Source organism: Equus przewalskii, chromosome X (assembly GCF_037783145.1).
Source record: "Equus przewalskii isolate Varuska chromosome X, EquPr2, whole genome shotgun sequence".
NCBI lineage: Eukaryota > Metazoa > Chordata > Mammalia > Perissodactyla > Equidae > Equus > Equus przewalskii.
Genome location: NC_091863.1, coordinates 53,352,815 through 53,413,762, shown reverse-complemented (window position 1 = coordinate 53,413,762; position 60,948 = coordinate 53,352,815). Strand labels below are relative to the sequence as shown.

At 47.5% G+C, this 60,948-nt stretch overlaps 1 protein-coding gene across 1 annotated transcript; it reads right to left on the bottom strand.

The window, feature by feature from the left end:
• Nucleotides 1-4,055: 4,055 nt before the first annotated feature.
• Nucleotides 4,056-31,961, bottom strand: NALF2 (NALCN channel auxiliary factor 2). The gene is made up of 3 exons (XM_070604030.1): nucleotides 30,858-31,961; nucleotides 7,378-7,549; nucleotides 4,056-6,963 (listed from the first exon to the last, which is right to left on the bottom strand). The coding sequence occupies exons 1-3, from the start codon at nucleotides 31,707-31,709 to the stop codon at nucleotides 6,578-6,580; spliced, it is 1,410 nt and encodes a 469-aa protein (XP_070460131.1). The 5' UTR covers nucleotides 31,710-31,961; the 3' UTR covers nucleotides 4,056-6,577.
• Nucleotides 31,962-60,948: the final 28,987 nt, after the last annotated feature.

Genomic DNA, 60,948 nt, shown 5'->3' with positions numbered 1-60,948 from the left:
GGAGGCTCCAACCTTTCCTCACAAAGAGCTACCTGTAGTCTTAGCATCTGTGAATATTGGGCTCCTCAAGAAAAAAACTGCTGAAAGTGAGACTCAACATTATGCAGAAACCTGGTCACGCATGCCATCAACCACTTTGTAAAAGGATGGTGTGTCCTTGTTGAGAAAAACCTGATGTACCAGCAGGAGGGTCAGAGGAGTGAGCAAGGAGTATGAGAAGGCACAAGGGGAGATGGCAGGAGAGCAGAACAGATCCAGGGAACAGGGGAGACGAAGGGGGGGAGCGAAGGAGGAAACAGGGCTGTGTTCCTGGGCTCTAGGGGAAGCAGGTGCTGTGTTCTCTGCATCTCTCCAGTCTTGTGACAGTGCGATCATGAGTTAAGGCGGTTCAAATAGATGGCTCTGGAGCCCTGTACAGAGTCCCACAGAGCCTCCCTCGTGTTCAGTTCCTGTTCTAGCTCCTCTCCTACTCAGGGCAGCTAGGCCTTTTACTCCGGATGTGAGTTGAGGCCAGGCCAAAACAGTGAGGTCAGAGTGTGGAGGGTCTTGGACGCCAGCGTTTGATTTTTCCAAGCAAAGGGAGCCACTACAGGGGCAGGATGCCAGGCCAGTGCTCCAGGAGGCTCCTGGCCCTGTGGGAGGAAGCAGGGCTGCAAAGGCAGGAGGCTGGAGGCTGGAGGCAGGGAGGCCAGTTGGGAGGTAATGAGGATCCGGGCAAACAAATAGCAGTGAGGATGGAGGGATCAGTTTAAGACACAGAATATACACAGAGAGAGACAGGATCTCTGGGTCATATAGTAGGGGGGTGGAAGGGACCAAAGGAGGAGTCCCAGGTGACTGGCTTCTTGCTCCAGGGCCTAGAGGAAGGGCAAGGCTATTAACATAAATGGTGAATTGGCCCCTTTTCCTCAAAAGGCTGCCCCTGCGGCCCTGACATCCCTTGAGTTCGAGCCTGGCTGTACCGGGCGGCAGGGTGTCCCAGGGTGGCAGCTGTGGGAACTGTCTCGTCCATGGGGTCCAGGGAGGCCCGAGGCCTGAATGGGCTGAAAAGGGAGGGTGCCGCCCGGCCCCAGGCCCTCCTGCGGTCTGCTCCGGCCCCCGCCTCGGGCCCCACTTTGGCTTGGCGGGTCGGAAAGCCAAGGACCGCCAGAGGCGGCGGAAAGCAGGCCCCGGCGGGCCACAGTGGGCGCGGGCGGGCGGGCCTGACCGCGGGCACCGCGGAAGCGGGAGAAGCAGGCGGACGAGGAAAAGCCCGCTCGGCCGGCGCCAGCTGACCCCCGCGCCAGGCCGGGTCCGCCGGCTGCGCCTCCGCCTCCCTGGCGCCTCCTGCCCGGGTAGGAGGAGCCACAGCGCCACCCAGCGGCCGGTGGCAGGGAACGGCAGTCAGGGCTCTGCAGTGGCCCCAGAGGAGTGGGCGAGCCGGGTGGAACAGCGCCGCCGAGGAGGGCCTGGAGGCAAGCGAATTCGAAGGTAGGGCACGAGGTGGTTGGCGGACTCTTAAACCAGACTCTCCATTCACTTCACACACCAATTCATCCGGCACGTGGCACTAGATGGATCTTACTCCAGGTCAGCTGTTAATATTCCTCTTATGCTCAACAATCTTCCATGGCTCCCAATGGGTCTCGGTATAAAGCCCAAATTCCCTAGCTTGACCTTCAAGGCCTTCCATGCTTTGACCTCAGGCTATCTTTCAAGCTTCATCTCTCACCACCCACTCCACACATCCTACCACCGCTCACTGTTGCCCAAATGAACCGCTCACCTGCATCCACATCCATTCACTCAGTGAACCTTTACTAAGGCACTGGGGAGACAGGGAACAGACAGACAAGATCCTTGTCTGCTGAGATTACATCAAATGGGGAGAGACAATGAACAAGACAGCCAACGTACAAACAAGATCATTTCAAATAGTTACCAGCACTAGATCATATGAAAAGCAAGGTGTATGATAGAGTGTCTGGGGCAAGAATGGCACTACCGTACCTGGAGCAGTCAGGAAAGGCCTTTTTGAGAAAGTGCCACATGAGCCGAGATTTGATAATGAGAAGGAGTCAGCCTTGCAAAAATCTGGGGGAAAAACATTTCAGGCCGAGGAAGGGCATGTACAAAGGTCTTGAGACAGGAACAAGCTTAGTATATCAGAGGAAAAGAAATAAGGTAGGGTGGTCAGAGGATAGTGAAGGGAGTGTATCAGATGAGGTTGGAGGGGCAGGCAGGTGACAGACAGGTCATGTAGGGACCTGTGGGCCATGGTAAGGAGTCTGGATTTTATCCCAATTGAGATGGGAAGCTATCGGAGGGTTTTAGCAGGGGAGAGACATGGTCTGATTTGCATTTTTCAAAGATCACTGAGTGGATTGTCTGTGAGGGGCAAGACTGGAAACAGGGGGACCAGCTAGGAGGCCACTGCAGTGGTCCAGGAGAGAGCTGATGGCCTGGGCTAGGTGGTGACAATGGAGTCGGGAGAAATTGTCATATTTTAGAGGTATTTTGAGCGATTCTGTTCATGTGTTTACTTCTCAACCAACCCAGCAGCTTCTTGAGGGCAGCTTCCCCACCCGGTGATTTTTGGATTCCCACCGACGCCCCTAAGCAGTTAGTCTAATAGGCGCTCAGTGTTAGTGACTAGATCTCTGTGACCCTCCACAGAGAGTGTGACAGGAGGTAATGGTAGTAAGACAGAAACTGGTCTTTCTAGTTACTCTGATGCACTTCTCTCTCTTTCCTTGTTTGTCCCTCAGTGTCTCCTAAAAGAACCTAAAAATGTTTCTGGAGGGAAGGAAAAGGAGGAATTATGAGTTGCTCCTCTGTGCTAGGAACTGTGCTCAACCCTTTCACATATATTACGTCATTTATTTAATCTTTATCACAATATCTAATCCTATCCCTTCATTGTAGAGGTAAGCAGATTAAAAACCCAAAAAGAAAAAGGGACTTTATGAAGTTAGGTAGAAAGGCAAAGTCATCATAGCACAAAATACTTTTTTTTTTTTTGAGGAAGATTAGCCCTGAGCTAACTGCTGCCAGTCCTCCTCTTTTTTGCTGAGGGAGCCTGGCCCTGAGCTAACATCGTGCCCATCTTCCTCTACTTTATATGTGGGATGCCTGCCACAGCATGGCGTGCCAAGTGGTGCCATGTCCACACTCGGGATCCGAACCAGTGAACCCCAGGCAGCCAAGAAGCGGAACGTGCGAACTTAACCACTGCGCCACCAGGCCGGTCCCCACAAAATACTATTTTGAGTCCTACAAAAGTCTCTCCCCCCATTTCACACCCTAATACTGTTTATCTATACCCATTATGCTAAGGTCTTTTTCAGCCTCTTGTTAATGGTTACTAGTAAACAATGGAAATAAATTTCAGAGTGAGACAGCAGGTCTTGAAAAAGATTCAGAGTTTCATGAAGTCAATGAAAGTGACATTGAAAACCATCTCTAATGGCATGTAAAGTCCTAGATAAACGGGGATTTGGCAAAGATAGACCAGTTACCACTGGCAGAAGAGAAAACTGACCTGGGTAATGACAGATCAAGGCTTCAAAGAGAATGATTCAACTCTCAAAGGATTCCAAGAGGTCCTTGGGATAGCTGAAGGAGCTCTCTAAATTCAGGGAAACAAAACTCCGTCTATGGTGTGTGGCAAAGGTCAATATTGTGTTCTCATGCACCTTGGTCAGAAAATTATGTTATCCCCCAATGCTTGGTTCATTCTTTGTTCATTCTAAGAATTAGTGTATATTTGCAATTATTTACAGATCTTAAATTTAAACGAAAATCTTTTCCTCATTTTCAATTGTATTTCTCAAGATAAAGTCCCAGTCAAGCTCGGGCTGGCCCACTTCACTCACTCCCTTGTCTGCCTGAGCCCTGCAGGAGGGTGAGTTTGTGATTACCTGTCTGGAAGAGCCTACTACAGTTTCCCCTCTTGTTCTGAAACTTGAGCCGACAAGGGCACAGGGTCAGCATCCTCTGGTCTCACCTCCTTCTCAAGCGTTGACTTTTTCCTCGGGCAGCACTTGACTCCACAAAACGAAACCAGGAAGGGAGGGTTATCATCAAGTCTTACCATTTATTTCTTTATGGGGTTGAACAAGAGCAGAGAGGCCTCTGCCCCACAATGCAACAAAACAGAAAGCAGTACACATACAGAGACTCTCACCGAAACACAGAGGCAGGGGAAGGGGGACAACTGAATCAGAGCCGGGTGAGGGAGGAAGGGACGGGGACTACTAGGAATCCAGCTTGGAGACTCAGTCATAGGAACTAGTGCAAGAAAGTCCTACTCATGAAGCACAGTGTAGAAAATGGCATAAGAAAGCCGCCCAGCTCTGCTGCCTGTGACGGAGGGCAGGGGCAGCTGGAGGGGTAGGGGATCGGGATGGCGGGGTGGATAGGGACAGTCAAATGACTTCGACGTGGAGTGAGGTGCCCCTTTCCTCTGCCACTGGGCAAGGCCCTGGGCTGGTCTGAGCCAGGGGTCTCCTGGGCACTTGGTGAAGAGGAAGAGAAGATGGGAGTCTCCAAGGGTCCATTCCCTGGGGCCCTAAGGTCCCCCCTTACTTCCCAGTCCCTTTTCCCCTCCTGAGGATGCAGGAGTTAGAAGGCAGTACCTAGGGTCTCTCACGTCTACATAAGCATCTCTGGAAAGGAGCCAGCACCTCTTCCCCTCCCCAGCTGAAAAGAGCACTCTAGGGATGGGGCATGTGGCTAGGCCCGAAGTGCTGAGGGCCAAACAGGAGTGTGTGGGCAGGGCACAGGGGTGAGGGGAGGGGGACACGCTGTGAGAAATGAGCAAACTGGCAGGGAAGGACTCCCCAGTCTCACAAAGCCTATTTGGGACCCAGCTGAGGCCCCTGAATGATTCCCTCTCTACTTGGGGGGTCTCCCATTTATCCCCTAGCCAACTAATTCCAGCTGTCTCCTCCCCATCCCCTTCTTAGTTTCACCTAATGCAGCTCCAGGTCCACCCCTCCCCTTAACTCGCTGGCATCACGTCCTAGGACACAGGCCCTTCCGGCACTGAAAGCCCTTTGGCCTGTCCCCAGAACACAATTCTGGCTCCCTTTCTTGTCTGCTGCTGTTGCCTTTTTGTGATGTCCCAGGCAATATGGCCTTCTACTCCCAGGAGATCAGCACAAGGCTAATGGCCCCCAAGGGGCTCTCGATGCCTCTTCTCTCGTTCAGCCCTCTCGCCTGACTAAACAGTTCAAGTCTCTCAGCCAAGGGACGACAGCACATCATCTTTATTCAGAGGGTCCTCTTGCCAGTCTTTTGACTTTCTCCAGCAAGGGGCAGGGGTGGTTGGATCAGGGGACTTGCTACAGGGTGAGGGGGGTCTGGTTGTTCCACAACTGAGATAGTAACCCACGGGGTCAGGGATGGGAAGGGATGAATACTCTTTGGTAGGCTGGGGACAGGGACAGGGTGGGGATGGGGGAGGCTCATCTCTGGAAAGCCCTGGGGCAATGCCACCAGGTTCTCCTTCATGGAGGCCTGGGCTAGGACAAGATGGGGGAGTATGGGGACCCAGGCCAGGCCTGACCCACTTGGGCTTAAGTCCCTCCTCCCCATGGAGATCAGAAATGGAAACGTCTTTGGCCCCAAGGCCAAGATCTCCAGGGCAAGAGCGGCCCTTGGGAGTGTGTGCACCTTCTGTAAGTTATGGCCCTTCAGAGAGCAGCAGTCTGACCACGCACCCTCAGCCTTCTGTTCTGAGGCCCACCAACCCAGTTCCTGTGCTCTTTCCCCAGAGGACTCTATCTGCAACCCTTTCTGATTCGGGGAGCTGTTCTCGAGCCTGCCTCAACGGTGATCATCCACCTTCCCAAAGCCAGGTGGCAAGAGCCCGTTCCGCCATCTCTCTAAGCCCTTCGCCCACAACTCTCCCCTCCTCTCCCTTTTTCCTATCTCCACTCTCTCTCACCACTCATTCTGCACCCCGTTCTTACCCCTCATCGTGTAGCATGACGGGGCACAGCTTCAATGCGGCCCTGACCTAGCTGCCACTGTGCGCACCTCATCTCCCAGCCTGGCACTTCCCTGTGGCGGCCCCACGTGGGGCAAGGTGCGCTGGAGTGGGAGGAGGGCCACTGCACCGTCTGCCATTGCCTGTAGGGGTATGGGCAGGAGGGAATTAAGGATCGTGGCAACAAAAGGAATGTGGGGGGTGAAAGAGCTTCTCCCCTCCGTGCCCCCCAACATTCCCTGCAGGGCCAAGGCTGAGTGAGCAGCCCCCTTCCCTAGGGTCAGGGCTCTCGGCAGGGGTGGGCATTTCCAGCCCCCACTCCCCCCCCTTTTTTTGCTAAGCCCCATAGATGGGGGCCCGGGAGGGGGCGCCTGCTGCTCCTGCCTTTTTCTCCCGGATGAGTTTGCAGCTCCCTGGGGCCCTCTGGCCCTTCTGGTGGAGCTGCTTTTGGGGTGGGGTTAGGTTGGGGGTGATGTGTGGTCCCCCATTTCCCCCCGCCCCCCACCTGGTCCTACACCTCCCATGGGAGGAGCCCCCTCCCCCTCCACCTGGGGGGGCTGGAGCTGCTGTCAGTATGTGGTGGAGGTCTGTCCTCCCTCCCTGCTGTCACTCTTCCCGAGTCAGGCCCTCATCTAGGGCAGGCAGTGCCTCCAGCCCCAGTCCCCCACCCCCCTGGTTGCTGGAGAAGGACACCATGGTATGGAGGAGCATGAGAACAAGGACATAGAGCCGGATCCTGCTGGGGCTGAGGCGGGAGCCCCCAGAGACCGGCAGCAGGGAGGGCTTGTGGCTGATTCGGCCTGGGGGGTCATGGCGGGGGTGGTAGTGGTGGTACTGTTGGTGATAGTGGTGGAAATAGGAGTGGTGGAATTGCTGGTGGTGGGTTTTGGGGGCCTCAGACTCCTTGAACTTCTTCTTCTCCGACTCACAGGAGACCCACTGCACGTCACAGCACTTGGTTTCCGGCCGCCTTGGCGAAGTATCCAGCAACCCTGCCAATGGATAAGGAAGGTGTGGTGGGGTGCCAAGGGGCGGGCGCGGATGGATATGCCCTTCCTAGAGAGGAGATTTTTCAAAGCTGACTGCTCCGATAGCCCTGCCCAAGACTCCTTTCCCCCTGCCCGTTAGAACCTTCCCTTTCTAGACAGTTCTCTCCCAGGGATCCCAGATGGTTTCTCTGGGCTAACTCCCTGGCCGGGCAAGTTCTAGACAGAGATGGCCACTCTGTTCTTTGCTCCTATTCCACCTGGTCCTATCTCAGCCTGGGGACCTCGCTGCCCACTCCTCCAGCCCCTAACCTTCTTCTAACCTGACTTCTCTGTTGTCCTCCCTGCTCCCACACCCCCGATCTGATGCCTGCCCTGGGCCCCCGGCCTCCTCCCTCCTCCCCAGTGCCCTGCCTTTACCTGTACAGATAAAGCCAGGGAGCCCTCCGTACACCATTTCCTCATTGTCGGGGAGTATAAAGGGGCACCGGGTCTGCACCTCCAGGCAGTATTGCTTGCAGGGCACCCAGCGCTGGCATTCCTGCTGGGTCACGCTGAAGTATTCTGAGCATAGCCAGGCCTTGTAGACAGCCTGTGGGGAGAGGAAAGAGCATCAGCCCAGGCGCCAGCCCCTTCCCACCTCCGAGGAAAGGAATGAGGAAGGATGTACTTATAGTCTATGGGGGAGGGGGTGATGTGCTCACCAACCCAACCCCAGGATCCAGGGGGTGGAGAAGAAAGAGGGTTTGGGTCAAGACCACTACATCCTATCCTAAGATCTCCCATCTCACAGCCAGGACTCCTGAGTCCCCCAGTCTGCAGTCATCCAAGACTTAATTTGTTCGTTGGTAAAATCACAAAATTACTCCTATGTCTGTGCTGGAAAGAGCTTTACCAATCATCCCATCCAATCCTACCATTTTACAGTTGGCCCAAAGAGGTGTCCTGACTTGTCTGAGGTCACCTATAATGAGGTAAATTTCAGTTCCGTTCAATTCAGCAAACATTTCTTTGGCTGATGATATTAAGTTTCTAAATTCAAGAAAAAGATGGAGAGAATAATCCTTGCCCTACCTCATTAGGGTGTTGTGTGCATCAAACAATAGGACACATATGAAAATGTTCTGTAAACTCTAAAGTGCAATACAAATGTGAGGGGTTATTGTTAATAAAAATTTGCCTTCCCAGGTACCACATGTGCCTTCAAGCTCTACTTAATCCATGCTCTGTCCTGTTGGCTTCAGCCCTGGTGTGGAACAGACACCGCGTTTCATTCAGAAACTTTGCTTTGCAGTTTCACTTCACGGGTCTGCCTCCTGTCCCTCATCGAGCCCACTCCTACCCGGTACTGGGGCCCAGCTGAGAAAGCTTCCTTGCTCTATACTCTTTGGCTTTCATCAAGCCCAGAGTTTCTCAACGGTGACGCTACTGACATCTTGAACTGGATAATTCTCTGGAGTGGGAGCTGTCATGCGTATTGTAGGATATTGAGCAGCATCCCCTACCTCTACCCAGTAGTTGCCACTTGTATCCTCCTCCCTCCCCCTCAATTGTGACAACCAAAAAATGTCCTCGGCCATTGCCAAATGTCCCCTGGGGGGCAAAATCATCTCCCATTGAGAACCACTGATCTAGCTCCTTGCTACTGAAAGTACAGACCGGGACCCCAGGCCTGGCCCCAGACCTGCCAAGTCAGCACCTGCATTTCAACAGGCTGTCCAGGCAACTCTCAGACACAGGGTTAGAGCCCTGCCCACATCCAGTCCTCGGATCTTCAGGGCACCTTTTCACAGTTGCTCCTCACAGCAATGGCTCTCAGACTTCATTGTGCCTCAGGATCCCCTGGGCTGCTTGTAAAACATGCAGATGGCCCCTCCACTTCAGCTTCAAGAGGAATGAGGGGAGCTCAGGAATGTGCATTTTGAACATGGGTCTCGGTCATTCTGCTGCTGGAGGCCTTTCAACCACACGCTGAACAACATGGTCAGAGCTTCTTACACTGATTTTAACCGTTTACACTAAAATACAAATAACTCCACCGGGAACATGGACTTCAGCAGTGCAATCCCATGCCAGCCTTTTCTGAAGCAGGGAAGTGCTGGCGGGTGGTGGTACAAATCAACCCCCAACCCCCTGTGGAGGGATACCTTGGGACTTTGAGACATCACTGGCATCTCACAGTTAACATGTCCTAAATCTTCAAATGAAGTTCTTGATTTTTTTTTTTTGCTCCAAATCTGCCCTCACCCCCAAGTCTTGACCATCCCAGTTCACTGCCACGACCATCCCCCCAAGTATTCAAGCCAGAACCTGGGTGTCAGCCTTCATTTCTCTTTCACTGTCTCCCTGCATGCAGTCCCTCAGCAAGGCGTGACAAGTCTCACTCCACTTCCACAACTTTGCATAGGCCACTGTCATCTGTCACCTGGATGACAGTCTCTTATCTGGCCTCCTCACCTCCACTCTTGCTCTTTCCAATCCACTGCTTACACAGGAGTAAGAGCAATCTCAAACTGCCATGGGATCATGTTACTCCCTTGCTTCAAACCCTTCAATGCGTTTAGAATAAAACCCAAACTTTTGGTCACAGACTTGAAGCCCCTGGATAACTTGGCCCCTGTCTATCTCTCCAACCTCATTCTCTACCTCTCCCTTCAAGCTCATCATGTTCCACATGCAGAGGTTTTCTTTCTTTTCCTCGAAGATGCCCTACTTCTTCCCACCTCGGGGCCTTGGCATATGCTGTTCCCTTGGCCTGGAAGGCTCTTCCCTCCACTTTTGGCATGGTTATGTCCTTCTCATCTTTCAGGTCTCAGTTTAGATGTCACCTCTGCAGAGTGGGTCTCCCTGACTAATGTCGCTAGAGGATGCTCTCTCTGTGTTCTTTTTCTTAATTGTTTCTTCACCACAAATATGACTTTGTCTGCATCCTTGTTTTGTTTTTCTCTGTCAACCTCACTAAAATGTGAGATGCATGAAAGCAGACACCAGTTCGTCTTACTGACCATTGCATACTCAGCACAACATATGTAAAGAATGTCAGTTGATCAAATGAATAGGACGAGTAAATGAAGACATGTCCCTACCCTCAGAGAAATTCCAGTTTCATGGGTAGACACATCTCACTTGAATTTATGGCATATGCTTTATACTATAGGAGAGGTTAAACCACTGACCATTTGAGGGAAGCAAATAGAGAAGCTGGGAAAGATTTCAGTGCAGGATAATAGTTGGGCTTGGACTCAAAGTAGGATTTTAGATGGGATGGGTAGAGATGAGATAAAAGGGCATTCTAGGCTGAGGCAACAGCTTAAGCAAAGGTCTGAAGGTGAGTGAATGCATGGTGTGCTAAACGAACAGAGAATGATTTTGTATGAATGGGGCAGAAAGGGTACCAATCTCCTGCGGATGAACATTTAAGTTATTTCCACGTTTTCATTATTATAAACAATGCTTTAGTGAATATCTTTGTACACATGTCTCTTGCACACTTGTGTTAAATTTAATTTATATAAACCCATAAAAGTGAAATTATTGGGATAAAAGGTATGTGCAAAGGAATGAGAAGGGAGTGAAAGGAAGGTGGAAAAGAACAAGTGAAGGTAAGAGGCAGGGTAAGAGGGAGCTGGAAGGGGCTAAGGGGTAGGCACAGTGGCAGTGGGGTATGGGAGTACAAGGGAGGAGGTGTGTAAGAAAGAGAGGTTAAGAAATGGTGGTAATAGGGGGCCAGCCCCGTGGCCAAGTGGTTAAGTTCACGTGCTCCATTTCGGCAGCCCAGGGTTTCACTGGTTCAAATCCTGGGCATAGACATGGCACCACTCATCAAGCCATGCTGAGACAGCGTCCCACATGCCACAACTAGAAGGACCCACAACTAAAAATACACAAGTATGTACGTGGGGGCTTTGGGGAGAAAAAGGAAAAATAAAATCTTTAAAAAAAAAGAAATGGTGGTAAAAGTGGAGGTAGGAAAAATAGGGTGGGGAGGGGCTGCCCCATGGCACCATGGTTAAGTTTGGCACACTCCGCTTTGGCGGCCTGGGTTCATGGGTTCGGATCCCAGGCATGGACCTACACCACCTGTCAGCCATGCTGTGGCAGCGACCCACGTATAAAGTGGAGGAAGACTGGCACAGATGTTAGCTCAGGGCTAGTCTTCCTCAAGCAAAAAAAGAGTGGGATTGGCAACAGATGTTAGCTCAGGGCTAATCTTCCTCACCAAAAAACAAAAACAAAACAAACAAAATCACAGGGCTGGGGAGAACGAGTGGGGGAATAAGAGATGGAGGGTGTAAGGGAGGTAAAGGGGTGCAGTGTGGCTGAGAGAAGATGAAGGGTAAGAAAGAGCAGGGGGATAAGAGGGTGGGGGGCATAAGAGTGGGTAAGAGGGGTCTGTGAAAAGAAAGAGGGAGTAAGAAAGAAGAAGGTAAGAGTGAGCAGGGGAATAAAGGGGGTTGAGGAAGAGGTGAGTATAAGAAAGCAGGGGTAAGAAAGAGGGGTAAGAGAGCAGAAGGAGCGGAGGAGAAAGAAAGAAAAGTAAGGCAGGAAAGAAAAGGAACTCTCAAGAGCCAAGGGCCACAGTACCTCAGAGACCCCCTTCTATCTTTTGGGCCTCAGAGTGCCAAGATGAGCCTCTGTCCACAGCTTCTGCCCTGATCTCTGCAGACTGGACCCAGAGTCCACCTCAACCCTCAACCCAAACTGTGTGGAACTGCCCCCTCTTCCACCAGTGGGGCTCAGAGACCCCTGTGGGATTCTTCCTGGACTCTTCCAGTTCAATATTCCTGCTCCTAGGTGAGGAGGCCCCAGTGGAGTTCTGGCCCTCCTCCAAGGCAACTGCAATTAGCCTAATAACAGGCTATGATGGCTGGGCACTCCCCTCATCTGCTTTGGGAGAGAGGGCGGGAAGGGGTCAAGGGGGGAGAGAGGGAGGTGGAGGTGGGGAGAGGGGTGGCCTGACAGTAGGAGTGTGGCCTTTCTCCTTAATAAGACGACCCTCCCTCAGGCCCCACACCCCTAGCCAGAGTCACCATGGCAACAAGTGGGTGAGCAGATTGCCCAAGGAAGACACCAGGCCTGTGGGTGGTGAGGCAGAAACAGGCAAGGAGCTAATGAGGGGAAAGGAGGAAGAAGAGCTACAGGGGTCTGAGAGGTAACCCACTTCCTTGGCCCCACAGGCGGCCAGCTGAGGGAATCGCTGGCCCACCTGCTTCAAAGGTGGCCTGGGGTCCTTCTCAGGTACAAAGTCTGCTTCTCAGCGCTACCACCTGGGCAGCAAGCCTGACAGTCTCTGCAGCTCTCTTCCCTAGCCGGGCCTAAGTAGCTTGCCCATCTCATCAGCGTTAGGACGGAGCCGGGGGGCCAGGTTGTTCAGGCAGGCACAGGGGGCTGGGCACTCATCCACAAGGAGGAGGAAGAGCCGGGGGAGCCAGGGCTAGGGGAGCTATGGGGCTTGCTGGAGGTGGGCCATGCAGGGAAAAGGAAGCAACGTCTCAGAACCAGACAACAGTCAATCGGGAGCCCCTCGGAGATCTTTTGCTCTAGTTTGTCAACTCTGGCTGCATATTAGAATCACTCAGAGAATCTTTTAAAAATGCTCCTGCTTGGCTCACATCACACTCCAGACCAACTAAGTCAGAAGCCTTGTGGGTGGGCCCACACATCTGTAGTTTTTCGAAACACCTCAGGTAATTTTAATATGCAGAGAACTATCAGCTTAGTCCTACTTCATCATTTTATAGAAGAGGAAACTGAGGCCCAGAATAGAGGGAAGGACTAGTCTACTGTCATATAAAATAGTGGCAGAGGGAGGAACTTGAAACCTGGTTTCCTCATTCCAATTCCAGGGTTCTTCCTACTGGACAATCCTACCAGTGACTGCAAACTCCAAACTCAGAGGGCAGGACACAGGGGTGTGCAGAGGGGAGGAGAGCTGAGGAGAACTAGGCCTGTTCTGGGCTTTCAGGCTCTTCAAACTCCAGCCCTCGCTGCAAAGCTTTCTCTATCACGCCCTGTCCCCTGAGCTTAATCATCCTGGACTCTTGAGGTGGCCAAGGAGGATGGGTGGGGTGGGAAGCCTTGACCCGGCAATGCCCTCCTTTCCCTCCAGAACCCCCTTTCCCACCTCAGTAGGCCACCGCTGGGCTCAATCAAGTTCTGGCTGCTGCAGCCCAGTTGCTATGGGAACTGGGAGGGGAAGGAAGCAGGGAGTAACTATAGAGAACACCAATTAACCCAAAAAGGAAGCTGAGAAGGCTGTCCCACCCCTCCTCCCAGCTGGGCTGTTAAGTCACTCTTGAAATGGGAGCGGGCAGGATGAGGGAGATCCCTACCCATCCTGGGCTCTGCAGCTGCCAGTTTATGGAGGAATGGGAGCACCTGGAGAGCCTTACCCTCCTGCTCCCTGCTTGTAGCCCTGGCCAGGGCATTCTCGTCCCTTCTCGTCCCTTCGTTCCTCTAGAAAGAAGCACCTGACTTCTAGTCGTCAGGGTGCCGCATGAATGCACGCAAGTGCATATACACACAGCCCAAAGCCAAGACCCAGAGCCAGAGGGTTTAGAGAGGAGGCCTCCTGGACTCCTTGGTTTTGGGGCTGGAACAGCCTCCAGAAAGGAGGGCTTCAGTTCTTGCCAACCAGGAAGTCAGCAGTTTCCTTCTTGGATTCCAGCTCGCTTCCTTCCCTAGGGCCTGTTTCCCCCTCCAAATCCTCCCTCTGGACCTTCTCTTCATGGCTGCTTGTCTTCTTAATGTCCCCTGGGACCCTCGGCCAGGAGCTGCAGCTGCAGAGGCTGTGGAGGCAGAGCAGCAAGCTGGACTGGGCTGGGGATGAAACTCATTGTCTATAGCGCACAAGTAACCACCCACTCCCAGATTTTACCTAGGGGGAAACTGAGGCCCAGAAAAGGGGATTGATTTAGCCAAGTCAGAGGCATGCAAGAAATCAACTACAAAGCCAGGATTGGAAAGGAGATACTCTGATGACCAATCCAATGCCTCTTTGCGCTGTATCCATCAGCACACCTAGAATTGCATGAGGGACCTCCTCGGCAGGGTCTGAAAAGTGCCACATGCTCCTATTCCTGATTCTGGGCTTTCAAAGAGTTGGATCAAAACACAGTAAGGTCAAAGTCAGTCTCTCCAACCCAGGTAAGGAGATCATGGACATAACTCTGGGGACAGCAGTAGTTCATTGGGATTGGCAGAGTCAGACTGGGATTAGAGGCATTACAGGACAAATCCAGATGGATGGATCGGCTTTACTTAGGTGGCTGTAAAAATAAGTAACAGCTTTCCCGCTTCTGAGAATGAGCAGTCATGAGTCAAAGTGGCCTGGCCTGGCCTGGAGGAAAGGTGTGGGGGGGATGGCTAGAGAGGTGGGTAAGAACCCAGAGCCAGTGTAGCTCCAGAGGGCCCCATACCTCCAAGCCTCTTAGGCCACCTGCTCAAGGGCCAGTGGCTGGCTGGGCCTGGCTTGACCAGAGGCAGCCTGGTTAACGAAGAAGCAGTGTCCCTAATGCAGGGGCAGATCTTAAGGAGCCTAGATGATCCACGCCAATCGGGTGCACAGAGGAGGCAGGTTCATGACCACTCCAGAATGAAGGGGACTGTGAGTCATCCCTCCACCTCCCTATCTGCTGCTGCAATTTCCACTCCCAAGCACTATCCAGTTACTGATTGTAAACCCCTTGTCACAGGGCGCTCACTCTCCCAGGGCAGCCCATATCTTCAGACAGCTCTAGCAGTTAAAGACGTTCTTCCTTCTTTTGAGCTGAGATAATGCCTCTCTCTGGCTTTACTCGTGGCTCCTACTAGCTCTTCTGGGGTCATACAGAGCAGTTGGCTTCCTGCCCCCCCATGCCAGCCCAGCAGGTATTTGTAAACTTCCCTGAATCAGGTCTTCCCATTCATTCGTCCATGCAATAATCACTTTCTGAACATCTTCTGAGTGCCTGGTACTGTGCTGGAGAGCTACAGATAACAGAGATGAGTAAGACAAGATTGCTATCTTCAAGGATCAGGAGAGACACCCATGTGAATCAATCATTATAAGTCACTGTGATAAGTAGAATGTACTTCGTACAGTGGTAGCATAAAAGGAGGAGTGATCAATTGTGATTTGAGGGCTGAAGGGCAGGAAAATACCTCCATCTGGGAGAGGCTTGAGTTCGGGCTTGGAAAAAATGAGTAGAAATTCACTAGGTAGAATCGGGTGGGAATAAGTGCACTTCAAGCAAAGGAATCAGCAGGCATAAAGGCTTGGAGGTGCGCAATAGTGCTGGGTTCAGACACTGTAGGTAGTTTAGCATAGTTAGAAGGTGCAAAGCGGGGCATGACGGGAGAGGAGGTTAGGCTGCAGAGGAAGGCCATGCCTATATATGATATGCTCTGGATGCTGAGGAGGAGCTGAGCTTCATCTTATAGGCAATGGAGACTCTTTAATGAGTTTTATTTTTTTATTTTGATTTTTTTGAGGAAGATTAGCCCTGAGCTAACTGCTGCCAATCCTCCTCTTTTTGCTGAGGAAGACTGGCCCTGAGCTAACATCCGTGCCCATCTTCCTCTACTTTACACGTGGGACACCTGCCACAGCATGGCTTGCCAAGCGGTGCCATGTCCACACCTGGGACCCGAACCAGCAAATCCCGGGCCACCAAAGCAGAATATACGCACTTAACCACTGCGCTACCGGGCCAGTCCCTAATGAGTTTTAAATAATTGCTTTTTAAAAGATTGCTTATTACTTCTGTGACTAACTTTTCATACTTACGTCTGAAAGTGTGGGTGATGGAGTGTAGGCATCAAGACTGGAGGTAGAGAGACCAGTTAGGAAACTATTGCAATAATCTGAATGAGAGATGATGGGGACCTTAACTAAGGGAGTAGCCACAGAGTTAAAAAATGGAGAGGAGGAGGTGGATGTGAGAAGAGATATCAAGAAGGTAGAATCAACAGGATGACTTATGGATATGGGGAATGAAGGAAGGGAGGGGTCCGGGATGACTATCAGGTTTTGGGCTTGGGTAGCAGGATGAATAGTAGTTTCATTAAGGAAGGCAAAGCAGGAGGAGGGGCAGATTTGGGGGTGAAGACTATCAATTCAGTTTTTAGTCATGTTGACTTTGAAGTATATGTGGGTCGGCTAGGTAGAAATGTCAAGGAGGCAGTTGGACATAATGGTCTGAGCTCAAAAGGAGGGTCTTGGCTAGAGAGAAAGGTTTGGGTGTCATCGAGGGTTAAGGGCTTAATCGTTAGGAACATAGTAGGACTCTACTTTTCCATACCCTTTGAAGTTAGGCATGGCCATATGACTTACTTTGGCCAATGAAATGCGAGTTAAAGTGACATGGGTCACTTCTGGGGAGAAGCTTTAAGAGCTGGTGTGTGCTTTGCCACATTCTCTTCCCTCTGCTACTGACTGGGGAAGCAGTGTTGAAATGGACCCTCTACTAGCTTGGGTCTCTTGGTGGCTATCATGAGCAAATGCTCCCTGTTGACCTGTTTGGGACACGTATTGTGAGCAAGAACTATTTGTTGTGTTATGCCTCTGATATGTGGGAGTTGTTTGTTACTACAGCATAACCTAGCTCACCCTGACTGATAAAGCAATAGTGGAAGCCAAGGAAGTAGATGATATTGTCTAGGGAGAGTGACCACAAAGAGAAAAGGATCAAGAGCGAATCCCTGGAAAACACTAACATTTAAGGGGTATGTGGAGGAAAGGAATCTGATGAAGACGGAGGAGTGGTTTAAGAGACTGAAGGAGAAACAGAAGAGAGTGGCATTCTGTAAATTAGAGGAAGAGAGACTTTCAAAGAATAGGGAGCGGTCAGCAGATAAGGACTTAGACAGGAATCCCGCTGGCAGTCTCAGCATGGTGGGAGCGGTTTCAGTGGAGCAGTGGGGACAGAAACCAAACTGTAGCCAATTTAAAAAGGAATGTGATGGAAGAAAAAGGGAGATAGATATATGCAGACTACTCTTCCAAGAAACAGTCCCAGTTTTTTCAACTATTTCTTGGGATATGGTTTCCAGTTCTGTCATCTATTCTGGTCGTTCATATTTAGACAAATTCCTATTTTTCTATGTCCCTTGCGACTGAATGCAATCCCCAGATAGAGTTTATCAACACAGAGTCAAGTAGGAGTATCAGCCCTCCTGTCCTAGAAGCTCTGCTTCTGTTAATGCAGCCCAAGACCACGTTTGCTCTCTGGGGGACTGTATTGTATTCTCCTGGTAAATCACTGGAGATGGAGAAGGGAAGGCCTGCCTGGAGTATGGTATCAAAGACACAGCCTAGATAAAAGGCCCTGCATGGAGCTCAAGCCTTCTGGTGAGACACCTGTATAAATTAAACATCCTTGAGACTGCAGCCTCCCTGAGGACAGGAATTGCATCTTACTTATCTGTGCACTGCTCTCCTTTCAGGGTTTCAGATGGAGCTAGGTATCAGAAGAGGTGCTTGCTAAGTACTTGAAATCCAATCACTTGAAAACCGAGTCGCCAGCAACTAGCCTAGATTGGAGCAAAGTGGAGAGCTCCAAGAGAAAGGTGGAAGCAATGGGTTGTGTAATGTGTTTGCATGAATTTTACAGCTCTGATGAAGAAATTGGAGATGCATTAGCAAAAAAGTCAGAGAAAACGAAGCAAACAGAAAAAAAGAGGCAATTATTAACTCAGAAAAACAAGTCGACCAAGGAAGGAAATGTAATCACAGTATTCTACGTGACTCAGCTGTGAACAATATTTAGAATCCTAATAGTATAACCATGAAATACTGTTAAAGCCAGAAATTGTGATAGTCCAATACTGGATGTATGAGGGGAAGGGAAGTATGTTTATGCATGTCGTCCTGCTAGTAAGAGAGTTTAGTCCTCCTCTAATAAAATAAAAAGTCAATAGATATTTAAAACAGAAAAAAAATCAAGAAAGAGGGGGCCAGCCCCGTGGCCGAGTGGTTAAGTTCGCGCGCTCCATTTTGGCGGCCCAGGGTTTCGCCAGCTCGGATCCTGGGCGCAGACAAGGCACCGCTCATCAAGCCATGCTGAGGCGGCATCCCACATGCCACAACTAGAAGGACCCACAACTAAGAATATACAACTAGGTACCAGGGGGCTTTGGGGAGAAGAAGGAAAAATAAAAAATAAATTAAAAAAACAAAATACAGATGATAATAAACTTATGTTTAAAAAAAAATCAAGAAATAGTATTGGCATGCTGTTTAGAGATGTGGAGGTAAATATCAGAAGAAACAGCTAAGAGAATTAGAAGTATTTCACTCTCAAGAGTGAGGCTCAGGGGTGGAGCAGAGGGCTTCTGTTTTAATTATAAGCATTGAGATCTATATTTATCATTTAAAAGATATTAAATTATATATATTGTTATATGTATCATTTAAAAGACAGGTACAAGCTACAAGGAGATATATACATATATATATATATACATACACACACATATATATGGGATGATATACACGTGTATATATGTATATGTGTGTATTTATGTGTGCGTAAAGTCAATAGATATTTAAAACAAAAAAGTCAAGAAATAGGAATATTGGCATACCATTAGACATGTGGAAATAAATATGAGAAGAAAAAGCTAAGAGAGCTTCAAGTGTTTAACTCTGTAGAGTGTGTATATATATGTAGCTTACATGTCTTCTAAAATTATCAACATATATTACTTTGATAAAATGCAAATAAAGTAAAAATATAAACTGATCTGCAGCCATGAACCTCAAAAACAATGAAACAAAATCCCCAAGACTTGACCTGCCCAACCTCGCCAGATTCAGCCCTACGGCCCCAGGCCCTGCACTGCCTGGTCCTCGATCATCCACTCCATTGCCACCGTCTGGGCCGTGGGCTTGGGCCAGGTAAGCGTAATAGGCCAACAGACCTAATGAGTAGTCCCATAGCCAAAGAGAGGAACTAAGATGAGAGGAGGGAGTTTTGGAGTCTTCCATGCCCAATGGTTGCGCAGGCCACCACAGGAATGGTGCTAGTGTGACAGTGACAACCATAGCTTCCTTTGGGCTGCACACAGATGTGTGTAGCATAAAATCCCACTGCTCCCTCCCAGGCACAGCTGTCTGCCACACACTGCTAGTCCTGGGCTCAGGCCCAGGAAGCATTCTCCAGCCTTCTGCAAGGATCATCACGAAACCAGCTAGTTACCCCTGCCTTACCTCTTTCCCCAAACATGGTGCCTTGCTAGACAGATGAGAGCCTGGTGAGAACAGAGACCTGATAAAAAGACCTGTCAGCTGTGCTTGGTCTCTGGGGAGGAGGTAAATCAAGGCTTTGGAGTCCTTCCATCTCTGCCTCTTCCCTCCCCGACCTAAGCATGTCTTTGTGCCCTCACTCATAGAATCTCTCCAGTTGCCCTCTGGCTCCTAACTTCCCACCCCCACGCCAGACACTTCACCTCCCGCTCCCAAATTACCTTTCCCTTCTCCTAAGCAGTTCACCCCAGTGTTGTCAATCTCGAGTATTAGGCAGTCATTTGGATTAAAAACATCTAATTAAGATGAGAAGAATAATACCTACCATTTATTAAGTACTAACTATATGCCAGGCTCTGTTCTAAGCAACTGACATTTATTAACTCATTGAATCCTCACAGCCACCCCCTAAGGTGGAGACATATTTACAGGTGAGGACAGGAGGGACAGGAGAGTTTAAATAACTTGACCAAGGCCACACAGCCAATAATAATAATGGTGATTACCATTTCTTGAGCACGTTCCATCTCACAGGTGCTGTGCTCTTAAGAGATTAGCATGTTGTATGTCATTTAAGCCTCATAATGACCCTATTTCTTAGTTTCATATGTGAAGAAAATGAGGTTCCAAGAGAGATGAAGGAATATGTTCAAGGTCTGAACAACTATTTTATTGAGAAGACAGATTTCGAACTGGAATTTGAAGCCAGGTTTCCCTGGACTTCAGTGCCCAAGCTCTTTTTTTTTTTTTTTTTGAGGAAGATTAGCCCTGAGCTAACATCTGGTGCCAATCCTCCTCTTTTTTTTCTTTTTTGCTGAGGAAGGCTGGCCCTGAGCTCACATCCGTGCCCATCTTCCTCTGCTTTATATGTGAGACGCCAACACAGCATGGCTTGCCAAGCTGTGCCATGTCCACACCCGGGATCCAAACCGGCGAACCCCAGGCTGCCTGCCAAAGCGGAACGTGCACACTTAACCGCTGCGCCACCGGGCCGGCCCCAGCACCCAAGCTCTTATATGCCATATTGCCCCCTGGATGGTCCATCCATTTCACTATCACTGTTGAAGTAATTAGTTTGTTACTCAAACAAATCTTTTTGATGGAATTGCAAGTTCGGGAGAGATTTCTAGGACTGGATGGGAGAGTGACCTTCTAAAATCAGTGTACTCAGCCCATTCCCTATCTGAGTAAGGTTTTCTTTGTAAGGGGGTGTGAAGCAAAGAACATTTGGGTACTAGGGGCTACAAATGCCATTTCCATTCCCCTATCAAAGCACTCCCCTCTTTCCTCTAAAGACACACACACACACGCACACACACACACACGCCCCTGGGAAATGGAGATGTTGAAAAGAGGCAACTGCTGCTTTATTTCTTCCAAACCCACCAGCTTCATACCCAGAGCCTGAGGCTCACTCTTCCTGCTCTAATCTTTGGCAACTGACGAAGGGAGGGAGCTGTCTCCTTGTAGAAAGGTTTTCTTGCCTTCGGACACAGTTCTCCTGTCCCAGGTCCTATCAGTTAGGGGCTTCTGGAACTGCCTTGCCCTGGAAGACTCCAATGCCAGAGTCCATTCCTTCAGAAAGGTCTCAGAGTAGCTACACACTCTACCTAATTAATTGCTCCTTCTCCCCAGCTTGCTCCATAAATGTTCTTCCTCGCAAAGCCTTTTCTCCAGGCAGATGGAGAGTTAGCTAGAGCTGGGTTCAGATTCTGGCTCTGCCAATAACTAGCTGTGTGAACTCGGACAAGTCACCTGTAAGGAGGCAGGGACTCAACCACTAATTTGCTATGTAACTGTGAGCAAAGTACTTTCCCTCTCTGGGCCTCAATTGGGACCAAGAAGATGGTCCTAAGGGGGCAGCATGTACAGGGAGAAGACAAGGTCAAACATCTTTACACTCAAACAGACCTGCGGTCAAACCCCAGGTCTGCTCTGACCAGTTACTTAACCTCAAGCAAGTTACTTAAATTCCCTGATCTACACTTTTCTTTATATGCAAAACGGAGATAACAAAAGTGCCTATCCTTACTTTTCTGTAAATGATATCTGTAAAGCAACTAGCACAAAGCTTTACCTGCAGTATAATTACACTGGCACAGATTGGGTAGTACCATTGCCTTCTGGCAATCAAATACCTGGATTTGACCTGGATTCAAATCCTAGCTCCAACTCTTACTAGCTGGATGACCTTGAGCTAGTTACTTAACCGCTGAGCCTGTCTTCTCCTGTGTAAAATGGGGATGAATATATTTGTTCTTCACAAGGCAGATGTAAGAATTAAGTGAGATAAAGTATATAGAAAGTGCCTCGGATAGTTCCTTTCTTTCTCATTCCCTCCTTTCAGCTCTAAGATTCAATTAACGGATGGAAAAAACCTGTTACAAATGTGATCAGAAAAAGGTTGAAATTATTAATACGTATAAAAGAGTACATGCAAATCAATAAGAAAAACACAAGACATGAAGAGAATTCACAAAGTAGGCAATACAAATGGCCTATAAATGAGAAAAACGAATGTTTGACCTAAGAAATTCAAATTAAAAGCCAATGCTAGACCATTTTTCAACTCCAAATTAGTAAAGCTTTAAAAACAGGATACTCAAGACTGGCAAAGGGTGGTAAGTTAGTTCACACTTTGGGTGAGGGTATAAACTAGAATAAACCTTTTGGAGAGAAATTTGGTAGGAAAGAAATTTGTAGGTTGAAAGCCTTAAAAAGGTTACTACTCTTTGATTCTGTAAGATTTGTCCCAAATGTTCATCCTGCAGACTTAATGTTTATGCTTCCATTTGTATGCAAAATAAAGGAAAGAAAAAGTCATTTTGTGTGCCAATGTTTATGTAAGCTCAGAGAGAGGGGTGGAAGGATACACATCAAATTGTTAACATCAGTGACCTCAGGGCGGTGGGCCTGCGAGGGGAGGGAAGAGGATGACTGCTCATGTTTTCTTTATAAACCTCTGTATTGTTAGATTTGGTACAATGAGCATGCATTATTTTGTTATTTAAGAAACTCAGCAAAGCAGAGAAATAAGAAAAAATGGTTAAGATAACATTATTAGGAAAAAAGAATCATAGATCTGACAAAGATTTATGAGCAAAGATCATCACAGCATTATTTATAACAGTAGAAGTTGGAAGTAAAGTAAATATCTAACAATAGGTGACTAGTTAAATAAATTGCACTACATTCATGTGATGGAATATTGTACACTCACCAAGAATGATGTTTATGAATATTTAATTACATGGAAAGATACTCAGTATAACTTCAACAACAAGTTAAAAAGAGCAGGGTAAAAAACTATGATTTCCACCATGTAAAAATATATAGTCACATCTGTTAGGATGGCTATTACCAAAAAAGTGAAAAACAATAAGTGTTGGCGAGCATGTGGAGAAACTGGAGCCCTTGTGCTTTGCTGGTAAGAATGTAAAACGGTGCAGCGCTGTGGGAAACAGTTATGCAGTTCCTCGAACAGGTAAACATAAAATTCCCATGCGATCCAGCATGTCCATATCTAGGTATAGATCCAAAAGAATTGAAAGCAGGGATTCAAACAGATACTTGTACACCAATGTTCATAACAACACTATTCACAATAGCCAAAAGGTGGACGGAAATGAAAACGTTATGTCCACACAAAAATTCCTCCATGAATATTCACAGCAGTTTTATTCATAATTGTCCAAACGTGAGAAGCACCAAGAGTCCATAGAGATGAATGGTAAACACAATGTGGTATATCCAGGCAATGGAATATTTTCAACCATAAAAAGGAATGAAGTGCTGATCCATACTACAACATGGATGAACCTTGAAAAAGTTAAATGAAATAAGCCAGACACCAAAGGACAAATAGTGTATAATTCCACTTAAATGAGGTACCTGGAATAGTCAAATTCATAGAGATAGAAAGTAGAATAAAGGTTACTGGGGCTGGGGAGGGAGGAATGGAGAGTTATCGTTTGATGGGTACAGAGTTTCTGTTTAGGAAAATGAAAACGTTTTAGAAATGGATCATGGTGATAATTGTACAACATTGCAAATGTACTAAATGCCACTGAATTGTATACTTGAAAGTAGTTAAAATGGTAAATTTTATGTTATGTATATTTTACCACAATAAAAACTAATATATACATGTATACATATATATGTAACTAATATATATATATGCCATGAAAAAGACGTATTAGGAGAAAATACACGGTAACATTAGGAGTGTCTCTGGGACATTTTTCCTGTTATACTTTTATTTTCCAAAATTTCTCAAAGACCATTTTTTTCGTAATTGAAAAAAAATGGTACTTTTAACAGATTCTGTATCTATACTAATTCTGAAGGCTTAACTTGGTTGATAGTTTTAGTTGAGTTCAACACCAAGCAGATAAGCTCACCTTTCACAGATCAGCCAGGTAGCCAAGCATCTGCCAGAAACCAAATGAAAAGACAGAAAACAATGGTAACACCCACCATTACCACACATCCCTCTGCAGGCAGAACCCGGTGAGCTGACACTTCCTTCTACCCCCAGGAGAAGCCTAGCCATCCCAGGCCAGGGCTCCCCAAAACCCACGCATGGGAGCTGCGTGTCCAAAGCCCAGACCAGGCCTCAGCAGGCTCAGGGGTGACAAGGTCTCCCTGTTTCCCCTCCCAGCTCTCCCAGCAGGTGCTGGGTGGGGCTCAGGCCTGCACTAGGCCTGCCTAGGGGACCTTATCCCTTCCTGCCCTGGTTGGTCTTTCCAGCAGATTGATGCTGAGAATATAAGAGATACACTCCCTCTAGGCATGAGGAGCCCAGCTCCTCCCACCTCCTTTCCGAGCCTGCAGAAAAAAGAGGGAGCGAACACCTCCCTTTCTCACGCCCATCCTCTGCCACTATCCCAAGAGGATACCAGTAACTGTCACCTGGTCTCAAGGACAAGAGACTGGGGTATTGAACAAAGAGGATGTTGGTGGGTCTCCACTTTGGATCTGAGTTACTCCAGGTGGTCCCTACAAGCTGCCAATAGGTTCTGCTTGACCTCCCCTCTAGTCAGTCCAGCTTCTCACTGCAGTCACTCAGTAGCCAGCTGGACATTCCTCTGACAGCTGGAGAGATTAGTAACATTTTCTTTATACATCTGTGCACTGGCAAAAGAACAGACAGACCTGGGTTTGTATCCCGGTCCTTCTACCTTTTAGTTCTGTGGCCTGGGTAGGTCACTCCACCTGACTGAGCCTCAGTTGTCTCATCTGTAAAATCGGGAATCCTAGTACCTGCCTGCTAGGATGGCTGTCAGGATTAAATGAGTTCATGGACGCATATAAAGCCCCTGGTATCTCCCAGGCACTCAAAAGCTTGCAATTTTCTTTCCCCCTTTCCCTTTCTCACCCCATTCTTTGGGGTCAGCCTGCCTAGCCTTCTGGCCCAATGACTTGTGGCTCAGGTTCCAGCTCCTGTCTCCAGAATCCATAAGTAGGAGCTTTGTCCCTGGCAGCCCCTGCCACTCCATATTATCTCCTTCCTCCCACCCCCCAGGGTCAGCTACAGCTCGCCTGCTACCCTCGCTCTCCCCTCTAAGCACCAACTGGCTCAAGGTGTCAAAAATTCAGGCTTTTCTGAACCCCTTCTTATGCCCAGGAAGGGAAGTCTGGTCCAGTGTCCCTGGCCACCTGCACACACTCTGGTCTGTGTGCCTGTAACCACAGGAACACTACATACCCATTCCCCAGAGACCTCCCAGGTCAGCATCTGAGAATGGTGCTTCTGGAGGCCCATATTTGTCTAGACCCCTCAGAAGCTGCTCGTAGCTTTTCAGGAAACACCTGTAGCTGGAATCAGCATGTGGCTGAGACATGAGTCGGGGGAGGGGGACAGGTTTGATGCCCAGTCTGCATGGGCACACAGCAGGCACACAGCCTCAGAGGGTGGGAACACAAAGGAACTGCCCTGAGGGAAAAGTTTTTCTAGGGCAAACTCCCACCCTTGAGCCTGAGGTGTTGTCTTACATACCCACCCACACATGCAAGGGTGGGTGTACCCTTTCTCTGAGGTACCAATGCCTGGGGAGGAGACCCACATGCACCCTCTCATGCTTGTGATGTGTTCAGAGATCCTTGATCTTCCTTTAATCTCAGACCCACTCCCTGTCCTCCCTTTCCTTACCCCTACCTCCACTGTGTTCAGCAGACTCTTCCAGCCGGACCATGAGATTAGGTGGGAGGCTCCTGGGCTCCCTTTCTCTAACTAACTTCCCCCACCCCCACCTTCAGGAGATACCAGTGTATCCTTCCTGGAGGTTCCCGTTGCTATGGTGACTATAGTAGTCAGGCACCAGCCTGTGGGAAGGATGGGGAGTAGCCCTGAAGAAGACTGTGTGAGTGTGTGTCTATGTGTCTAAGTGTGTGTGCATGCACACATGCACGTGTCCACCCTGAGTAGGGAGGGGAGAAGGGAGGGAGGAGAAAAAGAGCAGAGAGGGAGACGGGGGCGGGAGGGAGAAAGGGGACAGGAGAAGGGGGGATCAGAAGATGAAAGCGGGGCAGGAGGATGGATGGGGAAAAGGGAGGTGAAGAATGGGGTGTCAAGGGCAAGAGATGCAGCACCAGGGGGGTTTGGGGGAGGAGGCCAGAAGAGGGTAGGGACATGGGGTAAAGGTTGGGAGGGGTGTGAGGTAGAGGTGGGAGATGAGGGGAATGGAGTGGGAGGGGAGATGGGAAAGGGTGGCCCATTAGAGAGAAACAGTGCGGGAGGTGGGGGAAAGGGGAATGGGTGAAGGTAACTGCTGGGAGAAGCGGGGGTTGGGAGAACGTAGGTGTAGGGGTAAGGATTAGAGTGAGGCGTGGGGTGTGGTTTCGGAAGGGTCTAGGGTGATTTTCTAGTAGAAGATTGGAAAGGTTGTGGGGTTACTGGTATGTGGATGGGGGTGTTGGGTGTTGGCTAAAACTTGGGAGGAATATGGGGGTTCGGAGTGAGGTAGGTCAGGATGAGGGTGAAGGAGTCTGGAGAGGTGTGGGCAGCATGAGCCACTTTCCCACTCCCATGTTTAATCCACTATTTCCTTGTCTGAGCTATAAACATTGCCTCTCCTCTGTCCCTGCCCCTTCCCAGACGCCCAGTGCTCACATTCCTGGACAATGAGCTTCTGTGGATCTGGAGGCCTCTCCCCAGGGGAGGCTTTGCCATGGTTGCCAGGAGGTCACTTCTTGACTGCCTCCCACTTCCTCCACCCCCAAACAGGGACCAGGGCACCCTTCTGCCTGCAAGAACCCTGGGTCAGGGAGGCCAACTGCTCATTGCCTGCAGGTTTGCACGACAACAGGGTCCACTGGCCGACTACGGGCTCCTGCCCTTTGCCCAGTGCCCTGCACTCCCCGCTCTCAGCACCAGTGTTAGCCTGGGAGTCCTGCCTGGCAGGAAAGCTGTGGCAGGTGGGAGGAGAGAGGAAGGCGGTGAGGCAGAAACAGCTGCCAGCCGGAGTGGAGGAAGAGCAGGGCCCCAATGGGTATGGGCAGAAGGCAAGGAGCTGGCTCTGGCAGTCCCTCCCCCATGTGTGGGTGTTAGGCCTCCTTCCCCAGCCCTTCCTAGCCAATTCGGGGAGCAGGCTCTGCATACCAGCCTAAACTCTGGGCTGAAAGAGACCTCAGAGGTCACCTGGTCCAACTCCCCCCCCCCTCCCCAATCTGGAGTTAGAGTCATCTCCACAGCATTTCCTCCAGAGGTCTGCCTGAATCAGGCCAGGCGTTTTCTGGAAGCAGGGGCTCACATCCTTCTAAGGCAGTCTATTCCATCTTTGGAAGGAAAAAACTGTTAACTGAGCAACTCTGATGTGCAGGCTGAGGTACTGTGTAGACTTCTCATTAATAATGGCCTGACAGGGCTGTTAGGATAAATTAGCTAAATTTGCTCCATTTTACAGATGAGAAAAGTGAGGCTCAGAGAGTTGAAGTTCCTGGCTCAAGGTCACACAGGTAATAAATAAAAGAGCTGGGTTTGAATCCAGAACTTTCTGACTAGGACGTCCCTCTGGGGCTAAGCAGGACATGCTTCTTCTTTTGCACCATGGCAACTCTTCTGAGGTCTAAAGTCAGAGACCACGTCCTCCTGAGTCTCCTCTTCTCCAGGTGAAACAGCTCCTTCAACTCTGTCCAGGAGAACTTGGGTTCCAGCCTCCTCCCAGCCTACTCAGTGTGAGACCCAGGACCAAACACACAGTCTGCCAGGTGGGTTTGGGCTGTCCAGAATAGCGCCAAAGTATCACACCCTTCCTTGGTGCTAACCTTTATTGATGTGGCCCTATGGTTGGTAGGAGAGCTGAGAACTGTCCTTCTCTCGGGCTTCTATCCCCTCTTGGATCACAGCAGTGAGAGAAGAGGCCAGGGTTTTGTTCCCATCTCCACCACTCCCCCGAATCAGAATGTCCTGAATTTAGAGTAGGCAAGGGGCAGAGGTGGGGGAAGAGGCAATCAGCATCAGGCAGGGGCATGGCAGGGCTGGGAGGATGGAGAGCTGTGGGGGAGTGAAGTGGTTGTCCAGTAACCCAAGGCAGGGCCAGGAGGGCCAAGGGGAGGAGGGGGTAAGGGCTTTGGGGGAGTGTGCACAGGGAGATAAGGGAGGGGTAAAGCATGGCCCCAGGCGTTGGGGGAGGCCAGGGTGGGGATGGGCCTGCCTAAGGGTAACATCACCCTGCTGTGCAAGAGGAAGTCAGTCGCACTTTAAGGAAATGTCGCAGCTGGTACTAAATTGGGAGGTGTCACAGGCAGCAGTGAGGACAGGTATGATTCGTGGGGCCCTGTGGGGCCCAAAACAGGGGCAGACATTGCAAAGGGCGAGAACAGGGTTTCTGGAGTTGCCCAGGGACGATCTGACTGAGACACCCAAGACAGGGCCCCAGAGACAGGAGTCACCTGGCCCTGAAGCAGAGGCTGCTGGCTCAGTTTCCAGAAGCAGAGGAAGCCTCTTCATCCTGGCCTGGGGCTGTGGGCTCTCCACCCAGGAGAAGCTTTGAGGATGGGGCATCATCTTCAAGGGATCCCACTTAGGGTAGGGGCTGGACAGGAGAGCTTGGAGCCCAGGGGCAGGTTCTGGGATCAGCACAAAAGGCCTGGGATAAAGGTGGGGTGATGGGGTGAAGAGAGAGGGGCTGCAGGAGGGAGGAGAGCAGGGCTGTCTTTTCCCTTAGTGCCAATAATCCAGCTGGAATCAAGAGCCCTGTGGGTCTAGGCCTCAGTTGAGGGAGAGAGCACCGGAGAGAGGTGGGAAAGACAGGAAGAAAGCTGTAAAGCTGGCACTGCCCTTCACCTGGCACAGCAGGCAGCAAGAGAGCAGGCATCAGGCGGAGTTCACTGAAGAGGGAGAGGGAGAGAGCGACAGTGACAAGGAGACAAAGGAGAGGAGGGAGGGCCCTGGCCATTGGGTGATGGGAGGCCACGGCATAGCATGGGCTTAGTAGCAGAACTTGTGGGTTGGAGGCCTGGCACTCCTGTTCATTAGCTGAGTGACCTTAGGGCAAACTGCTCGATCCCCCTGCACCCCAGTTTCCTCATCTGTAAAATGGGGATGATGGCGCTAGTATTACCAGCCTCCATGGGCAGTTGTGATCTCATATGTGAGAGAGGTTGAAAACCCTTAGCATTACATCAATGTCGGGTGTCATATTACTATTACAAACTGCTATCAGCTACCTCTTCCCACTTAAATTTCACAAAAAACTCAGGACGTGGGCAGAGCAAGGATTACTACCCTGTTTCACAAATGAGGAAATGAAAGCTTAGAGAAGTGAAGTGACAAGCCCAAGGTCACACTGCTAACAAGTGGTAGAGGTGATAAGGCTTCCTGAATCCAAGAGACCAGTTGTCTTTCTCCTACATTAAACTGCTTGGTAAAAATAGTCAACATGAGGGATTATGATTTAGCGCGGGACCAGACAGAGCTTGAAGCCAACTATAACATGGAGAAAACCCCATGGGAAAGTTGTGGCGTGGTCTCTCATTCCTCCTGGTGATTGAGGGGAAAAAACAGTCGGGCCATGGGGTTGGAGGGAGGGTCACAAAAGTCAGACATCTGTTATTCCATCTGCTAGTGGACCACGTCCTTCTGCTCCCACTGAGTGTGCGTATTTGTGGCTGAGGGTGTGTGTCTCTATATGACAAAATGTGCCCTTCTTCATGTGACAGTACTTCTGCCTGTGTGTCTCTGACATCTTGGGAAGATGTGCGTGTGTGTGAACACAGTGTCTGCTTCTACGGCACTGTTTGTAGGTGTGACGACCTGTCTGTATCTCTGTGTGACTTTGCCTGGGGTGGTGGTGTATGGCAGTGTGCGTGTGTGCGTGTGTGTGTCTATCTGTCTGTACACCTTTAAGAAGTGGAATATCTCATTTGGTAGTGTGAGTGAGGCAGTGAGTCAGCTGAGGCTGAGGGAGCCGGGAGGGAGACTGCTAGGTTACGAGAACAGGAAAAAGGAGAATGAGAAAGTGAAGTCAGGAGCAAGGAGCTACCCCTTTCCTCCCCAACACCCCGCCCAAATCCCTCAGGAGCCCTCCAAGAGCACGGAACCCTGCAGAAGTCCACAGAGGTCACACTGGATGGAAAGGGGCACTTTCTGCCCCTCCCCAAAGCCTTGGAGGGAGATGAGGTAGGCTAGGAGGCAATTGTCTCCCTCTCCCGCTCTCAGCCCCCAGCTCAAGGATGGGTGATGCCACCACCCCACCTGGTTTCCTCGTCACTTGACCCTTTGACCTTGCTGTTCTCTTTCCTCCCAAAGGCAGGCCACCTGGCCAGGCTGAGCGAATAGGACAATAGCACCACGTCCCAAATGTTTACAGCTCCCATACACCTACTGAGGGTCAAGAAGTTTCTCAACACTCTGCTCTGCCCTAGGCAGGCCCGTTCGCAGCGGCCTCACCTCTCCCCTGGATGCCTGTCCCCAGCAGCCAGAAAGCCAGCTTTCCCTCCACCGCCACCCCAGGGTGCTGGGAAGGCACTGGGAATTTTGTAATGCACCAACCTTCAGTGGCCCTCCCACAAGCCGCTGTGCCCTGTTCTCAGCTCCTTTTGTCAGGGAAGAGGAGCTGGCAGGTTCCCTCCTTAGGTGAAGACAGGCACCCCTGGGCTCCACCTGCCTAGGCTCTGACCAGCCACCTCAGGTCATATAAGGTCAACAGTCTGGTGTGCCCCACCACCAGGAGTGCCCCTCCTCTCACCCATTGGCAGGGGCCAAAGGGTGAGGGTTAGGTTGCCAAATATTCTTCCTCCCTCCTTTGGCCTTCCCCCTGCACCAGCCAGTCCCAGGACCTTCAATTCCAGCCCAGGAAAGGAAGAGGGCACTGCTGGCTGAGGATGGAGGCTGGGGGAGCCAGATCCCTCTTTCGACCCCTTTACCAGCCCAGAGCCCCATGACCCTTCCTTCCTCGTGCTGGGGCGGGGCACCAGGAAGCCCCAGTCGGAAGGTGCCCAATCCTAGAATTAATAGAAGTTGGCCAGGTGGTTACCTGACCTGAATCCCTGAGGCCCCTTCTCCGGGGAGGGTCCCAAGGTAGCACTCAGAGTACCACACTGAGAAGGGTAGGGGTGATGAGGGGAAGGGGGGGTAGAGGGGGAGACCTCCTTTTTTCTCCGGTCCCACCACCACTGCTCCCGCCGGGCCGCCAAGGCAGCCGTTGTGGCTGCAGACGCCAGTCCCTACCTTACAGCCTTTCGTGCAGGACCGGATTGAGTACTCTTCTGCCTGTAAGTATTTATGCAGCACGAGGTCGAACTCGTCATATTTTTCCTGAGCATGTCGGTCGAGCCGCTGGTACGCCTCGATACAGTTGCTACACACCTCCCAGGCCCCGGAGCCCGGGCTGGCCACCACGGCCAGCAGGTCTCCCAGCAGGGTGTCCAGGCTGCAGTCCAGGCTGTCGGGGCGGTCCATGCCCAGCAGCAAGTCCCAGACCGTGTAGGTGTCGCAAAAGGAGAGAGTGAAGTTCCGAAAGTGGCCTTTGAGCAAGTTTTTTTTGGCGGAGGGGAACTCTGCCGGGGCACGAGAAGGGGAGTCAGGGGGCCGCAGAGGGGGGGCTGGGGTAGTCGGTTCGAAAAGTCTCTGCAAAGATTGTAATTTGGTGCAAGCTGCGTCCAGCCCCGTGGGCTCTGGGACGCCGCCGCAGTCCGGCCCGGGACCGGCGGCGGGGGCGGCTTTGGTCAGGTTGCTGTATCGGGGGCCGCAGGTGCCCGGGGGCGCACTGGGCGGCGGCGGCGACAGGGGCAGCACTGAGCGAGGAGGCACCGGCTGCCGCTCACGGCCGGCCCCCCAGGGCGGCCGCATGGCGCTGCTCAGCTCCCTGGCTCGGGGCCGGGCCCCCGCGCACAGCCACAGATGGTCAGCGAGCAGCACGGTGAAGAAGAGCAGGGACGCCAGGGACAGTCGCCATCGCTGCGCCCGCTCGGAGTCGGCGCAAGGTTTGTCGCTCGGCCTGGGAGCCCAGCAGCAGCAGCAGCAGCAGATAGTCAGCGCGGCGGCGTCTTTCCCGGGCCACATCCAAGCGCCCCTGAACATATTTCAGGGGGGTCCGGGCTGGAGGGAGCAGGCAGGCGCGAGGCCGGACGGCCGTCTCAGGCGGGCGAGCGGGCTGCGCGCTGCTCCGCTCTCCTCGGCGCCGTCCAGGCTCTACCTCGGGGGCTGCATGGTGAGGCAGGCCGGCCGGCCTGGGGCCCCGCTCAGGCCGGAGTCGCGGGGCGCTCTCGTGCCGTCCCCGCGCCCCTCCCGCGCTCTCTTGCTTGCAGCCCAGGCGCCGCCGCCCGGCCCGCTAGGCGCTGCCCAGCGTCCCGGCGGGGGGCGGTGCGGGGCGCTGGGGCGGTGGCGGCTGCGGCGGCGGCGCCGCACTCCTCATAGTGTCGGGCCCCTCAGCTGCCCTCGGCTCCGCGCCACTCCACGCCGCGCCGGCGGACGCCCGCCTCGCACCCTGTCCCGGCCGTCTCGGCTCGGCGCAGCTCTGCGCCTCTCAGCGCCGCCGTGCGGGCCCGGCCGCCGCGCTCCACTCGCTCGCTCGCCCAGCGCCGCTCCTCGCCCGCCCGCCCGCCCGCCGCCGGCTCCGCGCCGCTCCCTGCCTCGCTCGCGCCCTCCTAGGCCCGCCGGCCGGCCCGCCGCTCGGCCCTCCGGGCTTCGCTCGCGCTCTGGCCGTTCGCCGGGCCGGTCCCGGGCCGGCTCCGCGCCTGCTGCTCCCGGAGTTCCGGCTCGGGCGGGCCACCTGGCTCCCGGCGGCGCCACAGGCGCCGGACGCGGACGCGGAGCTTCACTTAGTGCGCCTCTCGCTTCCGCCTCTCGTTCGCACTGCTGTGGCGGCCGCCGAGCGGCACGGCCCCGTGGCTCCCGCTGGCCATGCCCCCTCAGTCTGTCGCCATCTTCCGCTGTGCGGAGAACACCTTGAGAGCCCGTGTGCGAGTGTGTTTGGGGGGGAGCGGGGCGGAGAAAGAGGCACGAAGAGGAGGAGGGAGCGGGACTAGGGCCCCGACTGCGCCTGCGCCTCAGGACTCCCCCCCCCCCCCCACCCCAGCCCCCGCCGGCCGCAGCCTGTGCCGTTTGGGGATGTTTCCAGTCCACCCCCAACTCCATTCACTTCAGCGCCTCCGTTCATCCGCCCGCTCCCCGCGTGCACACGCCACACGCTGAGTCCCAGGCCCCGGCGCTCCCCCTCCGCCCTCAACCCGGGCGCCGGTCTCCCTCCCCTGGGCGGCCGCTCACTACCCCGAGGGCTAGGGGACTTCTGAGGGTGATTCTTGGAGACAGGAGACAGGAGGCATCTCCGTAGCGTCTCCCTGCCTCCCTGGGTCGCCTCCCCCGTCCCCGTGACTAGGCGACGCTGGAGCCGGCTACGGATCGGACCAGTCCTGTGTCCCTAACTCCGCCGTTGCCCTCCCTGTCCTGCCCGAGGCCAAGGCAGCCCCTGGTGCTGAAGGACAGCTCCCAGCTTAGCTGCCTCAGAGGACAGAGCTTGGAGAGCGTCCTGGAGGGGGCGAGACAGTGGGTTAAGGTGGGTAGTAGTGATGGGGTGTCGTTTCTGCCCTTAGTAAGATTTCCAGCAGCCTCTCCCCCGTCCTAGCTTCCTGGCTCCCCCTTCAGGCTGCTGATAATAGCTGAGCGAGAGTTAGGGAAGCTGCGCCTCCTGATGGAACCATGTGCTTGGGGCCTTCACAGAGTCACATGGCACTAGGAACTCAGACATACAAACGTCTTGCCGTTCAGCCGTGCCACTAACCTTGTTTGGATTCCAGCAAATCTCAGACTGGCTCGGTTGTCTACTTCCTTTCCTCATTCCCTCCCACTCCCAGTAACTCCCACATTCTAATTTTTTTCTTTTTTCTTTTTTCTTTTTGGTGAGGAAGATGAGCTAACATCTATGGCCAATCTTCCTCTTTTCGCTTGAGGAAGATTGTCACTGGGCTAACATCTGTGCCAATCTTCCTCTATTTTGTGTGAGATGCTGCCACAGAGTGACTGGATGAGATGGTGCTAGGTCTGCGCTGGCATCCGAACCTGTGAACCCCTGGCAGCCAAAGCGGAGCATGCAAACTTAACTGCTACACCACAGGGGGCCCCCTACATTCTAATTTTTAATCAACCATTACCAGTAAGGATTTGTCCATATTACGAATAATAAAAACATGGGGCCGGCCCGGTGGCACAGCAGTTAAGTTCGCAAGTTCCGCTTCTCGGCGGCCCGGGGTTCGCGGTTCGGATCCCCGGTACAGACATGGCAGCGCTTGGCAAGCCATGCTGTGGTAGGCGTCCCACGTATAAAGTAGAGGAAGATGGGCACGGATGTTAGCTCAGGGCCAGTCTTCCTCAGCAAAAAGAGGAGGATTGGTAGTAGTTAACTCAGAGCTGATCTTCCTCAAAAAAAAAAAAAAAAGAATAATAAAAATAAAGAAATAGCCTTTATTGAGCGTATGCGAGGTGCTAGGTACTACTCTCAGCCCTTTACGTTCATTATTTGGTTTATTCTTCACAACAATCTTATGAGATCTTATGAGACAGGCAGTACTGTTATCTTCGTTTACATGTGAGGAAGCTGAGCTTTAGAGTAGTTAAGCTGCCTAAGGTCACACAGCTAGGAATGGGTTAAGCCAAGATAGAAACCAAGGCAGTCTGTCTCTAGAGCTCTCTCTCTTTTTTTTTTTGAGGAAGATTAGCCCTGAGCTAACATCTGCTGCCAATCCTCCTCTTTTTTTTTTTTTTTTTTTGCTGAGGAAGACTGGCCCTGAGCTAACGTCCGTGCCCATCTTCCTCTATTTTATATGTGGGTTGCCCACCACAGCATGGTTTGCCAAGCGGTGCCATGTCTGCACCCAGGATCCAAACCGGCGAACCCTGGGCCGCCAAAGCGGAACGTGCACACTTAACCACTGCGCCACTGGACTGTCCCCTCTAGAGCTCTCTTAACACTCCAAAAAAGCCCTGGAAAAATGAAGGTATGGAAGACACAGTCCTGCCTTAAAGGATATTATAGTCTACATGAGTAAATGAGGAATATATGTTGGCTAGTGGGGGGATTCATGGACTGGAGACTTGGGTTCAAGTAATAGTTTTATCACTGAACATGCCATGTGCCCTTGAGAGAGTCTTTTTTCTCTCTGAGTCTTGGTTTTCCCCTGAGTAACATGAGGGGATGCCAAGGGCTAAATGAGATTAACACTACTCTGGAGTGGGCTGCCGTGGATGCCTGAAAGGCTTCTGGAAGAGGGAAAATTTGAGCTGATTCTTAAAGAAGTAGCAGGATTTGGGTGAGGGGGTGGGAAGGGTATTCCAGGTAAGAGAAATGTCAGTGAAAAGTTTCAGGGATGAGGAGGAGCCTTGTATGGCTGTGAAGCTGAAAGTGTGACAATTTGGCTGTACTGGTGATGAGAGCTTGTGGGGAAGGGCGTAGAGGGATATGAGACAAGGGACAAAAGCATCAGGCATCTGGGAGGCCTATTCACTCATTATGTTGCAAACACTGTGCTGGGGAGACTGAGTAAGACTGTGTGTAGGAGATTGAGGTGGACAGACATGGCCCTGCCCTCAAGATGCCCACAGTCGAATTAGAGAGGCAGACATTTTAAAGAAGAAATTGCAACCCAGTGCAGTGAGGATGATATGAATGGAAGAGAGGAGAGGTCTCCCTCCCATAGAGGGAAGGACTGATCAACTCTGCCGGCTTCCCTCAGAGATGATTTTGCACATAGTCACTTGAGTTGGGGACATTCATTCATTCATTTATTTGGCAAACATCTACTGAGGATCTGTTATGTTCCAGATGCTGTATTAAGCATCAGAGATATAGACATGAATAAAATATCTGTCTTGGGCTGAGGGAGTTTAGTCTTAAGGGATAAAAATTGGCTAGACAGATAGGAGAAAAGGTGGTGTGTGAAGGATGTCCCAGGCAGAGGGAATGTCATGTGTAAGGGCCCGGAAGCAAAGCCAAGAATGGCATGTTCAGAAACCTGCAAAGTAGTTCATTGTGACTAGGTGTGACACAGGAGTGCTGCCAAAAATGAGGCTGAGGATTTGGCTGGAGCCAAACTATGAAGGGCCCTGGGTGCCATGCTAAGTAGTTTGGACTTTATCCCAAGGGTATTAAGAGCCACGGAAGAGGTTGAAAGGTTTTCAGCAGGAGGTGACACAATCAGATTTGTATTTTTAGAAGATTGATTTGGCTGCAGGATGGAGACTGAGTTGGCAGGGGTAGCGGGGGCTTGAGGCAGGGAAACTAGTTAGGACGCTGGTTAGTAGTCCAGGTAAGAGGTGTTGAGGGCTGAACAAAGACAGCAGCAGTAGGAGTGGAGAGAAGAAATGCACATGAGAGGGAAATGACAGGTAGAATTGAAAGGACCTGGGACTGGCCTGGATGTAAAGAATACAGTAGAGACAGGGCCTGAAGAAGGAGGATGAAACCAAAGTGTTCGAGTTAGTGACACTAGCGTGACTGCCCCTGTCCACCTGGGAACTCTCTTTCCAGAACCATTCTTTGTTTAGTCCTTGGAGGGTTCAGTGTTCTGTTTAACAAAGAAGGCTAATCGCTTCCAGATACCTAGCTCAGAGCCGATTGGCAGGGCCACAGTGATTGACATTCCTGAATGCCAATGAAAGAACAGCCTGCCAGGCCTAGGCTATCAGCTCTGAGCACCTCTGGAGCTTTCTGTGAGAAGTCACTCAGGCAAGACTCCCTCCCTCTCCCCCAGCACACACAGGGTGAAAAGTGTCTCACAAAGGTCCATTTATCACAGGAGCACAATATAACAATAACTTACCCACACAGTACTCGCTGCACACAAAGGAGAAGTGGTAGCACACCAGTGGTCAGAGGAAGCTTTCATTCTCGCTCTGGATAACACAAGAAATTGGGATGGGGGAAGGGAAGGCATTGGCTTCTAATCAGGCCCCTGGAGCAGAATAGCTGGGTGGGGCGGGGAGCTGCTGTTCCCCAGAGCTGGGGGGCCCCCGGCTAGCCTTCTTCTCAGCCCTGTCTCTCCACCTGCTCCCAGGTCAGCAGAAACTAAAGCCAGAGGATAAAGGTGGGTCACTCCTGAGGGGACCCAGACTGCCCAGGAAGAGTGACGGAGTGCCCTCAAACCAGGCAGAGGGAAAGACAACTTGGAGTAGAGGAAGGAGGGGAAGGTTTTCCACAGTGAAATTCTGACAATTAGGAAGAAGAAAAAGCGGGAGCCATTTAAAGTGACCAAAGTGGTTACACAGGGAACTTTCTGCTAAGCTCAGATCTTAAAAGGTCACGGGCAAAAGATGGAAACAAGAGCACGTAATTAAGGGTGAATCTAAGAACCTGTAAGAAGAGTGTCAGGATGGCTAAAGCACAGCTTGAGCTGAAGCTTCTCAGGCTCTGCTTGGATCCCACCCTCTGTCCCCCTCCTCTCTCCATGGTTGGAGTAATTTTCCTCCCACATGCAGGCTACACCTCTCTTAAGACAGGAAGGATTAAAGTAACCCAACCCTACACCCTGGAACTCAGCATCAAGTTGGCCCTTTGCCACCAGTCTGAGTCTGATTTCGTTTCCCCTGAGCCTCTACCTCATTGCTCAGTTCTGATCCTTGGCCTTCTGTCTCATATCCTGTGTCTGAGTCCCCCAATCAGAGACCTTTCCTGAACACCAAGCCCCTATCAAGTCCTAGGCCCACTCCTGCTCTTTTAGTCTACCATCTAGGGGGAGAATCCTGACCCCAAGCCCCAACCGCGGGGCTGAAGCTTGATGGCCTAATGATGGACCTCGCTGATCCCAACTGCCCGTTTGTATTTCTAAATGTCTAAATTCCTATAGTCATGTTTGCCCTCCATTTGGATCCCCAGTATTCCTACGTTGTAACCCTATGTCAGCTAGGTGTGCTTTTGGACACAAATAATAGACAACTCTACAATAGTAGCTTACATAAATAGAGGTTTATTTGTCTCATGCAACAAAAATTCCCTGGATACATGGTCCAGGGCTGGGATGGTAGTTCAACGATGCCATCAAGACCCTGCCTTTTCACCTCTACCATCCTTAGGGTAGGCTTTCATCTACTTGCCTTTTGTCTCATGGTCACAAGACAGCTGCTGAGCTCTGGACCTCATGTCTGTATTATAGACAGGAAGAAGGGGAAACAGCTATGGGGCAAGAAGGCTAAGGGCAAAGGACCTTCCAGAGAGGCTTTGCCTTTTTATTCAGAATGGAGTACTCTTCCCAGTGACATCCACCTACATCTCTTTGACTGGAACTGTGTCATATGGACACTCATAGCTTCAAAAGAAGCTGGGAAATCTAGTACTTTTAGCTGGGCACATTGCTGCTCTGATCAAAGTTGGGACTCTGTAAGGAAGGAAGAGGAGGGAAATCCTTATTGGAAAGGAGACTGGTAGCATCCACCAATAACCCCAACCACCAACTGCTTGCCTGGACCACCTTTCCTTTTTCACTAAACCCCTCAGATACTGGGCTTTGACTGCTGGACCTGACTTCTTCCAAGCAGCTATAGCTGTTTTGTTCCTCTAGCACAGGATAGAAAAGATCTGCCTGGCTTAACAACAGCACATGTGAAAAAGACCTTGATTTGATTGTAAAGTCAATGTGAGCCGACAGAGCAACGATGCTGCCAAAAGAGGTAATTAGATTTTAGGCCATATTAATAGAAGTATAGAACCAGAACAAGAGAAAAGATGGTTCTGCCCTTCTCTACACTTGTCACATCCTACCCAGAGCACTGTGCTACATTCTGGACAACCCATTTAAACAGGGATGCAAGGACGAAGTGCGAAGTGTCCAAAGGTAAGTCACTGGGCTGGTGTACCAGCAGCCACATCATATGAAGAGAAGTTGAAGGCAATGGGCTTCTTTGGTCTAGAGGTAAACAAACCAAGGGGAGAACCCCCATGGGGGAAGAATCAGAAGCAATTATTCAAGTTAAGGTTCAGAGACAGAGAGATTATAGTGAGTAGGGTAATATCAAGTGATTAAGTGGGAGGATGGGAGAGAGAATCGATAACAATAAAAACAAACACTTATATTGTGCTTGGTATGTACCAAGAACTGCTCTAAGCATTTACGTATGTTAAGTCACATAATCCTTTATGAGAACAATTCTGTGAGGAAAGAACTGTTGTAGTCTTCATTTTCCAGATGAAGAAAGTGAGGGACAGACAGGTTAAGTAGTTGTCTAGGGTCACAGTTAGCAAGTAGCTGAGGCAGAATTTGAACAAAAGAGTTCATGCTTACCTTACCTCCTCTCAGAAGATGGTTAGTGATTCTGGGTAATTTCCTAGATTTGAATACCAGCTAGCATTTGCAGCTTGCTCAATTGTTTGGCAGTGGTGGGTGAGCTGGCACAGATGGGGCAGAGATAGAGAGCCCCATTTTTATATCTTCTTAGTCAAAACCAAGAGAAGTAAATGTCCATATTTGCCCACCTTGGGCTTTCCCTCTCACTTGGAATTTCTAATATGAAGAATCCAGCCTCATTCCTAGGTAGCTGAAAGACTGACCTCAGCCTAGACTCCATTCCACTCTAGGCCACAAAGGTACAGAGATGGCCACATCTGGGGTCAACACTACTGTAGAGCTTGTAGTTTGCAGAGTCTGCAGCTCCTGCAGCTGCCACCATCCTAGGCCAAGAGAGCCAGGTTTTGGCCATCAGGCCCAGAGCCTGATAATGCCTCAAAGATGCTAGGACTAGATCCACCCTGCCCCACACCTCCCAAGGTCATCAGTCCACTCCCAAGGTGTAAGCCTCACCTCCGCCCTCACATTGATTCTCATACTACTCTGCTTTTTTCTTGACTCAATCTATCCCTCCAGTTTTTCTCGACCTCCCCAAGCCTTCCACCAGAGCTCTCTTGACCAGCTGCTCCCTAATCATCACTCTCAACCTTTTTACCTAACAGAAACCTGCTTAGACCTGTAGGGCTCTGTTTCCCCTCTACCTTCTTCGGTGAAGGCTGCTTGTTGTCTTTTCCAGTGCTTTAGGGTAAGGGGGTCAGGTAGTGTCTTGTTTGCTCCCCATTACTATTTCCAGACCATTTTTTTTCCTCCCCTTTGTAAAAACTACAGCTTTTTTGAGACTCACATCATTTTGATATATCACTCACCCCTTCTCATTGCTGTTGTGTATAGACCTCCTGATCATACCTTCTGTAGCGGGTTGAATTGTGTCCCCCAAAAGGATCTAAACTCTAGTACCTGTGAAGGTGACCTTATTTGGAAATAGGGTCTTTGTAGGTGTAATCAAGTTGAGAGGAGGTCATCTGGGACTGGGTGGGCCCCTGACTGGTGTCCTTATAAGAAGAGGGAAATTTGGACACGGAGACACACACAGAGGGAAGATAGCCATGTGATAAGAGAGGCATAGATTGAAGTGGTGAGACTACAAGCCAAGCCAAGGAATGCCAAGGATTCTTGGCCACCACCAGAAAATAGGAGAGAAGCGTGGAATAGATCTCTCTCAGAGCCCGTGGAAGGGACCAACCCTTCCAACACGTTGATTTAGGACTTCTGGCTTCCAGAACTGTTAGAGAATAATTTCTGTTGTTTTAAGCAACCTAGTTTGTGGTAATTTGTTAGAGCAGCCCTAGGAAGTGAATACACCTCTTTCTCAATGCAGACTTCCGTGTCTGTCTCGGTGGCTTTCCCACCCTCCCTTCACTGCAAGTCCTGCCATCATCCTACGGGACTTCAGTGTCCATCTTGATGATTCAGCCGTCACCTGGACTTCCTGGTTCCTAAACATCTTCATCTCTTCCACTCCACCTCAGCCACCTACCTCCATTGTTACAACCTGAATCTGCTCCACTGTAAATCACCGATCTCAATTGAGTCCTCAACACTGCTTCACAATCCTACTAGGTACTAAATTGCTTTCGTACCTCTCAGTCTCCAGGATGACTATTTCAAATCTTCTCCACTCTTTTCATAAACCTCCAACTCCTGTGTCCATCCTTTCACTCTCTCTCATAGCAGATATCCTCATCATTTACTTCATTATTGATAAGATTGAAGCATCGGGCAGGGCCTCCATTTCCCACATTACCTCTTCAACATCCTCTGTAGGACTCTCCCCCTTTCACAATGGAGGAGGTGTCCCTTATTCTCAGGGGACCATTCCTTCTGCTGATGTTTTGTAGCCTATCCCTTCTCACCTTTTCACACTATCAGCTATCCCTGTTCTCTCCTATGTGTTCAACCTCTTTCTCTCAACTGGACACTTCTCAGTAGCAGATAAAACAGTCTCTCCCATCTTAAAGTAATGTCCCCCTCAACTCCACACCCTTCTCCAGTTATCACTCATTCTTCTCCCCTTCCAAATAAACTTCTCGAAAGAGTTGTCTACATTCACTCTTCAGCCTACTCCAGTCATGCTTCCGCCCCATCACTACCCTGAAAGTGCTTTCACTCAGGTCACCAATAACCTTCATACCGTTAAATCCAAAAGATGCTTTCAATCCTCATCTTACTTGACTTCTCAGTGGCATTTGACATTATTGACTGCTTCCTCTAATAAAGACACTTTCTTCTGTCAGCTTCCTTTCTTTGTTTTTCTCCTACATCTCTGAGGACTCCTTATTGGTTTCCTTTGGGAGCTTATTTTTCTCAAACTGGCTTTCAAACGTTGGAGTTGCTCAAAGCTGCCTTATCTTCTCAGTCTATACTCTCTCACTAGGGCATCTCATCTATGCCCATGGTATGTATCCCATATTTATATTTCTACTCAGATGACTGAAACACAACTCAAATTCAATACGTTTAACACCAAACCTATGATCTTCTCTCCGAGATCTGGTTCTCTACCAGTTTTCCCTCTTTCAGTGAATGGCACCCCCAATTATCCATTTACACAATTCAGAAACCTAGCAGTCATTCTTGGCAACCCCTTTCCCTCATATCCAATCCATCACTAAGTTCCATCTGTCTTACCTGTTAAAAGTTTCTTAGTCCATCCACATCTTTCCAATGACACTGCCAGCCACCACCCTTGTCCATGTTACTGTTATCTGTCATTTTTATCTATTACAATAGACTGATCTCTACACATCCACTCTGGCTTCTCTCCAACCCATTTTCTAGACAGCAATCAGAGTGATGTTTTCAAAAGTTAAATCTGATTGTTTTATCATCTTGTATGAAAATCCTCCAATAATTTCCTATGGCCCATAAAAGAAAGAAGAATCGTTAATGTGGCCTACAAGTTATCCAAACTTATATCTCCAGCCTCGGCTCACATCACTTTCTCCCTCATGCTCCATGCTGCAACCACGCTGGCCTTCTTTCAGTTCCAAATATGCCATTCCTTTTTGGCCACAGGGCCTTTGCACATGCTTTTTCCTCTTCCTGGAACACTTTCCACTTCCCACCTCCATCTGTTTTCCTTGGTTAATCCTACTTAATACTCAGATACTCAGATTAACTGTCTGTTTTTGATTCTCCATTTCTCTAGCAGCAAGCATAATGCCTAACATGCAGATGCTCAGTATATGTCAAATGAATGAATGAATGAGTGAGTGAATGGATGAATAGACACTTCAAGTGAGACCATCCCCATCCTATCACAGATGTGTGGCTTTACTCTAACAGATCTGCTAGCATGACTGTGTTTTAATACCAAACACAAACCACAACATGTAGAAGCAGAGGGTCTTTCCCTCATAATTGCCTCCAGAGGTAGTGGACTCCCCTCAGTGAAGGTATCTTCAAGCAGGTGTCTAAGCACAAGTTCAGAATGAATGCCTGTGGTTAAACAGCCACAAGAGGGCTAGATGATTTCTAAAGTTTTTGCCATCTAAGGTTTTGTGATTCTAGTGTTTGGTACATAGAGAGGGTGGCTTGAGCAAAGACACCCTCTGGCATGGAAAATTGGAGAGACATGGAAGAGGGGCCGGCCCGGTGGTGCAGCGGTTAAGTGTGCGCATTCCAGTTTGGTGGCCCGGGGTTTTCAGGTTCAGATCCCAGGTGCAGAAGTGGCACTGCTTGACAAGCCATGCTGTGGTAGGCATCCCACATATAAAGTAGAGGAAGAAGGGCACGGATGTTAGCTCAGGGCCAGTCTTCCTCAGCAAAAAGAGGAGGATTGGCAGCAGATGTTAGCTCAGGGCTAATCTTCCTCAAAAAAAAAAAAAAGACATGGAAGAAACCACTTTAGGATCCTAGCCCATTGAGATCACCTCATTCACTTCCTTCCCTCCCAAAAGAAGTTCTCTTCTAGTCCATATTTGGGAGGCCCAGCATTTTTCCTACATTGAAGATTGCCATGGGGTAGAGGTTCTTCAACTTCCCAAGCTCTCAGTTCTGTCATTCACTGACCTCGCCTCCAATTTTTATCTTTCCTACTTAAATTTAAAGCTATTTCCTCATATTCTCACAGCAAGGATATAAGTGCACTACCCCAGCTGTATCCAAAGAGATTTTACTAAGGTTACTGTTTTAGGCTGAGCGCAATTCCCCACATTTCATAGTGTGGAGAATTCAGGTGCTATCTTTTATACTGTATGGGGGCTACTTTTGGTATTCGGATGTTAAGGGCCTGGTAAGGCTGAAGTGTTGTCAGACTGTGGGGCCTGTACAGGTCAGAGCCATGCCTCTCAATGTAGGGGGTTGGCTCTCCCCTCAACTATGGGATAATAAGTGGTAGCAATCACAACAGAGTCCTGAGGATCCCCTGAGAGAAATGTATTTGTCAGAGAGGGAACCAGGGCTGAGAAAGAGGCCTCTAGGAAATCTAGGACTCAGGTCTCTCTAATATTGGCTGGGGAGGGACCCCAGCCCTCAAACACTTGCTCACTGAGGTTGAAGGTAAGAGATGCCCACTCTGTGAACACAGGTCAGGGGCAGAGAGGGAAGGAGCCAGGCCTCTTTGCTCCTTTGGAGCCTGGGTATAGTTCAGACAGAGCGTGTGAGTCCCACAGAAGAGTTAGCTATGGTTGGCCCAGAGATGTGTAGTGTGGAAGCTAGGCTCTTCGGGTTTCTGGCATTGCCCTGTGCTTCCCCCAGAGCGCTTCAGGAAGTTCTCTGTGCAGATGCTTCCCGCTGCCTCTACCACACCCAGGGAAAACCAAAGATGGGCTTTGTGGCCCTCTTAGGCCAGAGGGTTAAAAATAGTGGCACATGTCTTGAGCTGGGTATGTGGCGGCAGGGGCAATGAGAGAGAGGCAGAGCCCTACCGTGGGGCTCACTATAGGGGTCCTAGAAGCGAGAACTTCCCTCCTGCATGCCCTCCTTCCCAAGGTCTTCTGTGCTCCAATCTGGGAGTCTCCATGTTCTGTTTTACCAAGGGAATGACGGTGGTGAGGTCAGAGTGAGACCTAGGGCCCTAGAGGGGAAAGGGGGGATGCAATGGGCCAAAGCTGAGGGGCAACCACAGCCTCTTCCACTATGGAGGTGCTCTTTTTGGTGCAATGGGTTTCTCCTAACAAGGGAAACAGTTTCTTTATTCACTGGCTGCTTTCTCACGGATCAACAAGAGACCTACCCATAGAGACAGAGGTAGATTTTCCAGATGGCAGTGGGCATATGGGGCCCTTCCAGCACTGCTCTTCAGCCTTCTCTGGAGCCAGCCCCCTAGACTGGACAAGGCCTTGGCCAAAAGCTTCCTGGTCTGGGATCTGGTACAGATTGCTTGTGAAGACCACAAAGCCCCTCTCTGCAGCTTCCTGCCTCACTGTGGCACAGGAGGCTGCCTAGGGAAGGTGATGAAAGGTAGGCCTAGGGGGCAAGGAAGGGCCTCAGTTCTCCACGACTCAATACCAAGTCACTGTCTGCCTCATCCTCTGCCACCAGTAGAACTGGATATAGACGGGAACCAAGTGGAAGTCTAAAAGCAGCAGAACTGGGCTGAGCACTAGAGTCCGAGTCACCTTGGATGCTGGTCCATGCATGACCTGGGACTTTGACCCAAGGAAGACCTGGGTTGCCTAGACTCTGGCTTCTTCCTCGGTCCCTCCCACAACCTGCTCCCACACTGCTTCTAGGTGGGGGGTCCACACCCTGGCGTGTGCTGCACTTTGGCTCTGTAGCTGTCCTGTCCACTGGAGGGTCTGTGCTTCCCCTCCTGAGGTTTAGGGCATGGCACAGTGATCCAGAAGTTGTCTTTTTCAGCTGGCCTGGTGAGCTCTAGTCTATGGCTCCCATCCTCTTTGGGAGACAGCACATTGGTAGTGGAAAGAGCACTGACTTTAGAGTCCGGCAGGCTTGGGTTTGCTTCCCAGCCCAGCACTTCTGAGCACAAATAATCAGAGCCTATCAGTTTCTCTATCAGTAAAATAGGAAAAATAGCTCCTTCATAAGGTGGTTGTGTGGTTAAAATGTCATCATGGCTCTCAAGTTCCTCATACATGGCCCTCAGTACACTGTTCTTTGTAGGACAAAGTAAACATTCCCTTTTTTTCTCATGATGTCTTTCTATTCTGTTCTGTTGGTTGAGACACATTTGCCAGGAGATTATTATGTCTGGTTCTCTACTGGGAGGAAATTCCCAGAGGGGCAATTTCTATATATAGCAGAGGCCTGTGGGCTGGGTGCTAGTTTTCATCCCCCTAAAGTGAACATCCTCAGAGGTACAGATTGCCCATGCAGAGAAAGGGGGCCCACATGCCCTTGCTTTTCAGGTATGAGTTGGGAGAAATGTAGGGGGGGTGTGGAGGAAAGTGATCCCCACCCTTAGGATAGGAGTGCAGAGGGAAAACGTCTGACAGAGCTTCTAGTCCCCATTCCAGAGCAGAGGCAGGGGATAGAGTCCAACCTCTTCAATCTCAATCTCCCCTATCTGGGGACTTTGGAAGATGGAGCCTTCGCTATTTTATATTCATTCCACTGTAACAATTCAAGAAACCTAGTATGTGCAACGTGTTTCTTTTGTTACTTCTGTTCTGTTTGTCTTCGTGGTGGTCAGTAGAACTGTTTACTTGAGGGTTGTTTTTAGATTTATCTTTGGGAGAGTGCCAGGATGACTTTATCTCACACTTTAGCCAGCCCAAAGGAGAGCTGTGTCCCACCTTTGGGCCGAGTGCCAACGCAGCTTTAGAGAGGAAAGGAAAGGAGGCTGAATCTCTAGGCCTTCAGGAAGGAAGCCAGTAGATCTCTTGGAGTTGGTCTGAACCTGACACATGGTCTGGGAGCTTAGGAGGAAAACCATGTGAGGCTTTCACCAGGTATCCATCAGGGAAGCTCAGCACCTTCATAGGTTAGTCTAAACTCATATTTAGGCCTGTTTAGTCTACCGGCTATGTGGTCTCCTGAGTGGATTCCATCTTGAGCTCTGCTATGTCAGTTAACAGGCTCTCTCTTTCTGTTCTGAAGTTTGAACTCGCTTCTGGAGTCTCCCGGTAAGGACCTGTCTTTCAGGAGTGCTTCTGGCTTTCAGCTCATTTGCAGGATGTGGATGGCCAATGTCTTGGGAGTTTAGTAACTAAACAAGCTAGCGCTAGTTACCAGACTCACCCTCTTCCCCAATAAATCACCGATGACTCACCCTCTTGGTGCACCCAGGGGGAGGGTAAAACTCTTCCTAGAGTCCCTGAATTGCATTCTTATAATATCCAGATACCCTAAATTTATGGACTATGAAAGTAAGAAGGTGGCTCTTCCAGGCCAAAGAGGCTAGCATGGGGGACATGGAAAAAAGCTACAGTGATCTGGGGGAGAAGTTGAGGCAGCTGTTCTGGGCAGGAGTTCTCCTAGGGTGGGAGAGCTCAGCTAGAATACCAAAAGTGGGGGAAGAATGTTTCTATGTGAGAGTCAGTTAGGGAGGGAGAGATTTCTGTGCACAAACACAGTCAGGACTGAACTAAATTACATGCGAATAACTGCCCTGCTCCATTACCATGCTTTGGACTTCTCTATTGTGGCATTTGGGGTCTCCAAGGCTGCCCCACTGTCCTAGAGCCTTTCCTCTTCTCTGACTTCTCTGGTTGTTGTTTGGACCGTCCCTACACCCTACACTGAGTCAGGTCCGTTCTGGCCCACAGGGAGGTGATGCTGCCTGGGATTGAGCTGACCCGGGATATGACTCCATGCACAGATGTAAACAGAATCTAACTCAGGAGTTCTGAGTCTAGGCTGAGGGTTCTGTAAATTGGCCTCTGCTGCCCCCGCATGGTAACTGAGTAACTTTTCCTACCTGAGGTGAACTGAAAAAAGGCAGTCAGACCAACCTCCAAATTACTGTTCACTTTCCCCAGCTCCTTTGAGCCACCGCCAGCCCTCTCTGCAGTGCTGCCAGGGACATGGCTCTCTCTTGGGACAGGAGCAGGACACAACTTGGCTAGGTCCTGAGACTAGTGAGGTTCAGGCCATGACTGGGAGGTGCTGCCATCCACTTTGGCCTGTATCCAGATTCCCCACCTCAGAGCTCTTCTAGGGATGTGGGGAGTGAATGGAGGAAGAGGGTGTTCCAGACACAAGGAATGAGATGATTTCTCTCAGGGCATGCTCAGCCTCAAAATCACCAGCCTGAAGCCCCCAAGTATCCCAAGCACACGTCTCAAAGTCTGAGAGCATGATCCTTCCCAAGTGTGCTTTGAAGTTAACCCAAGAGCCCTGACTCAGCTTCTACTGCTTTTTGCCAGGTAGCTCTGGCAGGTCAGAGGTGGGCCAGAGCCCAGTTGGAAGGCCTCCCACCTTCTGGGCTTTACACACCTTTGGGCATTAGGGCATGGGTGGAAGAGGAAGCAGGCTCTTGATCTGATGCAAACGATGTAGGCTCCCCCACAGACCTCAGGGAAATGTCCCATTGCTCTCAGAGAGAGTACCACTCTACCTACAGAACCAGAAAATGGGTTCAAAGCCAAGCCTCACCACCCAGGCAGAGATGAGAAGACGGGTTTGGAGGGTTTATGCCTCTCTGAGTATGAGCTGGCAGAGTGAAGATACTACCAGCATCCCACTTCCCAACTTGAGAATTGGGTGGGGAGAGGGCTTCTAGAAGTAGATCCAGCAACTTTCATTCTGGTCTCCAAGTCCATCCCTCAGCATGCTGGAAAACTGCTGCTTATCTTCACTTTTGGCTCCTTTCTTTGGGTATTCCCTGCACAACTCCTTCCTGTATCCAAGACCCCTATCCCATCTAAGAGGCAGGGCTTGACCTGTCTACAGGTGAGGTTAGAAATATGGAGTCATAGTAATAAAGCCCTCTAGGTACTTGACATGTATTATTTCATTAATCCTCAATAAAACCTTGTGGAAGAGGGATCGTCATTATTTTTTACAGATGAATAAATCAAGGCTCTGAGAGGTGAGATGGTTGCCGCAGGGTCCCACAGCTAGGACCTGGAGTCTCTTGCACATCTACCTGGATTTAAAGTCAGGATTCTTACAGAACATCACTCTGCCACCTTTCGTTGTTTTAGATCCCTTCCTCTTCCTGCTCATTTATATCCTACCAGATGCCAAATCTATAGATTCTACTTTAAAGATTTCATTTTTCCTTTTTTCCCCCGAAGCCCCCTGGTATATTTTTAGTTGTGGGTCCTTCTAGTTGTGGCAGATTCTACTTTATAAATTGCTCCTATATCTGCTCCCTGTCTTCTCTTTTTCTCTCTCTCTTCTCACTTCCTTTCTCCTGTCGCCTACATCCTCTCTTTCAGCTGAAATAAAATTTACATACAGTGAAATGTACATATCTTAAACGTACAACTCATGGGTTTTCATGAATGTATACACTATATTTCTACCACTCTAAATCAAGACATTTCCATCATACTTGAAGGTTCTCTCATTTCTACTTTCAGTTAATTCTTGGCCTCCATAGGCAACCATGGATATGTTTTCTGATACTATAGGTTAGTTTTCCAGTTCTAGAATCTCGTATAAATGGAATGCACAGTATATACTCTTTTAGGTTCTAATTCTTTTGGTTGTATAGTGTTTTTCATATTCCACATGTTGTGTACATCAGATACTTCATTCTCTTTTCTGGGTAACAGTCTTATTGAGATATAATTCACATACTATACAATTTATATTTATATATAAATTGTGTATATATATATATAAGTGTACAGTTCACTGGTTTTTAATATATTCACAGTCATGCAACCATCACCATAATCAATTTTAGAACATTTTCATTAGCCCGAAAAAGAAACCCTGCACTGCTTAGCCATCACCCTCCAGCTCCCCTCTGCACCTGCCTTCAGCCCTAAATAACCATTAATCAATTGTTATAAGCCACCAATTTTATTCAGATTTCCTCAGTTTTACTTGTATTCATGTGTGTGTGCCTGTATGTATGTGTATGTGTTTAATTTTATGCAGTTTTATTGCTTGTGTATGTTCGTGTATCCACTACCACAGTTAAAACATGTAACAGTTCCATCACCACAAGGATCCCTTTTGTTGCCCTTTTATAACCTCTTCCCTCCTGCCTCCATGCCTCTCCCTAATTCCTGGCAACCACTAATCTGTTTTCCATCTCTATAATTTTGTTATTTCAAAAATGCTATATAAATGGAATCAGACAGTATGTAACTTTGCAGGGTTAGCTTTTTTCACTCAGCATAATTCCCTGGAGATTCATCCAAGTAGTTGTGTTTATCAATAGTTTGTTCCTTTTTATTGTTGAGTAGTAGTCCATGGTATGGATGTGCCACAATGTGTTTAACTATTCACCTGGAGAAGGATATGTGGATTGTTTCTACTTTGTGACTACTATGAATAAAGATGCTATGAACATTTGTCTACAGGTTTTTGTGTAAGCATAAGTTTTCATTTCTCTTGGATAAATGCCCAAGAGTGCAATTACTGGGTCATATGGTCATTGTATGCTTAGCTTTTTAAAGAAACTACCAATTTGCCTTCCAGAGTGGTTTTACTATTTTACAATCCCACCAGCAACGTATGAGTGATCCAGTTTCTGTGTGTCCTTGCCAGCATTTGGTGTTGTCACTACTTTTTATTTTAGCCATTCTGATAGGTGTGTCATGATAGCTCATTGTGATTTTAATTAGCATTTCCTTAATGACTAAAAATGTTGAACATCTTTTGATGTGCTTATTTGTCACTTGTGTATAATCTTTAGTAAAATATCTACTCATGGTTTTGCACATTCTTTTTTTTTTTTTTAAAGATTGGCACCTGAGCTAACAACTGTTGCCAATCTTCTTTTTTTTTTCTACTTTTTCTTCCCAAATCTCCCCAGTACATCGTTGCAGATATCTATTTTTTTAGTTGTGGGTCCTTCTAGTTGTGGCATGTAGGATGCCGCCTCAGCATGTCCTGATGAGCAGTGCCATGTCTGCACCCAGGATCTGAACCAGCGAAACCCTGGGCCGCTGAAGCGGAGCATGTGAACTGAACCACTCGGCCATGGGGCCTGCCCCTGCACATGTTCTAATTGGGTTGTTTGCTTTTTTACTATTGAGTTTTGAGAGTTCTTTATTCTAGATACGAATCCTTTGTCAGTTATGTGGTTTGCAAATAATTTTCCCAGTCTTAGTTTTTTCTACGTCTTAAAAGAGTCTTATGTGGAGCAAAAGTGTTACATTTTCATAAAGTTCAATTTATCAAATTCTCGTTTTATGGACTGTGCTTTTGGTGTTTACTTATGATGTGCTGTGGTTTGGATTTCTTTGGATTTATCTTTTGTAGGGTTCACTCAGCTTGCATCTGTAGGTTTTTTGTATTTTATTAACTTTAAGAAATTTTCAGACATTACTTCTTCATATACTCTTTCAGCCTCACTCTCATGCTCCTCTGATTTTGGGAATCTGATGAAAAGAATGTTGGATTTTGTTATTGTCCCTGAGGCATCTGAGATTCTCTTCATTTTCTTTCAATCTTTTTTGTCTCTTTTGTTCAGATATGGTAAATTCAATTGACCAGTCCTTAAGTTTACTGATTCTATCCTCTGTCATCTCCACTCTATTCCTGAGCCCATATAGCAAGTTTTTAATTTCTTTTTTAAAAATTTATTTATTTATTTTTTTAAAGATTTTATTTTTCCTTTTTCTCCCCAAAGCCCCCTGGTACATAGTTGTGTATTTTTAGTTGTGGGTCCTTCTAGTTGTGGCATGTGGAACGCCGCCTCAGCATGGCCTGATGAGCGGTGCCATGTCCGTGCCCAGAATTTGAACAGTGAAACCCTGGGCCGCCGAAGCTGAGTGCGCAAACTTCACCACTCAGCCACGGCGCTAGCCCCCGCAAGTTTGTAATTTCTGTTTTGTATCTTCTAGTTCTATAATTTCCATTTGTTTCTTTTCTATAACTTCCATTTCTTTTTTGGGATTTTCTATTTTTTCATCTGTTTCCAGTTAATTTGTGACTGCTCGCTGAAGCATTTTTATGCTGGCTATTTTATGATCCTTGACAGATAGGTCCAACATCTGATTCATCTCGGTGTTGGTGTTATTTGATTGTTTTTTCATTCATGTCGTGATAGTCCTGACTCTGGTTCCTCTTATGAAGAGCCAGATGATTTTTTTATTGTATCTTGGACATTTTGGCTATTGTGTTAGGAGACTCTGGGTCCTATTTAAATCTTTTATTCTATCAGGCAGTCACTCTGTTTAGGTATAGCATACAGTTCCTGGCCTACTTTTGTACGCTCTGGTTCCAAAGATAATTTAATTTTTGTAGTCTTTGCTATTCTCTTTTCATCTGCTTCATTTATCTGGTGCCACTTGGTTTCCCATTGGTCTCTGAAGGGGAAGAAGCATTTTCCCCAGGTCAGGCTGCCTGATGCATCTAGATGGGGAAAGGAATGCTCTGCCCATAGGGATGAACAGTGCTTCCTGGTCCCAGCCACTTGTGGTGGGATCCCCCTTGCCACTGGTGCTCCTTACTACCTGTTGTGGAGAGAGGTCTCTGGCTTTCTGGGGATAAGGAGATTGCTTTCTGGCCAGACTCTTCTTGTGGCAGGATTCCCCTGTCTGCGGGAGACTGAGAGTGTTTTCAAGCCCCGACAGCTTGTTGCAATGGTATTCTCCTTGTTGGTGCCCCTGAGCTGCCATGCCCCTTGTCTCTGGTTGGAGCAGAGGAGTCTCAGGCCCATGGGGACAAAGAAGTTTCCAGGTCTGGGTCACTTTTTATGGTGGGTACTTCTCGCTGCTGCTGTCTGGTCACCTATCATCTCTCTGTGGGGGACAAGAGTCTTGGACCTGGTGTGGAGGGAGAGGATTGCTCTGGCCACTTATTGTCAGAGGTGATTCCTATTGATCCCCCTTTACCAATCTAGAATATCTTTCTTTGTATTTTCTTATTATTGTAAATATTTCAGCGATTCCTCCCAATTAATCTATAAATTCAACACAATTCCAGTCAGAATCCAACCAGATTGTTTTGGTGGAACTTAAAAAGCAAAGGGCCAAGATTAGCAGCTGGTATTTGTTGAACACTTGCTGTATTCCAGGCAGGGTTCTAATCATGTGTTATATGCTTTATATCTATTAACTCATTTAATCTTCACAATAGTCATGTAAGGGAGCTCCTGTTTTGTGCCTATTTCGTGTATGAGAAAATGGAAGCACAGAAAGGTTAAGTAATTTGGCCAGGGTCACATAGCCAGTAAGGAGCAGAACCAGTACTCAAATCCAGAAAAATCTGGTTCCAGATGCCACACTCTTAAACCCCACACTAGATAATTTTGAAGAAAAAGTTGGGGGGTTCACTTTGTCTCACATCAGGACTTAGTACAGAGCTATAGTGATTAAGAGAGAATGGTATTGGCACTGGAGTAGGTAAATAGGCCAATGGAACAAAATAGAGAATTCAGAAATTGGCCCAAGATACCAATCCTAAGAAGGAAGCTATAATTAGAATTCATTCATTCATTCAACAAATGTTTATAAAGCATCAACTATGTGGTAGGTGCTAGAAACACTGCAGTGAATAAGACATCAGCCCCTTCTCTCACAGAGTTTACATTCTAGTGAGGGAAGACAGAAAATAAACAAGTAAAGCGATAATATGTCTTAAGCAGTTTGTAGTGAAGAAGTGAGTGTTATTGTGGCAGCAGGGAGCAGTGAGCAGAAGCTCAAAGAACCCTGTGGGACATACTGCTGTGGAATGTGGAGGCAAGGAGGAGGAGTGGTTGGTGATTTCAGAGATCTGGAATAGGGCCAGTAACGGCTTCTCTAGTTTACATTAGGGTTGGCTGGGCAAGTGGGGCAGGAGGAGAACCAGACCAGGTTCCCTAAACGTTCTGCACCCCCATCTTGATGAGCAGTGTTTGTCAGCAGAGGTGCTTCCTTCAGGGTGGTGTTGGCAGCCTGGAGCTTCTCAAAGCATTGACCGAGTGGTGACCAGTGGTACAGGGAACTGACAGCAATGGCATCTCTACCTATCGAGCCAGGGGATTCTGGGTGAAGCACAGCAGTCACTCAAGACATTTGGGCCAGCCTTTGAATCCAGGCACTAGGGTATCATGTGGTACAAGCAGGGGAATGTCATGTTAGATATGAAGCTACCAAAAATTGCTATGGCTTACATTCGGAATTTTTCCCAACCACCGAAATGAACTTCTGGAAGAGTATTGTGGCAGGAATCTCAGCCATACTGGCCTTTCTGTTTCTTCAACATACTCTTTTCATTCCTACCTCAAAGCCTTTGTGCTTGCTGGAATAATCTTCTTCCATATCTTTGCAATATTTCAACTCAAATATCACCTCTTAAAGATAGGCCTTATCTGACCATCCTATGTAAAGTAAACCCTCAGTCACTCTCCACCACATTCCCTTGCTTAATATTCTTCTTAGCATTTATCGCTATCTGAAGTTACCGTGTATATTTGTTTACTTGCTTATTGTCTACCTTCTACTCAAATGTAATCTCCATGAAGACATAGACCATTTCTTTCTGGATACTGCTTTATCCCCAGCGCCCGATATAGTGCTTGACATACAGTAAGTGCTCAATAAATATTTGTTGAGGAAGGAAGGAAAGAAGGAAGGAAATGTATCTGCCAGGGAGCAAAAGATAACTTGTCTTAGTGGAACAAGAATTTGAAGCCCTCTGATTTGACCCCTTGGCCTCTGCCAAGCAAGACTGTATATAGACTTTGGCCTAATGTCTATGATGGATTGTTGCCATTAGCTGCAACCAGAATAACAGGGCCTCGAAGCTTTCTGGTCACAGAATTTACTAGGGTGGACCTGTAACATTGCCTCCACAACTCTGGTTGCTGAGAGAGGGCATTTTTCCCCCTCCTTCCCAAACCCAATCCACCTCTGCTCCATGCTAGTAGTTCTGGTTGTCTGGCTGCCTAGAAAGACATCATGCTGCTTCTGGCATGAGCTGAATTTCTCTTTTTGCCTTAGGTGTTTTAGATTGCCATGATTTAAAAACTATGTTATATGATTAACACTTTAATGATTTGTCTTGATGGGGTAATTGTTTAGAATGTAAAAACGGGGAAAGGGGCCACTTAATTCCATTAGTCCTTTTATTACATTGAGTATTTTATTAGATACATTTTATTTCTTTTCTTTTCTTTTTTTCCCCTCAATGCTGTGTTTGTAGTAACAAAATGGTGAGATTACGTATAAAATCTGAACTACACGCTCTGGAAACTTTTTTTTTCCCCCAAATGTATTTGATTCAAAAGGGTAAGTGTATGAACACTTTGAGAATACAAAACAAGCAAAAGTTATTATAAATTCATTTGTTTTCCATTTTCATGCAGGCGATAAAGTGCTATATAGCCAGGTATCATTTTAGATAAAATTGATTGATTCAATATAAACTGTCACAAGGCACACTAATTGTATATAAAATCATATATAATAAATTAAAGAAAAAAGAAAACCAACAATGTTAGATGGTGTGAATGGTAGAGGATCGAGAAAGGGGATGCTCAAGATAATTTTAGTGATAGGTAGTATTTACTAATCCAAGTCACTATTTTGAATACTTTGTCTATATTAATTCATCTAATGTTGAACAATCCTATGAAGTATGTGTTATTATTATCACTGTCATTTTACATATGGGGGAACTGTAGCATAGGGATATTAAGCGACTTGTCCAATGTCACACCTCTGGGAAGTGGTGGAGCTTGAATTTGACCCCAGGCAGTCTAACCTCAGAGACCTTTTTCTTAGCCACTACACTGGTTGCTAATAGTTTGCTCTTGATTGCTAATAGTTCCCCTTCCTACTTGTGATAATTGCTCTCAGTGGGAGAAATATGCTCAAAAGAGAAAGTAACAGGAGCTTGGATCCTCTAGGGACAAAGCAGCTCTCAATTCTTGGAGGTCTCTGTGTGTATGGATGTGTGTGTTAATGCATATATACATATTTATGCAAATTCATTTATTTATCCCTGGCTCCATAGCTTTATATATATCTGTAATGAAGATTAGAAAATATAATGGTGAAAAAACATTCAATTGCCAATAGCAAGCATAGAATACCTAGAATACCTAGAATATAAATTTTACAAAAGTTCAAGACCCATGTGAAAAAAAGTATAAATACCTAGGAATACAAATTTAACAAAAAAAGTACAAGGCTCATATGAAGAAAAGTATAAAACTCTACCGAGGAACATAAGGAAGACTTTGATAAATAGAGAAACATGCCTTGTTCTTAGATAGGAAGACTCAATATTGTAAAAGCTGCCTGTTCTCTCATATTTAACCTATACATTAAAGACATTCCCAATGAAAATTCCAAGAGTTTTGGGGTTGTTTTTATTTTTTGGAACTTTGCAAAATTATCCTAAAGTTTATCTGGAAGAATAAATCTTAAGGAATAGCAAGAAAATTCTGAAAAATAAAACTAAGAGAGGATTTGCCCTACCAGATATTAACATTTATTATAAAGCTGAAATAATTAAAATACTGTAATACTGTCCTAGGAATAGAGAGATAGATCAGTAGAATCAAAATAGAAAATCCAGAAATAAACCCAAATATGGAATTTATTGTGTTATAAAATAGTAATTGCAGTTTACTATGGAAAAAAATTCAATAAACTCTATTGGGACAACTAGCTAGTTATTTAGAAAATAACTAGAGCTGGATTAATGCCTCATTCTTTATACCATACATACAAATTTTTGGTATAACGACATAAAATGTGAAAAAAGTGAAACCATAAAACCAGTAGAAGGAAATATGACTGAACCTTTTTATAATCTCAGGGTAGCAAAGACCTTTTCAAGCATGATATGAAATGCACACGCCATAAAGGGAATATTGACAGACTTAACTGCATAAAAATGAAAAATTTCTGTACAACAGAAAATGTCAGAAACAAGATTGAAAGACAAATGACAAATTGGAAAAGAGCACATGTGACAGACAAAATTTAATTTACTCCCTCTAAGAACCTATTAACAAAAAGATAAATACTCCAGTACAAAAATGAGTTAAGGACATGAACAGCAAAATCGTGAATGAAAAACATACATGGACAATAAACCTGTGAAAAGCTCTTCAACATCACCATTAAACAGGGAAATGCAAATGAGAACCATGATAAGATGGCCTTTGTCAACTTTTAGTTTATCAAATATTTTAAAATAGCCTTTATTTCTTAGAACAATTTTAAATTTACAGAAAACTGAGAAGATATTACAGAGATTTCCCAAATACTGTGCACCCAGTTTCCCTTATTATTAACACGTTACATTAGTATGGTATGATTTTCTTTACAATTAATGAACCAGTACTGACACGTTATTGTTAACCAATAATAGTTTTTACCTAATGTCCTTTTTCTGTTCCAGGATCTCATTCAGGACACCACATTACATGTAGTTGTCGTGTCTCCTTAGGCTTCTCTTGGCTGTGGCAATTTCTCAGGCTTTCCTTGACAATTTTGGAGTACTGGTGAGGTATTTTGTAGGGTGCCTCACTATTGGAATTTGTCTGATGTTTTTCTTAGACAAGACTCGAGTTATGGATTATTGGAAGGAAGGGCACAGTTTAAGTGCCATTTTCATTACATCACATCAAGGATACATACTATCAACACGATTTGTATCTATTGATGTTGACATTGCTGAGGTGGTGTTTATCAGGCTTCTCCACTGTAAACTTACTCTTTTGCTCCCCTTTCCGTACTGTCCTCTTTGGAAAGATGTTTCTATGTGCAGCCCACGCCTAAGGAGTGGAGCGGTATACTCCCCCTCGTTAAGGGCAGAGTATCCACATAAATTATTTGGAATTTTTCTGCACAGGAGATTTGTTTCTTCTCCCCCATCTATTAATTTATTCAGTCATTTAGTTACATCTGTATGGATTTATGGATATTCATTTTATACTTTGGGTTATAATTAAATACTACTTTATTTATTTTGTTGCTCAACCTGTTCTAACTCTGGCCATTAGGAGTGTTTTCAGTGCTCCTTTGATGCATTCCCATCAATGTTTGTTTTTAAAGCACTGCCTTACTTTCTGCTATTACAAGATTCTGGGCTCATCTTATATATTTCCTGCCCTAGTCCCACAATCAGCTATTTCTCCAAGGAGCCCTCATTCCTTTTGTTGTAGAATGGTAGTATTGGAAACCAAGATCTGGATGCTAGATGTGCTCTTTGTTCCTGTGATCTCGTTGCTTTTAGGCGCTCTTGGCTGACAGAGCAAAGAAATATATGTGTATGTGTATTAACCCATACATATACACGTCTATAAATACTTCCATATGTAACCATCTGTATCTATATTAAGTTAAATACGAGTTCATACTGATGTCTCCAACTCTAATCCATTACCACATGGATCACTTTAGCCTCCTCCCTTTGTTTACCTATAAATTCCCATGCCAACCGTGAGAAACCTGGTTCCCACCATCTGCCAGATGTATTTGATTGTTTAATTCCAGTATAATTCCAGTATAGCCCCATCAGAATTGTTAACCCATATCCCCGTAGGAAACAAACTTTATCAACTAGATTACAACACTTATGTGCAGTTCCTTGTGCCTTTAGTCTTATAGACTCCACTCATTTCCAAAGTTCCTTTGGTCAGGACCTATTCCTCCCACCCCCTTCAGTGAAGTTGTCTCACATATTTGTAATGCAGTTAGATTCTCTTGGCACAATCTGCATGCCTTCCTGAGATCCCTGACCTCCTAAATTATTTTTGAAAACTGCATACATTAAGGTTCACTGTTTGTGCTATGGTTCTATGGTTTTGACAAATGTATAATGCCATGTATATACCATTACGTTATCATACAGATATTTTCTACCCTAAAAATTGCCTGTGCTTCATTCTCCTACCCCCGGATCCCCTGGCAACCACTGATCATTGTATCCGCAGTTTTACCTTTTCCAGAATGTTATATAATTAGAATCATACAGTATGGAGCTTTTTCAGACTGGCTTCTTTCACCAAGCAACATGCATTTAGGGTTCTCCATGTTGTTTTGTGGCTTGATAACTCATTGTTTTTAGCACTGAACGATATTCCATTGTATGGGTGTACCACAGTTTGTCTATCCATTCACCTATTGAAGGACATCTTGGTTGCTTGCAGTTTTTGGTGATTATTAATGATGCTGCTATAAACATCTATGCAGGTTTTTGTGTGGGCATAGGTTTTTATTTTATTTTTATTTTTTACGTATTTTAATTTTTTCCAACATGCCAGAGGCTATTCACCTTGGAGACCTGCTGTGGATATGGGTATGGCCTGCTGCGAGATTCACACCCTCTCCCCTGGATTTATAAGGGCCAGCGAGAGGTCACTGGATGCTGCCAGAACCTCGACGCTTTCCAAGTGGACATAGGTTTTTAAATCAATTGAGTAAATATCTAGGAGTGCAATTGCTTGGTCATATGATAAGACTATGTTTAGCTTTGTGAGAAACTGCCAAACTGACTTCTAAAGTGGCCGTACCATTTTGCGTTCCCACCAACAATGAATGAGAGTTCTTGTGGCTCTGCCTCCTCGTCAGCATTGGGTATTTTCATGTTTTAAAAAATTTTAGCCATTCTAATAGGTATGTAGTGGTATGTCATTGTTAATTTGCAATTACCTAATGACGTATGACGTTGAGTGTCCTTTCACTTGCTTATTTGCCATCTGTATATCTTATTTGGTGGGATGTCTGTTCAGATTTTTTACCCATGTCTTAAGAGGGTCATTTGTTTTCTTATTATTGAGTTTTTAGTCGTTCTTTGCATATTTTGGATACAATATTTTATCACATATGTAGTTTGCAAATATTTTCTAGTCTGTGGCTAATCTTTTGATTCTGTAAAGTGTCTTTTGCAGAGAAGTTTTAAATTTTAATAAAGTATAATTTATCCATATTTGTTGTTCACTGGTTGCACTTTTGGTGTTATATCTAAAAATTCATTGCCAAACCCAAGTTAGCTTTTGTCCTGTTTTCTTCTAGAAGTTTTACAGTATTGCACTTTATATTTAGGTCTATTGTCCACTTTGAGTTAATTTTTGTGAAAGCTTTAAGGGCTGTGTCTAGATTCATTTTTTTTTTCTTTTTGCATGGATGTCCAATTGTTCCAGCACAATTTGTTGAAAAAACTTTGCTTTCTCCATTGAATTGCCTCTGTTCCTTTGTCAAAGATCAGTTAACTATATTTGTGTAGATCTATTTTGTGGACTCTCTATTCTGTTCCATCAATCGATTTGTCTGTTCTTTCACTGGTACCACATTGTCTTTGCTACTGTAGCTTTATAGTCAGTCAGTCTTGCAGTTGAGTAGTGTCGGTCCTCCAGCTTTGTTCTCCTTCTCCAGTATTGTGTTGGCTAGTCTGGCTCTTTTGCTTATTCATATGAACTTTAGAATCAATTTGTCGATGTCCACAAAATAGCTTGCTGGGATTTTGGCTTAAATTGCATTGACTCTAAAGATCAAGTTGGGAAGAACTGATATCTTGACAATATCAAGCCTTCCTATCTGTGAGCACAGAATATTTCTCCATTTATTTAGATCTTCTTTGATTTCTTTCATCCAAGTTTTATAGTTTTCTGTATGTAGATCCTGTACATATTTTGTTAGATTATACCTAAATATTTCTCTCTTTTTGGTGCTATTGTAAATGGTGTTGTGTTTTTAATTTCAAATTCTAATTGTTCATTTCTGGTATATAGGAAAGCAATTGAATTTTGCATCTACTAGTTCCAGGAGGTTTTTCATTTTTTGTCTGTTCTTTGGGACTTTCTACATGAACAAGAATTTCATCTGTGAACAGAGTTTTCTTTTTTCTTCCCAATGGGCATACTTTTATTCCCTTTTCTTCTCTTATTGCAATAGATAGGACTTCCAGGACAATGTTGAATAGGAGTGATGAGAGGGGCATCCTTGCCTGTTCCTGATCTTAAGGAGGAAGCATCCCGTTTCTCACCATTAAGTATAAGGTTAACTGAGGACTTTTTGTAGATTTTTTTACTAAGTTTCAGAAGTTCCCCTCTATTCCTAGTTTGCTGAGAGTTTTTATCATGAATGGGTTTTGAATTTTGTGAAATGCTTTGTCTGCATTGATTATTATGATTGTATGATGTTTCTTTTTCAGCTTGTTGATGTGATTGATTACATTAATTGAGTTTTTAATGTTGAACCTGCCTGGCAAACCTGGAATAAATACCACTTAGTCATGGTGTAAAATTCATTTCATACATTGTTGAATTCGATTTCCTAATATTTTGTAGAGGATTTTTGCATCTGTGTTCATGAAAGGTATTGGTCAGTAGTTTTCTTTTCTTGTAATGTCTTTATCTGGTTTTGGTATTAGTGTAATGCTGGCCTCATTGTATGAGTTAGAAAGTGCTACTTTTGTTTTATTTTATGAAAGAGATTGTAGAGAATTGGTGTCATTTCTTTCTTAAATATTTGGTAGGATTTACCAGTGAAACCATCTGGGCCTGGTACTTCCTTTTTTGCAATGTTATTAATTATTGATTCAATTTCTCTAATAGATACTGGCCTATTCAGATTAACTATTTCTCTTTGTGTGATTTTTGTAGTTTGTATCTTTCAAGGAATTTATCCATTTCATCTAAATTATCAAGTTGTAGGCACAGAAATGTTCATATTATTCTTTTATTATCCTTTTAATGTCCTTGGGATCAGTAGTGATGACCATTCTTTCATTTCTCGTATGGGAAATTTGCATCTTTTATTCTTGGTCAGTCTGATTAGAGGTTTATTGGTCTTATTTCCAAAAAAACAGCTTTGGTCTTGTTGATTTTCTGTATTGTTTTCAATTTCATTGATTTCTGCTTTAATTTTATTTCTTCTATCTGCTTGCTTTAGGCTTAAATTGCTCTACTTTCTCTAGTTTTGTAGGTTAAAGCCTAGATTATTGATTTTAGATTTTTTTCTAATATATTTAGTTAATGCTATAAATTCTCCTGCATCCAACACATTTTGATAAAATAT

Excerpts from the sequence above, each read along its gene's own strand:
- NALF2 (XM_070604030.1), bottom strand. The coding sequence starts at position 31,709 with ATGTTCAGGGGCGCTTGGATGTGGCCCGGGAAAGACGCCGCCGCGCTG. Across the intron at positions 7,550-30,857 it reads CCTGCACGAAAGGCTGTAAG|GCTGTCTACAAGGCCTGGCT; the intron begins GTAGGGACTGGC and ends CTCTCCCCACAG. Across the intron at positions 6,964-7,377 it reads CCCTGGCTTTATCTGTACAG|GGTTGCTGGATACTTCGCCA; the intron begins GTAAAGGCAGGG and ends ATCCATTGGCAG.